The following is a 72,089-nucleotide window of genomic DNA, read 5'->3' on the forward strand; positions in this document are numbered from 1 at the left end:
GTTCTTAAAATTAGCGCGAGTATTCTTTGGACAGAAGCATTGGATGTGGACGAATTCATATTGCAATCTTTTTATTTTTAAATAAAAACTGAGAAGTTCAGAGAGGTTAAGAATTATGTGTTAATTCATCTTTCTATTTTTATTATATAAATACACTTGCTAAGTACGTGTAAACGCAATGTCATTTTTCGGCCATGTCCTTTAGAATTTTGAAAATTCTTTATTAGTTTTCTAGTACCTAGTATATAAATCCATTTGCATAAATATAACTTATAAAGAATTTTTAAAAATGTTTCAATACCTATTTCACACGACAAAAAATATCATATTACCTTCTCCGTACTATAAATCATGCCTTAATTTAAATTAATTCTGTAGTTTCGGCGTGACGCGCGGCTGACAAAAACAGACAGATGAACAACAAAGTGATCCTATAAAGCTTCCGTTTTTCTTTTGAAGGATTTAAAAAAAGTTAAAATAAATCTATAGCCTATAAAGCTAACAAAATAACATAATATATTCGATTGTATATCTTCTAGTTAAGTAATCTATTCGAAGAAGCATCTTACCTCTTTTATCAAGCGGTAAAGGTCAGACTAGGTAATTATTACAGATAAAACATCGGCGTCATTGTAGCGGTTTTCCCTCCCTATTTACTTTAAACAATATGGAATAACCAATTTGGGAACCTGTTTAAAAAATATCTAAATGTGCCGGCAAAGTGTAGAAGTTAAATTATTCGATGGGTGCAAATAAGTTTTTTACACGGATTTTAGTACTACCCAACGGGGGCTTAACAAAACCAATAATCATAATATATAATCTAATTTATAGCATAATCTAGTAGAACCACTTCTTCACTTGACTTGGTTCTGCGGTTTCAGAGATTAGTGGGAACAAAAATATAGACGGAGAAAAATTTAAAAAAAGGATTTTTATAGTTTGAAATTCTAAGGTCTAATAATGTCTAATGAATTACTATGTACGTTTATATTCATTTAGTCTTTATCAACCCATATACGGCTCACTGCTGAGCTCGAGTCTCCTCTCAGAATGAGAGGGGTTAGGCCAATAGTCCACCACGCTGGCCCAATGCGGATTGGCAGACTTCACACACGCAGAGAATTAAGATAATTCTCTGGTATGCAGATTTCCTCACGATGTTTTCCTTCACCGTTTGAGACACGTAATATTTAATTTCTTAAAATGCACACAACTGAAAAGTTGGAGGTGCATGCCCCGTTCCGGATTCGAACCCACACCCTCCGAAATCGGAGGCAGAGGTCATATCACGGCTCTTTCATTTAGTGAAAAGCTGTTACTTTAAAATTACAAACAAACACTTCTATTTTTATATGTGTAGACGCAGCTTTAGAATTTAATTCGGGAACTGTAATGTTATTCAATTTATCTCAGTTATATTACGTCAGTGATAATAAATAAAAGCGCATGTCTGCCACTTATCCGATGAGAAACTCGTTGTTCGATGAACGAAACACACGATTCGATATAATTGTAATAAGTAGTTTTCTGTTCTAAGAATTGAAAATAGTTTTAAAATAGAAAATAGCTTTAATTAAAGTGAAAATAGATTTAGTAAATTGAAAATCTGGCTGTGCTGTTATACTGTTGCTGTCATGTAAGTATAAATAAATAAAATAAATATTATGAAAGGATCATACATTTTTGGGTCATTTTTTTTCGTTGGCCAGCACTTTCAATAAGGTCCCAATATAAATGATCTCCTTTAGACCATTGTTGATCTTAGATGATAGATTAAAGTTATTAATGCGATTGGTTTTAAATACTTAGATAATGTCAAACTAGGTGTCGTATGTCTAGTTAACTCATTTGTTTACTTTATGTAAGTGTTGCTTATATTATAAATATAAAACTTCACAAATGAATCAATTTAAATTAGTTATACATAGACATATCATAGAGCCGTAATAGCCAGTGTATATGACCTCTGCCTTTGATTCCGGCGGGTGTAGGTTCGAATCCGGCCCGGGGCATGCACCTCCAGCTTTTCAGTTATGTGAATTTTAAGAAATTAAATATCACGTGTCTCAAACGGTGAAGGACAAATATTGTGAGGAAATCTGCATACCAGAGAATATGGTAAATAAATTTGGCTCACCTACGACCTCTTGTATGTCTGAAACAGCTTCGCATTTCCACTAGACTTTCAACTGTATGTTATCAGAGGATTTTGAGTTACTTCGGTCATATAGCCCGTCGCCTTCCCGATAACCTGGATAAAGTAATATATATCTATACTCTATACTAATATTATAAAGAGGTAAAGTTTGTAAGTTTGTAAGTTTGTCACATTTTTTAAATGGGGTAATCTTCGGAACTACTGGTCCGATTTTAAAAATTCTTTCACCAGTAGAATGCTACATTATCGGGGAGTGCTATAGGCTATATTTTATATTGGTATCATATATATTAGCCGAGTTATCACAGTTTTTGTCATACAGGTCAGACTGAAAATCCTCTTAAACAGACTTATTCGCATGCGCTGCCTTAACTATGGTGTAAAATTGAAATTAATGTATGGAGACTTTATGTATCTTTAAAAGTTCTACAAAAAAGTCCGCGACACCATATATCTATCTTCTATATATTAGCAGATATAGTACCTTTTGTGTTTTAAAAATTATTAATTTTATATACTTAGGTTTACGTCATTATTTATACAACTAAACTTTAATCCTTATTAAAATAAATTATTTAATAATCACAAGGATATTATGGAGATAAGATTTGCCCTTTACAGTATGTTAATTACTTAAATAGTTTCAGAGATAATACAAAATTTCTAAAAGACGCAGAAATTCCGCTATATGACGCCCAGCGCTTTCATTTATGTAGTTCCCGTTCCCGTTTGAATATGGGGATCAAACATAGCCTATGACACTCGCAAATAACGTAGCTTTCTATTGGTAAAACAATTTTCCAAATCGGTCCAGTAGATCCAGAGATTACCTCCTACAACCACACAAACTTTACCTCTTTATATTATTAGCATAGAAGTCTCTATTTCTCTTGGTCATACCACCACTCTCGAAGGACTGGACCGATTTTGCTAAGGGTAGGAATAAGATAGAGAAGTTATAAGGTAGGGTAGGGTACGGGTAGGGTAGCGTAGGGGTAGTGTAGGGGTAGGGTAGGTTTAGGGTAGTGGTAGGGTAGGGGTAGAGGTAGGGTAGTGGTAGGGTAGAGGTACGGGTAGGATAGGGAAGTGGTAGGGTAGGGGTAGGATAGGCGTGAGATAGGGGTAGGAAAGAAATAGGGTACGGGTCGGGTAGGGGTAGGACGGGGGTAGTGGTAGGATGGGGGTAGGGTGTAGGTAAGGTAGGGGTAGGGTAGGAGTAGGTTTGGGGTAGGGTAGGGGTAGGGTGGGGGTAGGGGTAGGGTAGGGGTAGGGTAGATGTAGGGGTTGGGTAGGGTTGGGGTAGTGGTAGGGTAGGGGTAGGGGTAGTAGTAAAGTTGACATCGAAATTTAAGCGGACGAAGTCGCGGGCGTCCGCTAGTGTTATATATAATGGTGGGCAACGCATCTGAGGTACAGAGCAGACTGGGAAAATGGCAGGAGAAATTGGAAAGTGTTGGTCTACGAATCAGTCAAACGAAAACTGAATACTTATTCTTGGACTTTGGCGGTACATCTCAATCTTCCAAAATTGCCTTAAATGATGTAACCCTACCAGCTTGCTCCGATTTTCGGTACCTCGGGTCGCTTTTTCAAAACGATGGCAATGTGGACCGAGATGTAAAAAGTAGAATGAATGCGGGATGGATGAAATGGCGACAGGTCTCAGGTGTACTATGTGACCCGCGAATGCCTCTTAGACTTAAGGGTAAAATATACAAAACGGTTGTAAGACCTGTCGTGCTGTATGGATCAGAATGTTGGGCGGTGAAAGAGATGGATAGTAAACGAATGCATGTGAACGAAATGCGTATGTTGAGATGGATGTGTAGTGTGACAAGAATAGATAAAATAAGGAATGAGTATATAAGAGGAAGTCTGAAGGTGGCGCCAGTGACAGAAAAATTGAGGAGTAGAAGGTTAGCTTGGTATGGACATGTAATGCGTAGAGAGGAAAGTCATATTACTAGAAAAATGTTGAATGTGCAAGTGGAAGGTCATAAGAGGAGAGGAAGGCCAAAGAAGAGATGGTTGGATTGTGTGAAAGAGGACATGTGTGTAAAAGGAGTGGATGATGAGTTGACGAGTAATAGAAACGAATGGAAAAGATTGACATATTTTTCCGACCCCACTTAAGTGGGATAAGGGTAAGGAGATGATGATGATGATGATATAATGGTGGGCAAGGTGGAAGGGAAAAAACCACGCGGCCGATCACCTACCCGCTGATCTGACCAGGTTAAGTTACTCACTGGATTCCCTGTAACAACAGCCATTAGAAAATCTGAGGACCGGATAGTGTGGGAAGGGGAATTGTTAACAACGCATCGAAGGTACTGCAGTGCGGACACGACCTTCAGCTATAAAGAATGCGACTAAGAAGAGAAGAGTATGTCTTAACTGCTACTCAACACTATGAACGGGGGAATCCCGCAATAACCGATTTACAATGACACGAACTACGAAGAGTAATTTATTACTTACGCGTTTTATTTTATTTCTTTGTCATTCCGGTTGAAACATTAGTAACGTAACGTTAGGTAATTAGTTTGATTTGTGTAAAAACTGAGCGAAAAAAAAAATATACTAGTGGAGCTATGACAAGAAAAAATAAACAGAAAAGAGAGGAGACTGTAAAAAAATGCGAAAAAAAATTAATTTTTCTTGTAAGTGATTTAGATTGCATTGGCAGGTATATATTATATGAGTATCTACCGTTAGTGAAGGGTGAATTATGTTAGCAATAGCAAACTAAAACCTTCAATACCTGCGTATTGTATTGTACAAAACGAAGGCCTCCAGATGAAAGTTCGTGGTTCTGGTGGTAAATCAATCGGCTTCTAAAAATATGACAATTTATTGTATACTTAGCTACTTGTAAAATTTATTTTCAGAGGTCAACAATGGAACGCCTTGGTCTGGTGGCAGTGCTGTGCGTCAGCGTGCTAGCGGCGAGCGCGCACTCGGCGCTGCTTCCGACTCTACATGAGCTGGTGGTCGCTGGTGACCATCCGATAGTGCGAAGGGTTAGAATCACCGACATTGTAACAACAAATTTGGACATGGTCAAACACCTAAAGTTACGCTGTGCACAATAACTTGACGCATAGATGTTAAGCCTAGCCTAATCGTTTTAAGATCAGTCTTTATTTTATTTTATAGAGTGTTCAAACCAGTACGGAAAGACCGTTGGAACCTATCAAAGTAACAGAGATGCGCGTGCGCTCCGAAGTGGCGCTGCGCTACGCGCGCACGTCAGTGATCACGCACGTCGCGAACCCCGACTCGCGGCCGCAGGAGGCCACCTTCCGCATGCTGCTGCCCGACACCGCCTTCATCAGTGGATTCACTATGTATGTATATAATAACAGAGATGCGCGTGCGCTCCGAAGTGGCGCTGCGCTACGCGCGCACGTCAGTGATCACGCACGTCGCGAACCCCGACTCGCGGCCGCAGGAGGCCACCTTCCGCATGCTGCTGCCCGACACCGCCTTCATCAGTGGATTCACTATGTGTGTATATAATAACAGAGATGCGCGTGCGCTCCGAAGTGGCGCTGCGCTACGCGCGCACGTCAGTGATCACGCACGTCGCGAACCCCGACTCGCGGCCGCAGGAGGCCACCTTCCGCATGCTGCTGCCCGACACCGCCTTCATCAGTGGATTCACTATGTATGTATATAATAACAGAGATGCGCGTGCGCTCCGAAGTGGCGCTGCGCTACGCGCGCACGTCAGTGATCACGCACGTCGCGAACCCCGACTCGCGGCCGCAGGAGGCCACCTTCCGCATGCTGCTGCCCGACACCGCCTTCATCAGTGGATTCACTATGTATGTATATAATAACAGAGATGCGCGTGCGCTCCGAAGTGGCGCTGCGCTACGCGCGCACGTCAGTGATCACGCACGTCGCGAACCCCGACTCGCGGCCGCAGGAGGCCACCTTCCGCATGCTGCTGCCCGACACCGCCTTCATCAGTGGATTCACTATGTATGTATATAATAACAGAGATGCGCGTGCGCTCCGAAGTGGCGCTGCGCTACGCGCGCACGTCAGTGATCTTGACTTTTTCACGATTTCTGCAAAAATTGTTCGTTAACTTTTTCGTAACAATACAAAGGATGTTTAGAACTTATCTGTGTTTCTTTTTCAGGATTTTGAGCGGAAATTCGTATAAAGCTCATGTAAAAGAGAAAAATGAAGCAAAACAACTTTACTCGGAAGCAGTATCGCGAGGCGTTAGCGCGGCCCACGTTGCGACTAAGTAAGTAAATGTTTAGATCTAAAAATGTGATTTAGATTCATCTAAATCCAAGCCGCCAAACAAGCTGTAATATAAAATCTAAAGGCCTTGGGTAAGGAACAAGTAACAGTAAAAAAACATTATACTTAGAAGACACTTAGAGACGAACGTTCAAGGAGCTAAACATTGGTGTCAAGGCGGCTAAATTCGGAATAAATAACTAACGCTGAATGGCCAAGCACGAATTATTGAAAATTTATTAACCTGATCTTTATTAGGATCTAGATACAGTACAGAGTTCAATTTATAGAATTTGGTTACCAGTAGTTCTCGGATCTATTTCATGTCTAATTGCCTCAACTGTTGACAGAAGGGCTGGCCCTTTTTTTGGCATTAAATCAGCCTGGAGGGAATGCAGCCAGTTATTTTGTCGCCAATCCACCAGGGCGTGATTTTTATAGCTATTAGGATAAGTCAGTTAGGAAAGAATTGAATGAGCTATTGCTTATTGCAGTGTTTTTCAATCTGTGGGTCGCGACCCCTCGGGGGGTAATTCTGTCTTGATTAAAATAAATTGTATTAGCTACCTATTTGTATTAGCAAAAATATCTTAATTTGTACAGAGCTCGCGACTCCAACCACTTCACTGTATCAGTCAACGTGGAAGGCAACACTACCGCCATCTTCGAGTTGCGTTACGAAGACATGTTAGTGAGCCGCAACGGACTGTACAGTCACGTCATCAACCTGCACCCCGGCGCGCTAGTGCCGGTCATGGAGGTCGTCGTGCATATCAAGGAATCACAACAAATCACTAAACTTAATGTCCCTGAACTGAGGACCGGTAACGAAATTGATGAGACGCTAAAGGATACACGTAAGTTACCGTCATATGTATAGCTTCTATTTATCTTTCATTGCTTTTATTTATAACGTTTACCTGATTTTAATTACAGAGAACTCATTGGCTGTTATTCGAAATGGTACCAATAATCGAGAAGTGACTGTTACGTTTACTCCTGATCTGATAGAACAGCGAAGGCTTGCCAAAATATACATGGTATGAAATATTTTGAGATAATTATGCTATTCGTATCTCTTCTTTCGTCAGACATCGTTGCCAGTTGTTGTTGCACTATTATCAGTCTGAATGATCTATTTTGTGGATGGATGTTCATGATAATGTCTCCATTAATTATGAAAGAATCGAAAAATTATACCCATCGATGTACATTATAAAAAATAAAAACATCTTTACACTTATCTCAATATTTTAGGAAAAAAGCAAAGAAAATGGAACTAGCACTGCGTTTGGACAGTTTGTGGTGGAGTACGACGTAGAACGGTCCAACAATGGTGAAATATTGGTAAATATTTTTCGCCTTGAAAACATTTTTCAAATGTATTTAACGTTGACGTAAAAATTTATGTAAAATGTCTATACGTATCTTAGTATATTACAATGCCAATATTATAAACACGAAAGTAAGTCTGTCTGTTCATTGTTAAACCATTGAACCGATTGACATTAATTTTGGTGTACAGACAAGGTGGATCTGAACATGGGCCAGAACATAGGGAACATAATTCCACTGTTCCAGGATTTGTGAAAATCTACTGACTAATTCCACGGCTCCAGGATTTGTGAAAAACAGAATTTTACGCAAACGCAATTCTCTGTCTCTCTCTCTCTTTCTCTCTCTCTCTCTCATTCTGAGAGGAGACTTGTGCTCCTCAGTGAGCCGAATTTGGGTTGTTAATGATGATGCTATTTCAGGTAAACGACGGTTACTTCGTACATTTTTTGGCGCCGACTTCTTTGCCTCCTTTGAGTAAACATGTTGTATTCGTGCTTGATACATCGGGTTCCATGGAGGGCCGCAAACTGGAGCAGATGCGTAAAGCCATGGACACCATACTCTCTGATCTCAATCCGTATGATTACTTCAGCATCGTCGAGTTTAGTCATTTTATTCAGGTAAGGTCACTTTACCGATACGAAGGGCGTAGTTTTGAATCAGAAACGGAGCATGCACCTCCAACTTTTCAGCTATGTGCATAATTAAATATCACGTGTCACAAACTGTGAAGGAAAACATCGGGAGGAAACTGCTGCATACCTGAGAATTTTCTTAATTCTCTACGTGTGTTGAAATGACGATTCCGCACTAGAAATCGAAATTCCTGGTCGACCATTACGGACTGGACTGACAACAGTAAGCAACTCGCAGGGATTCCCTGGATGTATGGCGGCGGCTCAGGATTGCGGTATTTGGAGTCCCTACAAAAGGGATATGTCCTGCAGTGGACGTGAATCGGCTAATATGATGATGATGATACTTACTTTTGCATGTGCACTCAATGATATTTGTGCTCATCCCGACATTTTGCACATTACAGACAGCATTAGATTATAAAATTTTAAACTATACTATAAGAGGAAAGATTTGATTGTTTGTTTATTTGCATTGAATATGATCCGAAACTACTTGAAAGAATTTAAGGATTCTTCGTTGTCGGAAAGCTACACTGTCCTGGGTGCTGTAGGCTGTATTTTATCCCCGTATTCCTACGGGAACAAAATCTATACGGGTGAAACCGCGTGAGTGCCAGTAAGTAATAAAATCAAATTGTTACCAGGTTCACGATTTGAAGGAAGCTGACGAACCAGCCCCTCGGAAAAAAGAGTACTGGGAATACAATTCTATAGAAGCCGATGCTCCCTACACTTTGGTGCCACCATCTCTCGCATCCGCAGAAAATATTGCGAAAGCCAAAATTGTAGCGTCTAGGCTTGATTATACTGGAGGTAATTGTCATAATCGCTTTGAGAAAGAATACAATAAGGAACTTAAGCTAACTTATCCTAATAACTATACAAATCATGCCCACGTGTAATGGTGGCAAGAATATTGGCCGCATTTCCGCGCTGGACAGTCAGGCTGATCCTTTGCGCAAAAATGAGCCAGTTCTTCTGTTACCAGTCATGACAACTAGCCGCGGTGAAATGATTTGGTAAAATCTTACGGCACTGCGACTCCGTGGCCCAAGGGTCTCCACGGCAAAAGGTAGAAATATGTAACTCTCTGTCAGAGAGGCATACTTGAGCCACTTACCGGTTTCAGCTTAATAATAATCGTTTAAGTCACAGACTACGACGATGCTTGATTGGGTCTGCTAGTCTTTAAGCAGTAAACGGCTAAAGTTTCTGTTTGTCGCCGATAGCTTATTTTTTGCTTGAGTAAGTGTACTAGCCAATAAGGAAGAAATAAGTGCAGTTAAGTCCAAGTGAAGCTTGACTGGGTCTGCTAGTTTCTTATATAGATCAATGGATTCTAGAAAGTAAAATTAAGAAAATCTTAAAGACCAAATTTTTTACTAATCTTAATTAGTAATTTTGCTTAAGAATCACAACTTGATGATAGTGGCTGGATTAAGCAGGTCCAACTCGAGTCAGCTAGTTAATAGAAAGTCCCAGGACTAATATAAATGTTATTTTCTATCAGGTACCAATATTTACGGCGCGTTAGAAGCAGCTATAAAGATTACAAAAAAAGGTGTTGATCAGAGAAATAAAACAGTTGCAAACAATACAGATGCTACTAATCTAACAGAGAATAATATGACGAAAGGAGTAGAGCCTATTATCATCTTTTTGACGGACGGAGTTGCGGTCGATGGTGAAACTAATACAGATCGAATTATATCTAAAATTACTGAAAAAAATTCTGGAGATAAGAGAGCGGCTTTATACTCAATCGCTTTTGGTGAGTGATATTCTTTTGTTTAACTTTTATAACTTGTTGATATTTAAACTATTGAATCCATACTAATTTTATAAATGCGAACGTAAGTCTGTCTGTTTTACGGCTAAGCCGATCAAGATAATTTTGGTATTCTAATAATTGGAACCTTGGCTACTTTTGGTTCCTAAAATAAAAAGAGAAAGGGGTGAAATAATTATGTGCCTGAATTTTCTATAGGTGAAGATGCTGACCGCCCCTTCCTTCGCATGGTATCTCTCCGTAACGAGGGTTTCATGCGACACGTCTACGAGTCATCAGACGCCGCGTTGCAGCTGCATGACTTCTACCGTCAGGTGTCCTCACCGCTGCTCTCGCATGTGCAGTTCCAATACCCTGCAAAACAGGTACAAATAAAGGAAATCCCTCTAAAACCATTTTCATGTAAAGTAAAGCCAGAACCTCCAACTTTTCAGTTGTGTGCATTTTAAGATATTAAATATTACGTGTCTCAACCGGTGAAGGAAAACATCGTGAGGAAACCTGCATACCAGAGAATTTTCTTGATTCTCTGCGTGTGTGTAGTTTGCCAATCCGCATTGGGCCAGTGGTGGACTATTGGCCTTACCCCTCTCACTCTAGGAGGAGACTCGAGCTCAACAGTGAGCCGAATATGGGTTGATAATGATGATGATGAAAGCCAGAAAGCATATGTGGATGTCACAGGCTTTCTTTTAATATTGTTTCTAGATAAAAGAAGGCTCCGTGAGTCGTACTCAGTTCCGCACAATTTACGGAGGGTCGGAGGTGGCGGTCGTGGGCCAGATCGCTGCAGATGCAACGGAGATTACGCCACGTGTCTTCGGCTTCTACGGCAGCGAGGACGGTCAGACCTTGGTATGTAAGAGTATAACTTTTAAATGCCTTATTATGCCAACAGGCTCATTAAATAGAGATTATATGGAAATAACGCACCAGAAATCACAATGTTAGACTACTTCTAGATCACTTGAGCTCACAGACTCTATGATCAGGGAATTTTGTAAGCCTTGCCATATACTTAAGCCACTACTGAAAACATTTATTTTATTTAGCGTATCAATGCTTGGGAGATCCAGTTTCGCTCGGCTTTTTCATTGTAAAATCGAATTACTTTACAGAAGATTGTAACATTTCGGTTTTGTGCAAAAGACGGTATATTTTTAGTGTCTAAAATGGCTGGTTTATGCATAATGTCTTTGACGACTTGTCTGGCACATTTGGTAGAGCTGTGAATCTCAATAGAGAGGCCCTGGGTCAGTTTAGGATTTTATATTCTAAATTGACTGAGGTCTGGGAGGCTATTCTGTAACGATATTTTTATCACTTCGACAGTGTGAGCTTCGAACTCTGTCTATACTATCATGTTAGACAGAGAGAAATAGAGGTGAACTTGAAACTCGCACTTGCGAGTTATCACCATCATCATCATCATGTCAGCTGATGTACGTCCCCTGCAGGACATAGGCCTTTTGTAGGGACTTCCAAACATCGCGATACTGAGCCATCTGCATCCAGCGAATACCTGCGACTCGCTTGATGTCGTCAGTTCACCTGGTGCGGTGGTGGTGGCGAGTTATACAAAACATCAATACAGAATAGGCCTCATCAACCGAGGCTAGTTACCGCCTTACCGGCAAATACGGTACGATCCGCGTAGAAACCGTCATACCTCTTTCAAGTATGCCCACTTCAATCTTAGACTGCATCATCACTTAAATGAGGTGAGATACTCGATAGGAATAAAAGGCTAATTTGTCATAGAAGTTCGTAGCTATACGGATATAAAATGCTTTCCATTATAGAAACGCTACGAAGTAACACCAAGAGTAGCCGTGAGGAGAACTAGAGACGAGCACTTGCCGCTAGAGCGCCTGTGGGCCTACCTCACCATCAAGCAATTGCTGGACAAACGCGACGCAGGCGATCACAGCACGGACGAGAACAGCCCTGAGAAGAAAGCCCTGGACATAGCTCTTAAGGTACTTGACATATGGTAAATTGGAATTTATAAAAACCTGAAGGTCGTAGAAGTTAGTTGTTATTAAAGTAGCAGTAACGTGATCGGGGGAGGTAATTGCGTAATTTGATCAGATCAGCTATTTTATTACATTATATTTGTCGAACTGACCGTTTTCCTAGGGATTTGACATTTATTTGACGTTTATTTCATTAAATGGAGCTGTCTCAACGGAATAGGCGGGTGTTAACTGCCAAACTGTTTTCCGAGATCCGAAAGTAGAAAGACATTCTTTCTCTAGTTAGAAATGTTACTTGACTTTCAGAAAACCTAGAAATACACACTTTTACTGCCTTCTAGGTTTCTTGGAAGCCTTGGAATTAAGGTCATCTGAATATTCTTTTTTTTTAGGCTCAAAATAATATTTTATTATTTACTTGCTGACGCACCGCGATTTTACTCGCATAGTTCCCGTTCCTGATAGAATACGGGGATAAAATATAGCCAATGAGACTCACAAATAACGTGGCATCCTAGTGGTAAAAGTATTTTCAAAGTCGGTTTAATAGATCCAGAGATTACCCTCTACAATACCACAAATTTTACCTGTTTATAGTTTTTGTTTCTAAGATATTAGTATTTAGAGAAAAAGGAAAGACGGATAATGTTAAAAATAAGTCCATTATTTAAATATTTATTTATTGTCTGTCTGCCCAGTACGCGTTCGTGACTCCCCTGACATCACTTGTAGTGGTGAAGCCGGATGAATCGCATGCTGTTGATGTGGAATCCGTAGATGTTACGACAAGTAAGTCATCATCATCATATTAAAACAAGGCCAGGCCTCTTTCTCTCTCCATATCTCCTTTCCTTTCCAGGAAAGGATATGATATGGAGCTTATATCCACCACGCTGCTCCAATGGCGAGCAATGCTGAAGTGGCAATGGGCAGGCCACACAGTTCGAAGAGTCGATGGACTTTGGGGTTCCAAGGTGCTGGAATGGTGGCCCCGCACAGGATGAGCGTGGTGTTGGTCGACCCTCCACTAGGTGGATCGAAGACATCAAACGGATTACAAGAAACCGCTGGCAGCTCAAGACGTTATGCTTGGAGGTCCATTCAAGAGGCCTGTGTCCAGCAGTGGTCGTCCATCGACTGATGATGATGATAATTATTCTTTAACGATTACGTCAGATGATAATAATCATGACCGGGATCGATGGAACATCAACTACGGCATGAAATTGTTTTATTGAAAAAAAAAATATAGAAATAGCTCAAGAAAGCTAATTTCTGTATTTTTAAGATCCTCGAATAATAAATAACACGATGTAGTTTGTAATTTATTGTTTAAACTTTCCATATTTCCATAAGTGCCTCCCATGTACCTACCTCTGCGTTTGGGTCACAAGAATATATATTTATGTGTACAAAGTTTCTAATTGACAGTATAGTTATACATAAACGCGAGTGATCCTAAAAGGGTTCCGTTTTGATATGTACGTACATTTGGAAACCAAAAAATAAAGATTTTTTTTTGGTTAATAATGTTTTTTTAATTCAGCCACTACCACTACAACGACCCCTGCACCACCTGCACCGCTGGTATACCATTCGGAGGCAAACTTCATAGACTATGAGAACAGCGCCCAACCTATGTCATTTCATAGTTATGATGATTCAATGATTAATCATAGAGCAGGATTAAGAGGTCAAGGTAAGTCTGAAGATTTATGTAAACTTGTGAATGGAAACTTTTTAGGGATTTTAACTTAAAATTCATTTTGTAGGCGGTTTTAGTTTTTTCCGCGTAGGTTGTTTTAGTCTAAATAAATCATCAAATCATTATCATGAGCCCGAATATGGGTTGAAGTGATGATGATGAAAAATTAGCATGCAAAGGCCTTATTGCTATAAGTAATCTCTAACAGGAAACCCCTGGTAAAAAACAATGTATAATGCTTTCATTTGCTTCAGATCACGATCTACACTCAGTTTACGGTAACCACATCATCGGAGGTAAGTGTTTCTATACATTTATGTAGCTAAATTGTAGTAACTTAACCGTTTCAACTTGTTTGATTAAGAAAAAAAGAAAGAAAGAAAATATTTTTATTTGGTCATCAAAAATTTAAACTAAGCTTTTATATAAGAAAAAAAAAGAAAAAGAAAAATGCACTAACCAAATAAAGAACTCCCACTCAGCGGGTTTCACATTATGGATGCTGATTTAGGGTTCGAGTTTCGGATAATGCCAGCAAAAACGAAATTACCTAAAGGTAACTTTGTCGGTCTCCGTTACATGCACTGTGGAATTACAAGACCCGGCTGGGCTGATTGAGGTTTTCTTAATTGGTCCAGGTCTGGCTGGTGGGCGGCTTCGGCCGAGGCTAGTTACCACCCCACCGGCAAAGATATATCGCTGAGGTACGATGTCATGTAGAAAACGAAATGGGTGTGGATTTTCATCCTACGCTTGAGACGTTAGTCCGCTTCCATCTTAAATTGCATCATTATTTATCATCAGGTAAGATTGCAGTCAAGGGCTAACTTGTAAAGAATAAAAAAACAAGGTTTATAAAAATAAACGTAATTGAAAGTAGTGTTGGGAATCCAAAAGTGATGGTACATCATTGTTCCTCGCAGAGCACGTTAAGTAATCGGACCCAATGATATTTTAGACTAGAGATGCGGCACTAGCGCATTAAAGCTGAGGCGGACAAATGTGGAAAATTGACTTAATTTCATTTAGTCGCTTGTTAAACAACGGACGTTATTTAAACAAATAATACCTAAATACAGTGGCGGATTAAAGGTCCAGAGCGCCCTAGGCAATCACTTTATCAGTGCCCCTGTACCGGCCATAAATGACCATCAAAATACTATAAATGTTAACTAGTTGTTCTTGCAATTACGATGACATTGTATCATCAAACCCTAGACTTTAGTAGATCAGGACTCTTGTACTTACGCTAATGCGCGAATGAAATATGACGTTATTACTGTGTAGAAATTAAGAGGGAAGACAGAACTAACATCGAAATTCATGATTCCTCTCTGCTCTGGGAAATAGGCCTTAAATTGTTTTGACAGATGATGGTATGTTGTCAAACCAACATAATCATTACAGATTTAGATTATAGATCAGCATTTAGTTCTTAATCGTCGATATGTCATTTTCTTTATTTATTCAAAATTTCTGGGCTCGCGCGCCCCTTGTAACTATGCACGCCCCTAGGCACGTGCCTAGTTTGCCTTACGGATAATCCGCCTCTGCCTAAATATCGTCTACAATGTCGAGTTGTATGTTCAGTTTTTTCTCGTAGACGAGCACCAGAAGCATAGTGCAACGGAGGCACCGGCGTGTTTAACTGAGGTCCCGGAACCTACCAAAATGCGCTGAGGGTGGCCACCGAGGGGGTTTTAGTGGTAAATTCCACATAACCCGTCTTGTCCCCCAGCAAGTCGGGTATCTCAGAAAGAGATTTCCCCCGCGAAAAAAAAAAAAAAAAAAAGGCACGTGCCTAGTTTGCCTTACGGATAATCCGCCTCTGCCTAAATATCGTCTACAATGTCGAGTTGTATGTTCAGGAAGTGTAAAAACTATATATATTGGAATTAAAGACAAAATTGTGCATGTTCGCTCTCAGTGTAGTCGCTAAACTCGGATCACTTTTTGCGGTGATTTTGTATGGACGTAACCTATTTATAGTATAAAGTTATCATTGATCGGACCTTCATTGAAATAAAAAGTTTTTGATTTTGAAATGTAAAATTTCAGTAAAACATATATACTCGTTTGGATGATTAAAACCTTAATTTCTTGTGATTTCTCTAGGTGGCTCTAGAACCCTTGGAGGTGATAGTGTCTATAGCGGTAAGTGGACACTTTTTATGGTATTTAATTTTTGTTTCTTTTTTTTAATTTTGTATATTTGCAACCACGCTTGAAGGTAAGATATGATGCAGTCTATGGTGGAACGCGCTTGCTTAGAAGATGCCTATTCACTCTTGACTTGAGAATTTTTTAGACGTATTGCAGGTGGGGAAAACGGAAGCTGATAGACCATTCCACATCTTTGCAGTGCGTATAAGGAAAGATGAACTAAACCGCTTACTACGCGTCCGAGGAATATAGATGACGTAGCGGTGCAGATCTCTGCGATGCCTAGCAGTCTTGTGGTAGAACAGTGAAGGTGGCACAAGATCGAACAATTCCTGAGCGCACTTTTTTAATCCTTTACAAGCGGACGCGGATATCGTCCTCGTGAATTCAGTTTTTCACTAATCCCTCGGGAACCATGGATTTTTCCGGGATGAAAAGTAGCCTATGTGTTAATCCAGAGCAAAATCTATTTCCATTCCAAATTTCAGCCAAATCGGTTTAGTAGTTACGGCGTTAAAGAGTAATAAACATCCATACAAATTTTCGCGTTTATAATATTAGTAGGATGTATTTTTGTGTGCTATAAAGTATTTTGTAGTTGACTGATATTCGCTTGGATCGCTTATCACTTCAATGTTGATTCGCTTCGCTTGTGCGTTGTGGAGTCCAGAACCGCTGGAGAAATTATGATGATGATGATAAAGATGATGATAGTGATGATGAAGATGATGCTGGTGATGATGGCGGTCTCTCAGCGAATCTTTAAAATAATTTGTAATGTGTTTTTTATGTTTTCAGGTATGACATCTAACCTTCTGAGTGGTGGTAAGTTACTTTAGACCACAGTTTTCGATAAAAACATACATAAACAAGTCACAGAAAACATATTATGTACAAGTAAGGCTAAGTCTAAATTAGGGGTTCCCAAAGTGTTTTGACCCAAATAGAACTCTTACCTTAGATTTTTGAATATTTCGTCAAAGCAATTTGAATCAACAACGAAGTGAGGGTATTTCGTTGTTAATTTAATTTGCTTTGGTGAAATATTAAAAAATGCAAAGAGTGTTATTTTTTTTTCAGATTACACCAGACTTGCCTCCTACAATAGTAATCGGATCAGTGGCGGTAAGTTTTTTATATTTAATTTGAAAAAATGGACAGTAACGGTTAGACCTTCCTCATTATATAAATCCTGAAAGTTTGTCGGTTTATGCTCCTACTTTTTTTTTTTGGTCGCGTATATCGGTGGCGATGCAATATTATGGTTCCATCACAGAATAAAGAATGATCCATAATGAGTCTTTACAAGCAGCGTGGTGAAGCCGGTGAAACCCATAAAATACAAACTTTTTTCATAATTTGTATTTCAATATTTAATTTTTTTTTTCTAACAACAATTACGTCAATCAAATCAAAATTCGTTAGTTTTTGTGAACAATTTTTAAAATATTGAAAAACACAAGACGCCATTTTTCTTGACTAATATTGAAAATTACTTATGCAACGCTTTCTGTCGTACTGACTCGATAATGTATGTAAAAAATACTTTCTTACATACGGGCATAGAATGATCTAGCAAAACTATGTTTGTGCCGTATAACCGCATGTGGCGACTTAAAGTACCTATTTAGTTAGAATTTTATATAGATAGTGTGATACTTGTTTTATTCTTTTTAGTTCATTGCGCTTAAACAGTCGGGTTTTTTGTTTTTATAATAATTTTTTTTTTATTTAACATCCTTCTTTTGACTTCTATAAAAAACTGCCCTGAACTAAACGCAAATTTTATATCTAAACTAGCGGACCCGCCCATGCATCGCTTTGACTTATTAATTTATTTATTTGCACTTCTTCTCTATCCCTATCTTACACTACCCTACTCCTACCCCTACCCTACCCTACCCCTACCCTACCTCTACTCTACCCCTACCCTACCCTACCCTACCCCTACCCTACCCCTACCCTACCCTACCCCTACCCTACCCCTACCCTACCCCTACCCTACCCCTACCCTACCCCTACCCTACCCCTACCCTACCCCTACCCTACCCCTACCCTACCCCTACCCTACCCCTACCCTACCCCTACCCTACCCCTACCCTACCCCTACCCTACCACTACCCTACCACTACCCTACCCTTTGAAAAATAGATGTTGGCCAATTCTCAGACCTACTGAATATGCACAAAAAAATTCATCAAAATCGGTCTAGCCGTTTCGGAGGAGTATGGCAACGAAAACTGTGACACGAGAATTTTATATATTAGATATACTTACTTTATCTTTTATATTAAAAATATATTATTTTTTCCTTTTACTTAATTATTGCCCATTTATTTCTTAAGGTTACGATCATCGCAGTAGTGTTTTAACTAGCGGTAAGTGTACACAATCATATCAATAAATACATTAATATAAAATTAAAATGTCTATCTGTGATTTCAAAATAACTATGTTTTCTCAATTGCTCATAGTTATTTTATATGTTAATAAAGAACATACGTACAATCTGTTTATCCAGACTTATCTTTGGAAAGGCTGAAACGATTTTACTGCGACTTTTATTTAAAGAAATGGGAGGCTATTGATCAAGTATTGGCGATGTTTTCTTTTTTTATTGTAATCAATGAAAGCCTAAAATAAAGTAAATTGAAGTAGAGTAACAAAATACAGTACAGTAAAGTATTAGCCTTTGATAATATTTTTAGTAAGAGAGAACTTAGCAATATCATATAGTTATACCTATAAACTATGGAGTATTTTTTCCGTTCAGTCTTTCCCTTTTTGTTGAGGATAATATTTTTTTTTTATTCTAATTATCATTATTTTGGAACTTTCAGGCTCGCGATACAGTTCGAGTCGGAGATGGCCTGCATATTATCATTCGCGTAAGAATACAAAAAGTAAATAAATAAATTAGTGTAATTTTAATTTTAATTACTATTTTTCTATTATTATGTTTGTTTTACACTGGGTTTTTATCTTTAAATAAAATATTATTATTATTATTATTAATACCTTTACTGACATTTTTTAAAGGAGGTGGGCGAAAGTGGGAGTCACACTCAAATATTTGTATAAATTAAAATTATTATTTTATAAGAACCTTTAAAAAAAATATTTAGATTTTACAAAACAGGAATCAAAAGAAAAAAAGTGTATTTTATTAAAAAATATTCTACTTGTTGCTTATGACCGAAACGCCTTGTCATTTTTATGAAAAAATCACGCAGTTCGAAAAAAAGAGGCATTTGTCTTTTTTTAAGAAATGTGGGTTGGTTTTTAGTTAGGCAACAACTTATTACACAATAACATTACATGAAAAAAAACATACATACAGCCGAACGTAGAACCTCCTCCTTTTTGGAAGTCAGTTAAAAAATAACACAAAAAACATTCATAGGATACAAAAAACATTTCAAAATTTTTAGATCTCTCAGTCATGATTCAAAAACAGTACGACATTTGTGTTCTTTTTGTATTATTATTAAGTAATAGGTAAGTTTTATTTTGTAAACCAGTTTAAAGTAGTTAAAAAAAAGAGAAAAGCCTTTTTTTTAATCGGTCCAATTCAATTTGATAGATAACCTACTATCACCCCCTAAAGGGATCCCTATACATTACCAGTGACCCTGTAAATGCCCACCAGCAAAATTTTTAAAATATCTTCAATGTACATTGAATGTAGAATTAGACCAGTAACAGTTTTATTAAAAATTTTAAAATATCTTCAATGTACATTTAATGTAGAATTAGACCAGTAACAGTTTTATTAAAAATTTTAAAATATCTTCAATGTACATTTAATGTAGAATTAGACCAGTAACAGTTTTATTAAAAATTTTAAAATATCTTCAATGTACATTTAATGAGAAATACTACATTCAATGTACATTTAATGTAGAATTAGACCAGTAACAGTTTTATTAAATTTTTTAAAATATCTTCAATGTACATTTAATGAGAAATACTACATTCAATGTACATTGAAGATATTTTAATGTAATCTACAATGTACATTTAATGTAGAATTAGACCAGTTACAGTTTTATTATAAGTCTCACTTTATTATAAAATCTTAACTGTATTATATATATATATATATATATTTTTTAAATATTGTTTTTATATACTCGTATCTCCGATTTGTTTTAGCTTTAACAAGGAAGTATCACCTGGAAGGCTTTAGGTGGACGTCGCTTCTACTCAACGCCAGTGCTGAAGCTCTTACTGTGCTCGGAGCAAACGGTGAACAAGTCTTCCTGAAGCTCACCACGGATGTCAACGTTAGTATATGTACCTACTTATACAGGAATGAAACGCCATTTCAATATATACCTACAATACATATGCCATGATATAGAAGTGCTCGAATATTAAACTGGAGCTAAGCTAACTAAGTTAACTATAGAGGCCGCACAAGGAATGACGTCACATGCGCGTGACGTCACTTGCTACATATCTTTTAAATAAACAATGCCGAACTAATTGACTAACTAACCTTAATTCAATTTAATTTTATTAACATATATTAAATATTATTTAAGTTTTACTCATTATCAAGGTACTTAAAAATAAAATAGAATCGTACCCAAATTAATCATTTATTACTTTACTTGAACAATATTACTTTTAATTTTAATGACTCTACCGCCAGTTCGGAAAGTGCAGTCTCTTGTTGAGAAGAACGGCAAGAAACTCAACAATTGCTCTGTTAAAATATTGGTTAATTACAAATACAATATAAATAATAATTATTTTCATAAATCATAAAAAAAATATAATGTGATTCAAGAATTTTTTAAATTCTACCCCTGAAGTGGTGAAATAGGGCTTGAAAGTTTACATTGATCTCCACGCGGACGAAGTCGCGGGCGCCCGCCAGTTCGGCTATAAAATGTGAGTTTTTTGAACAGCCTCCAGTAGCAGCTGACGGAGACGTTGAGTGCTCCAATAGCTTGTTCGCACCGTGGGCTACGGACCACGCGAGCAGTGTGTGCGTCTACGTCACGCGGTGCTACGCCGCGCGTCGCATTACTACGGACGACTATCAGCACAGCTACTGCGTTGTCAATGACGGGTATGTGATACTATGACGTAATATTTGACGGCCTCAGTGGCGCTGTGGTGTGCGCGGTGGATTTACAAAACGGAGGTTCTTTGATTCCCAGCTGTGACGATTGAGGTTTTCTTAATTGGTCTAGGTCTCGGCCGTAGCTAGTTACCACGCTACCGGTAAAGACGTACCGCCAAGCGATTCAGCGGTACGATGTCGTGTAGAAACCGAAAGGGGTGTGAAGTTTCATCCTTCAGTTAGGCCAATAGCCCACCACGCTGGCCCAATGCGGATTGGTAGACTTCACACACACAGAGAATTAAGAAAATTTTTTGGTAGGTATGCAGGTTTCCTCACGATGTTTTCCTTCACCATTTGAGACACGTGATATTGAAAAAAAATGTACACAACTGGAAGGTTGGAGGTGCATGCCCCGGACCGGATTTGAACCCGAATCGGAGGCAGAGTGTCATTTCCACTGGGCTATCACGGCTATATGATATGGTATATGTAGATAATTAATTTCATATTAATTTAGATAATTAATTAAAAATTAATTCATCAGTAAAAATTAAATTAAAAGGACAACTATAACAACTAAGTAGCGATAAAGAGAATCAATCGTACTCGGAGCATAAAAATTGCATACAAATTCTGTTGTTAATTAATCCGATAAAGTTGTCATTGTCAGAGTAATACCTCAGAGTCTGTTAAAACTAGAAAGCTGAAATCTGGCATGGTATTAACTACGCTTTTAAAGTCGTAAAAAGAAAATTCTAAAAAAAAAAATAGATTTCCTTTCCCACATGCAAAGTGAGGATGATTTGTTTTCTCGTCTATGCTAATTTAATCTACGGAACCCTACACTGCGCGTGGCCCGACACGCACTTGGCTGGTTTTTATTTTTCAATTAGCATAGTTAATTTATATGAAGACATGACTAAATTCAGAGAAATAATACAATACAAACCGGCCTATTCATTAATTGCTTCATCAATAAAAATATTAATCTTTAATTTTTCAGATTTGCTGGTGTTTGCTGCCCTCCAGATCAAGTTTTGAATTAGTTTGTTTTTATAAAAATATAATTTGTAATAAAATCTTATTTATTGATTTGGCAATATTGTTTTCATTCTACCTCTTCAACCCGCTTGATGTCGTCAGTCCACCTAGTGAGGGGTCGACAAACACTGCGCTTTCCGGTGTGGGTCGGCATTCCAGCACCTTCGGACTCCAAGTCCATCGGCTTTTCGCACTATGTGGCCTGCCCTTGGTCACTTCAGCTTCGCGACTCACTGACCTATGTCAGTGACTTTGGTTCAGATCTCCTCATTTCTATTTCGATGACGCAGATATACTCCAAGCATAACTCGCTTCATCGCCCGCTGAGTGACTTTGAACGTTCTATTAAGGCACATAGTTACTGCAAATAAACTTGTGGAGCCAATAAGAATAATATTACCGTCAAATCTCACCTAATGGTAAGTGATGATGCAGTCTAAGATGGAAATGGGCTAACTTGGTAAGAGGATGACAATCCACACTCCTTTCGGTTTCTACACGACATCATACCGGAACGCTAAATCGCTTGGCGGTACGTCTTTGCCGGTAGGGTGGTAACTAGCCACAGCCGAAGCCTCCCACCAGCCAGACCTGGACCAATTAAGAAAATCTCAATCTGCCCAGCCGGGGATCGAACCCAGGACCTCCGTTTTGTAATCCACTGCGCCATCCGTCAAAGTTGTTGGGTCTTTGCCTTCTATCTTAAAAACGGTTAAACGCATTAAAACTCTTTAAAACAAAATTAGTCACCAAATTTTTCACCAAATTCTGTTTTCACAAATCTCGCGGGAACCATTCCTTTTATTTTATTTTAACCACTTTATTGCACACAAGCAGACGCGGCGCGGTTTCACCTGCATGGTTTCCTTTCCTGTAAGAATATGGGGATAAAATATAGCCTACAGCACTCTGGGATTGTGCAGCTTCCCAACAGAGAAAGAATTTTTCAAATCGGTTCAGTATTTTGGAGCCTATCCAATGCAAACAAACAAACAATTATCAATAAATAAATAAAGAAATAAAAAAAATCTTTACGTTGAGAACTCTGATTTATTAAGTTTTGAACCTTAGTTTCACACCTGTTGTCCAGGTGAGTCGATATGATAACGTCGAAATGTGTTAATTTGATGCACGGCTTGGTTGTTAGGTTTATTTTCGTTACGGAATTTCTTGATTCAGTCACGCTCAAAGCCCGCGATAAAAGTTATGCAATAGCTTAAAAGTTTAATTATGTGTTAGTATTGTGTTAGTAACAATCGTGTAACTTGAAAAAAAACACAGTTAGTTGGAAATTACAGACAGTTAAATTTTATTTATATGTATTGATCATATTATACATAAAAATACTAACAACTTTTACAAGTAATAATATAAAAAAAATAATAATTTAATTAGGTTACAGTACCTACAGTAAAAACATTACAGTTATTATTTAATTAGGTGTTGTATGAAATATGTATTATCAAATTTGTCATCATTCCTCTTCGTATTCGTAATCGTAAATGCTTATTTCTGGATCAATACAGCAGATTCCAGCATACCTGAAAAAAATACAGTATCAAAAAACACACAAAGTATCACTATCAATCATCACTTAATTAGTTACTCTAATTAATGTAAGACGGCGCTACTATCTAATCCTCCGACATATACGTCTCCTATGTTTAAAAGTTTAAAAGTCTTGAACTTTTAAACATACCTACATAATTAAGTACATTTAAAATGTAATAATACATATAAAAGTATTGTTTATCAAATAGTCATAAAAATAAAATGTATTAATTAAATTAATAAATATACCTACACATTTTTTATAAAATAACAACAAAACTAACAAAATATTCTATAACAATAAATTAAATTAAACTTTTGAATTTAGTAGTATTACCCGTCATCGACAGCGCAGTACAACTTCTGGTAGTCGTCAGGAGTGATGCTCTTAGCTTCTGTGCACCGATTGATGTACACACAGGTGAATTTATAGCCGTCTTTATTCTTCCCCATATGGTGACACACGTATTCTTTTCTAATGTCTGAAAGCGGCTGTGAAAACAGATTTATCAATAAGTCTTTATTATTCTTTTTATTATTAGTGACTAGCTTGGGGTATAAATGGGAAGAACGACAATAACAGGCGAAAAATCATCGACTTCTCAAAAGCGTTCGATTGTGTGATATGGGCCAGATTGTTGGCAGTACTGGAGGAAATAGGAGTACCTAAACACCTTATCGATCTCATTCAAAATCTCTACAGCAATAATAGATATGCTATGATGTACTTGCTACAAATAAAGGTATGCGGCAGGGTTGTATCACTTCACCAATGGTTTTTAATGTTTATGGAGAATATATAATACGTAATGTATTGTTAAAATTGGGAAGGAGGCTTGCCTATTGGTGAAAAGTGGATATGCAACCTCAGGTACGCTGATAATACTGTTCTCATCACTACATCAGTGGAAGACATAAAGAATTTTTTACAAAAGTTGAAAATAGAGATTCGGGAGTTGGGCTTGATTTAAACAAAAAGCAAGACACAACTTATGATAGTTGACAAAGCGAGAAAACTACTCAACACTAACATCATACCATCTGTTGATATCGTGGAGAAGTATGTCTGTCTCGGATCTCAGGTATGTATGGTTAAGAAACGCACCGCAATGGCCAAGAATGCATTTACATGCCCGAACGAACAGAGACATGCATATCTATGCTAAAAATCACCTTGTCCGTCCGACTTTAGTACAGAATAGAAACGTAGACCATAAAGACAAGAGTAATAGAGCATAGAAAAGATACGTTCAAGATGTGGTGCTAGAGGCGTATGCTAAAAATACTTTGGACAGCCAAGCGTACAAACGCGTCTATTCTGTTGCACCTCGGAATCAATATTAGGCTCTCGTTCTTAAGTTACTTAAGAATACTGGTGTATTTCGTCTACATCATGCCGCGGGAAGGGGGCCTTAAGCTTGAGAAAAACTAATAGTAAATCGCAATACGGATGAGTAAACACTGAGGGGTCGTTCACCAACACGATAAGCAGATATAGATAATAGTGCAAAGCAGCGCATTATTCGACATGTGATCATGTCCTGTGAGGTGTTCAATCATTCAGTCTCCTATTTGTTCAGTCACGTAAAGAAATATCCAAAATTCATATAAGTTCATAAGTTCTCTTGGCTTAGTCGCTAACTATGGGTCTTATTAAAAGGCTCATTTGAAAAGCCGATGTTCGTTGGGGTGCTAAGATGCTGGAATGCCACACCGGATAGCGCAGTGTTGGTCAATACCCCACTAGGTGGACCGAGGACATTAAGCGGATTGCAGGGAGCTGCTGGTGTTTGGTAGTCCATGCAACAGGTCCATGTCCAGTGGACGTCCATCGGCTGTTAATAATGTTGATGATGACATAAGTTTTTATAGAGCACCATTGTAATGTACTTACGGCAGGATTTTTGGTAATCTTCAGATTGAGTTTTTCACCATTTGATCCGAGTACAGTCAGAGCATTAGCACTTGCGTTGAGTAGTGATGCCACCCACGGAAAGTCTTCCAAGTAATAGTCACTGATTGAAACTGTTGGAGGAGCTTGTGTTGTAGTGCTTGTGGTAGAATTAGTGGTAGGACCCGTTGTCGTAGTGGTCGTGCTAGTGGTAGGAGCTTGTGTCGTTGTGCTCGTGCTCGTGGTAGGAGTTTGTGTCGTTGTGGTCGTATTAATGGTAGAAGGTCGCGTCGTAGTGCTCGTAGTAGAAGATGTAGAAGTCGTGGTTGGGCCTGATTAAAAATAAAAACCATTCGTTTTAATTAAAAAATAAACGTTTGTACCTTTTTTATATAAATTAAGAAGTTAGATTTTTTCACAACTTCATGGCACCGTAGATCTGACATGCGACCATCACGATGATTATCCTTCACCGATTGAGACACGTAATATTTAATTTCTTAAAATGCATATAACTGAAAAATTGGAGGTGCATACCCCGGACCGGATTCGAGCCTACGCTCTCCGGAATCTGAGGGAGACCATATCCACTGGGTTATCACGGCTCTCAAATACAATTTTTACGTACCATATTTAGAGAGTAACGACCTCCAGTAGTCATCGTTACCGTAGTGTGTGTTTGAATCACATGTACATGAGCACGAAGGCAGTCGTGTGTTGGCTGCCGGCAACAGCGGACGTCTCACTAGTACTGGTGTTGAACCGAACCACTCGTAATACTCTTGGTACGAGGTCACTGCACATGGAGACGAAACAAAGGATTAGTCCAAAATTAGTACACAAAGAATGAATTCGACAACTATTAAAACAAAAGAGGGCAAAAAAAATATTAAGAAATGACAATATTATGTATTTTGTAGGAAATTTGTAAAATGTCAATATGTCGACTATGTTACCTATCAATATTATAAACACTAGTAGAATTACTTTTTAACTATTATTTTAAAATATTCGCGATGCATGTCAAAGATTACGCTAACCATTTGAAAGGATACGCCAACCTGCTGACATAAAGTTAGTGAAGATATCATAATAGGAGATGTTAACGGAATAGTTCGTCTGCTGACAAATATAACATACATGTATATGAGTAATTGAATACATATCCAGTTGTCGAATTTGCCACTGACAAGCACATCAGTTTCAATCGTGCTTATTACCAGGTTCAAAAATAATTAGGACATGATTTACAGCGGAATTCATAGTCGTTTAGGGACACCCCCAGGGGATCATTCATCCGCTGAGTGTCGAATTTAACCACTATTTGTTTGAGAATTTGACACTTAGCAGGTGAATGATCCAACTATTGAGGGTGCCCCTACAACGTCTATGAATTCCACTGTTAAAGTCTCAGGAATTGAGGTGGGTAATGCAAATGAATTTCTGAAGTCAATACGAACAATATTACCGCCAGCTCCTGATGAAGGTTGGCTTTGTATTACAGTTAGAAAAAAAAAATACGAATAGTATAGAGCTCTGTTGGGTCTTTGACCTCTGTCTCAAAAACGGTTGGACGCATTAAAACGTTATTCCACCATAACCATATAACCACGCGTGTCAAACCACGCGGCGTCTGCTAGTCTTTTATAATGTTTTTGTTCTTACAAAAATTCATTTTTAAACAGATTTTTGTCCGAGACATGTAAGACACCAGAGAGACACAAATAATACACAGATATACATTTATTTACAATATTCGTATGGATATATCTTCCTACATCCTTATTGTATGTTTGTGTAGATCAACATATATTTCTTCAGAGTTTTCTGGATAAGTTTACAGAGAAAATGCGAACGATGTACCCATATTGACGCCGAATTCACGTATACCTCCGCCTTAACATCGAAATCTCAGTATAACTGAAAAAAATACCAACGTAATACTACCATTTTATTTTAAATAATGACATTTATTACATAAAAACTGCTATTAACTTAAATAAACATTCAATAATAATATATTATTATAATCTATGTGTAATAATCATCACTATAATTATCGAGATCGAGAACGCCTATTTCTTGATCATCACAGCAGATTCCAGCATACCTGAAATAGAAAAACACGATATTATTATAGTCACAACTCAGGAACCATGGATTTTTCTCGAATAAAAAGTAGCCTATGTGTCAATCCAGACTATAATCTATCTCTACTTCAAATTTTACGTGATTCGGTTCTGTAGTCGAGGCGTGAAAGAGTAACAAACATTCATACTATCAAAATCATCACGTTTTCGCAAATCTCAGGAATCCGTGGATTTTTTTGGGATAAAAAATAGCTTATGTGTTAATCAAGACTATAATCTATCTCTACCTCAAATTTCAGGTGATTCGGTTTAGTAGCCGAGGCGTGAAAGAGTAACAAACAATCATACTTTCAAAATCATCACGTTTTCGCAAATTGAAAATGAAAAAGTTGAATATATTTAAATTAATACCAAGAAGCTTCTATATACTTAGAAAGAGGCTTTTTTAAAGAGGTTGAAAAGGCGACAAGAAGTTAAATATCTACGTGAATTGAACGAGTTCAGGGATCCGTAGAACATTTTATACACCTCATTACTAACAAGTTAATTTTTCGTGAGTAGCTGCATCTTGATGAGACAATCAACTTTTTTATTTACGAAAACTCTTGATTCTGGTAGCTAACTGAGTTACCAGGAAATAAAAATTTCTGAACGTCGGAACGAGACTGTTATGTTGTATACCTATTAATTAATCAACAGTAAAAATAACATCTGGTTAGTAACAACTTTTGTTACGTTACCTTCCTCCCAACTTTTATCAATAACAAGGTTATTTAAAGTTGTTACTAACTAGCTGTTTTTTTTACTGTTGCCTGTATCAAAATTAGTAGGAGGTGCTCAAATAAAGGGTAAATATTTCTATACAAAAGAAACAAAAATGCTTGCTTAAAACAATTAAGAGTGTAGTATGTAGGATATTTCCTACTTTTGAGCGCGCTTGACCCGAGAAAAAAGAGATTGATTTTTTTGATTATAATTTTTGACGTAAACTGGGTATTTTTCATATTTGTTTCGCCATGAAGCACAAGATAAAGCGAGATTGTGAATTACATTTTAATATGTAATAAGTAAGGGGGCCTTTAAAACTTTTAAAGGGGGGGGAGGGGGGGTAAATCATTTATACGGTTGATACGGCGGTAGCTACGCCCCCGCCGTTAAGCTATTCTATCAACATCATTATCAACCCATATTCGGCTCACTGCTGAGCTCGAGTCTCCTCTCAGAATGAGAGGGGTTAGGCCAATAGTCCACCACGCTGGCCCAATGCGGATTGGCAGACTACACACACGCAGAGAATTAAGAAAATTCTCTGGTTTCCTCACGATGTTTTCCTTCACCGTTTGAAACACGTGATATTTAATTTCTTAAAATGCACACAACTGAAAAATTGGAGATGCATGCCCCAGACCGGATTCGAACCCACACCCTCCGGAATCGGAGGCAGAGGTCATATCCACTGGGCTATCACGGCGTAAGGCTAAGGTAGCTATTAAGGCTATTATTATATTATATTAATTGAATATTACCCGTCACCGATAACGCAGTAGTTCTTCTGATAGTCCTCTGATATGCTGGCAGCGTCTTCGCACCTCGAGATGTACACGCATTTGAGTTTATGGCCGAACTTATTTGTCCCTTTATCGTCACATTTGGGCGTTCTTTTAACCTCTAGAACCGTCTGTTCAAACATATTTTATATTATTAGTAAATAACTGACCCGGTGGACTTCTGACCACCTGCTTGCTTTCTTATCATTTTCTTCTTAAGCCCCTGTAGCCAAGTAGCACGTCGATTCTCTTTCTACGATCGCAAACACTTCGAAAACTAGAAAAATGTATAGGAATGACATTTGCTAACGACAGGTCACGTGATCAAGATCTGTCATTCCCATACATTTTTCTAGTCTTCGAAGCGTTTGCGATCGTAGATAGAGAATCGACGTGCCACTGGTTACAGAGGCAGGTGAGCATGCAAAACTATACAAAAGAATTGTTACAATCCGTCAAGCCGTCTTTAAGTTATAGCGAGACATTGTACGTATTATATACGACGAAGAAAAACTTTATTGCACACAATATACTCGTAAGATACATACAATAGTAGGGGAGACTGCTAAATTTGCAGTTACTAAAGCGTCATGGGGTCCGATCACTTTTGGTAGATTAAATGATTGGAAGAATAAATTGTTATTTACTTTTTTTCGCTTTTAGCGGTGGAACAATAAACTACTCTTAAAAATTTCAATTACTAAATATATATTTTTGACAATATACGAGCCAAAGCGCTGTCGGCCATGATGGTTTATATTTTATCTGTTTCATGACGTCACTCTAACAAATCCTAACGGGGCTTTGTCAAAAATATTAGTATGACGTTAGTACATCAAGTAACATTGTGACGTCACAAAATGGACGACAGCGTTTTTGACGTAATTAACTTTTATAAAAATCCTTAACTTTTAATGATATCGATATATTTCAGACCCTTATTCCATGTACTACACGAAACTAATATTGTTTATATTAAATTTGATATGAGTCAACTACCCTATTACAGGCACACGAAGTTTATCAACCTCGTAAGCTTAACATTGTAAGGCAGCGAATTATTCGACATGTAATATCCTAGGGGGCGTTCATAAATTACGTGAGATGTTTTAGGGGGGGAGGGGGTCGAGTCAAATCTCATCTAATCTTACATTGGAGGGAGGGGGGGTCTCGGCAAATATCACGTAATTTTTTTTCTGAATGAAACAAAAAAAAAATATACTATTTTGGTAAATTTAATCCAGATTGTACATGCTTAAGATTTAATCTTAAGCGTAATCGTAATACGATTAAGATCATTTCCTAATTCGTTCTAAAAAAAAAAATTTCATTTATACCTCGACGTTATACATTTACTGACTCTACAATCACCATCCCTCATGAAAAAAAATGTAAAAAATATATATTTCGAAGTACAAAAAAAATGTATTTTAAATATATTAAAAATCTATAAAAAAATATATAAAATATGTATAGTAAATATATTTTTAATAACTAATTTTTGGCCGGTTTTCATATATATTTTATAATATATATAATATATTTTTAATATATTTTAGTTATATTCAAGATATATTTTAAAAAATAAATGGCTAAAAATATATTTAAAATATATACGAAAATATTCTATTGTTAAATTTTATTATACTTATAATTAAACTCTCAGCAATATTGATTACTAGTCTTAACTAGTCGTAAATAAAAACACGAAGCAAATTTTCTTTTCTTTTTACAATAGTAATAATCTAACACTTTTACGTAAGAAACCCACATTTTGAAAAATCTCACGTGAGATTGGGGGATGGGGGGAGTGGGTTGAAAAAAATCTCACGACATCTCACCAAGGGGGGGGGGAGGGTCAGAAATTTCGAAAAAACACCTCACGTAATTTATGAACGCCCCCCTACGACGTGTTTCATTGTTATAGGACATCAAATGTTAAATTCAAATGGGCCATATCTTTGTTCAGTCTTCTAAAAAATGATCCAAAACTCATGTATAGATTGGTACATAAATTTTAATAGATTGGTTCATTAAACACCATGATGAATGTTGATGTACTTACTCCGTATTTGGTGGTAAGCTTCAGATTGACTTTTTCACCATTTTCTCCGAGCACTGTAAGAGCATCAGCATTTGCGTTCAATAGTGATGCTGCCCATGGATAGTGTTCCAAGTAATAGTAATCGACTAATTCTGCAGAAGATAGAGTAGTGATGTTTACGGTAGAAGTAATGGTAGGAGCTTGTGTCGTAGTACTCGTAGTAGAAGTAGGAGCTTGTGTCGTAGTACTCGTAGTAGAAGTAGGAGCTTGTGTCGTAGTGCTCGTACTAGTGGTAGGAGCTTGTGTCGTAGTGCTCGTACTAGTGGTAGGAGCTTGTGTCGTAGTACTCGTAGTAGAAGTAGGAGCTTGTGTCGTAGTGCTCGTAGTTGAGGTAGAAGCTTGTGTAGTAGTGCTCGTTGTAGTGGTGGGAGCTTGTATTGCAGTACTTCTAATAGTGGTGGGAGCTTGTTTCGTAGTACTCTTAGTAGAAGTTGGGCCTGATTGAAAAAAAATCTGTTAGACGTAGGTATTTATAAATCAACTAAATTATTATTATTATATGAAAATTATCTCATGACGCATCCTAGGTCTACTAATTTTATAGCAAATACTATATTTACGTACCGTAAATAGAGAGCAATGACCTCCAGTAGTCATCGTTGCCGTAGTGTGTGTTTGAACCACATGTACATGAGCACGAAGGCACTCGCGTGCTGGCTGCCGGCAACAGCGGACGTCTCACTAGCACTGGCGTTGAACCGAACCACTCGTAATACTCTCGGTACGGAGGTACTGCATAATAAATGGCGATGATTCAAAAAGTTTGTGCAATATAAGTACACAAAGCATGAAATTCACAACTATTAAAACAAATAACCGTTATAATTTTAATGATGATCACATTTGTATTGTAACTTTGTTTTTGTGGGATACGCCTAAAGTTAATATGTCGATTTACTCAAGATAATACACACTAGAAGGATTAGAATGAATATTCTTTTATAACACACAGTCGCTACATAAATGTTTTAAGATAAAAACAAAAATGTTGAACAAAATTATGGCAGAGAGAAAAGCTGCGGGGCTTGTGACCTGGGTGTAGGGTTTAAGTGATCAGCGTCCGCTGGTACAATCATAGATTTACGATTCGGTACATGGGTACAATAATAAGAATAGATAGTTAGGTTATTACAGACACACACACGTGCAAAATAACCTATTAATCTAGTAATGTACATTGAAATCTGTAATTTCACTTGAAGAGCAGAGTCTTCTAGTACAGAGGTCTACTCCTAAAAGAAGGTTCCAAACTCGCTGTTATGTTATTTTAAAAACTAAAATAAACGAATTTCATTTTATTTATTTATAGGTTATAATAATTAAAATAGCACGTGGTTGTTATTTAGGTGTTTTCCGTTTGTTAGCTATTGGCTAGTAATTGTTAATAATATTAGTTATTTCTCTTAGCATCCGTATGATTTAATCAAAATATAATATGTTAGCGAGCGAAGACAAGTGGCACAAATAAAACATGCACCAAACGACAATAGTTCGGAGAGACATAAGAAAGTGGCAAGAAAAAAAAGAACGCGAGGAATGATAAGTGACCAGTCAGCACAAAATAATGCAAGGCGATTACGTGGTGACCTAGGAGTTGGAGGGTTCATATTAGTCCGTGCAAGTTGGACATGCCCTGCCTGCCAGCAGAAGTCCGGAGGGATTTTTTACCGGAAAAAAATATAAAAGTATGGAAAGCTAAAGATGGTAAGCTCGAACTTACCGCCATGCTGGAACATCCCCGGCTGGCCCGGTCCTGCTGACATCCACGGTTGGTCCGGGCCTGCTATCATCCCCGGCTGGCCCGGTCCTGCTGACATCCACGGTTGGCCCGGTCCTGCTGACATCCCCGGCTGGCCTGGTCCTGCTGACATCCCCGGCTGGCCCGGTCCTGCTGACATCCACGGTTGGCCCGGTCCTGCTGACATCCCCGGCTGGCCCGGTCCTGCTGACATCCCCGGCTGGCCTGGTCCTGCTGACATCCCCGGCTGGCCCGGTCCTGCTGACATCCCCGGCAGGCCCGGTCCTGCTGACATCCCCGGCTGGCCTGGTCCTGCTGACATCCCCGGCTGGCCCGGTCCTGCTGACATCCACGGTTGGCCCGGTCCTGCTAACATCCCCGGCTGGCCCGGTACTGCTGACATCCCTGGCTGGCTTGGTCCTGCTGACATTCCCGGTCGGCCCGGTCTTGCTGTCATACCAGGCTGGCTCGGTTGTGCTGACATCTCCGGCTGGCCCGGTCCTGCTGACATCCCCGGCTGGCCCGGCCCTGCTGACATCCCCGGCTGGCCCGGTCCTGCTGACATCCACGGTTGGCCCGGTCCTGCTGATATCCCCGGCTGGCCCGGTACTGCTGATATCCCTGGCTGGCTTGGTCCTGCTGACATTCCCGGTCGGCCCGGTCTTGCTGACATACCAGGCTGGCTCGGTTGTGCTGACATCCCCGACTGGCCCGGTTCTGCTGACATCCCTGGCTGGTTTGGTCCTGCTGATATCCCTGACTGGCCCGGTCCTGCTGACATCCCTGGTTGGCTCGGTCTTGCTGACATCCACGGTTGGCCCGGTCCTGCTGACATCCTCGGCTGGTCCGGTCCTGCTGACATCCCCGGCTGGCCCGGTCCTGCTAACATCCCCGGCTGGCCCGGTCCTGCTGACATCCCCGGCTGGCCCGGTCCTGCTAACATCCCCGGCTGGCCCGGTCCTGCTGACATCCCCGGCTGGCCCGGTCCTGCTAACATCCCCGGCTGGCCCGGTCCTGCTGACATCCCCGGCTGGCCCGGTCCTGCTGACATCCACGGTTGGCCCGGTCCTGCTAACATCCCCGGCTGGCCCGGTACTGCTGACATCCCTGGCTGGCTTGGTCCTGCTGACATTCCCGGTCGGCCCGGTCTTGCTGACATACCAGGCTGGCTCGGTTGTGCTGACATCCCCGGCTGGCCCGGTTCTGCTGATATCCCTGGCTGGTTCGGTCCTGCAGATATCCCTGATTGGCCCGGTCCTGCTGACATCCCTGGTTGGCTCGGTCTTGCTATCATCCACGGCTGGCCTGGTCCTGCTGACATCCATGGTTGGCCTGGTCTTGTTGATATCCCCGGCTGACCCGGCCCTGCTGACATCCCCGGCTGGCCTGGTCCTGCTGACATCCACGGATGGCCCGGTACTGCTGATATCCCTGGCTGGCCCGGTCCTGCTGACATCCACGGTTGGCCCGGTCCTGCTGACATCCACGGTTGGCCCGGTCCTGCTGACATCCACGGTTGGCCCGGTCCCACAAACATCCCTGTTTGGCCTGGTCCTATAAGAGAATAATAAACAAATACTATAAAGTAAAAATATACTAATAGTAGAAAGCCACTGTATTTGTGAGTGTCATAGTTATATCACGCCACGACCAATAGGTGCGGGCATCAGTGAAAAGTGTGGTAAAAAGGGGAAAATTTTCCTCTAGAGAGCTTCCGTTGCGTGCGCTGTGTAATCGGTTAAAATTACGTTAAAATTTAAAACTATATCATATTTAGGGGCATACTCGGGTTTTAAAAGTTCTAAAAAAAAGCCTAGAAAGATATTAACTTTATACTAAAGTAATTAAAATTGTTCTAAAACAATGCATTATTTTGCAGCCGAAGATGGAAGTGGGCCTACTTGGAAGAGGCACATTCCTACGGACGCCTCCGACGGTTTCTACGCGGCATCGTACTGGTACGCTAAATTACTGGACGGTACGTCTTTGCCGGTAAGGTGGTAGCCACAGTCTATGCCTTGAGTCAGTTCAGAAGTTACTAGCAGACGCTGCGCGGTATCACCCACTGGTTCCCGTTCCCGTAAAAATATGGGGATAAAATATCATCCCCGGCTGCTCTATATACGGACGAAGTCACGGGCGTGTGCTAGTAACTCATAATAGTCATCATCATCATATCAGCCGATGGACGTCCACTGCAGGACAGGCCTATAGGCCTTTTGTAGGGACTTCCAAACATCACGATCCTGAGCCGTCTGCATCCAGTGAATCCCTGGGACTCGCTTGATGTCTGTTGGCAGTCCACCTGGTCTAGTGCGAGGTCGCCATTCCAGTAGCTTGGGACCCCAACGTCCATCGGCTCTTCGAACTATGTGCCCTGCCCATTGCCACTTCAGTTTTGCGACTCGTTGAGCTATGTCGGTGACTTTGGTTCTACTGCGGATCTCCTCACAATAGTAGATTATAGTACTTACATAATTATAATAGTAGATAGATTAGATTAATTATAATGGTAATTAATTACATGCAGTAGTTATTTTGGGATTTTCCATTAATTTAAAATTAATTTCATTTCATACCATAATACCAGTTCGGATAGTTGTAATTGTAAGGTCCTTCATATGGTCTATTTCCTATGGCGAATACATCGCCATTGTTTGACCACGGTGATGGCGGCACTTTTACAGGCGGAGAAGGTGGTAGATGTCTTTCTAACGTCACTAAAAAAATAAAAAGGTTATTTTATCTGCGTTAGGCACTTTTTGGTAGTCGTGAGTGTCAAGTGTCATAGGCAATATTTAACGTTTTTGTAGATACGGAACCCTTCGTGCGCGAGTCCTACTCGCGCTTGGTCGGTTACTAACTTGGACGTGGAAGTAGATCACAATGATATTTGAATTCTAAAATATGATAAACAATTAGGTAGAATAGTTACTTACTTAGTTTATCTACAGATTCAACATCAACAGCTTCCGTTTCATTCTGCTTGACTACTTCGAGTGACGTCAGTGGTGTTACGAATTGGTACTTAAACAAAATGAGATATCAAGCTTAACATAAAGAGCGACGAATCTACACTCTGGAATAAAATAAGCAGACCTTTTTAGTCGCAATATTATTATATTTTTATTCAAGATTTGCACACAAGTATTAGTAGGCGTAATACCCTATATAGAAAAAAAGGGTATTTCTAAAAATACGTTCATATAAAATCGCAAAATATGAAATCTATTTTAATTACTTGTTATTTTTATTCAAGCCATGTGAGAATATTTTATAGATTTAGATTTTGCAGACAGTGTTGTTTCATGTGGTCCTGTCAAAAATGGCTTAAATTAAGACAACACCGGCTAAGCACCGCCTTCATACTGATCAGCAGGTAGAACATATTATGATGTTATTTTTCGCTTTTTAGTTTAGTGGGTACGTTTTTACGTTTTGAAGTCGGTTGTATTTTTTTTTATTAAAATTTTTATTATTTTCCATTTTTAGTGTAAAAATTCATCTCAAACGAATACATCAGACCCCTAATGACAGTCACAACCCATTTTGGTACAAAATTCTCAGCAATACAAATTAATCAAGCCCAAGCACAAGGTAGCTACCGTAAACCGTTAAGGAGTTCCCTTAATTGACCTTGATCTTCATCATCAGACCCCTAATAACAGACACAACTCATATAGGTAGAAAGTTCTCAGCAATACGAATTAATCAAGCCCAAACACAAGGTAACTGCTGTAAATCGCCGAGGAGTTCTCTCGTCTGTTTTATGGCTCCATCATCAGATCGACTTTAAACCTTCATGAAATTGTAGTGCTTAAAAGTACTAAATGGAAAAGTTTACGAACACACTAGACACCCATATAATTTTCGTCAGTTCCCCTCAATTTCTCCAAGATTCCATCACCAGATCTTGACATGATGGCAATGGGACCAAATGGAGACTATACCGTTTCAAACAAAAAAGAATTTTTGAAATCGTTCCAGGCGTCTTTGAGTAATCGGTGTACATACATAAAAAAAAAATACCGACCGAATTGAGAACCTCCTCCTTTTTGAAGTCGGTTAAAAATCGCAAAATATGAAATCTATTTTTAAAAGACTTCTTTTTTTTTTTATGTATGTCCAGCGATAATTCCGTCATTTATGGGCCGATTTTGAAAATTCTTTTTTTGTTTTGAAGGGTTTGATTCCAGGGTGGTCCCATTTTTTTCATGTCAGGATCTGGTGATGGCATCCTGGAGAAATCGAGGGGAACTTTGGAAAATTGTAAAGACGGCTTGTGCGTTTGTTAGTGTTTCCATAAGATATTTTAAACCACTACAATTTTATGAAGGTCTGGAGTTGGTCTGATGATGGAGCCGAAACACAGACAATGGAACTCGTCAACCATTTACAGCAGTTACCTTTTGTTTGGGCTTGATTAATTTGTATTGATGAGAGCTTTGCACCTAGATGGGTTGTGACTATATTAAGGGTCTGGTGATGAAGACGAGGGACAGTTAAGAGAACTCCTCAATGGTTCGCAGTAGTTACCTCGTGTTTGGACTTGATAAATTTGTATTGATGAGAACTTTCCACCTAGATGGGTTGTGACTGTATTAAGGGTCTGGTGATGAAGACGAGGGACAGTTATGAGAACTCCTCAACGGTTCGCAGTAGTTACCTTGTGTTTGGACTTGATAAATTTGTATTCATGAGAACTTTCCACCTAGATGGGTTGTGACTGTATTAGGGGTCTGGTGATGAAGACGAAGGACAGTTAAGGGAACTCCTTGACGGTTCGTAGGAAGAAAATAACGTTTTAGCTAATTGCTTATTAATTTTTGTTCACACTCAGTAGGTATGCTAACACTAAAAATTAAAAAATAAAAATTTTAATAAAAAAAATTCAACCGACTTCCAACTCTAAAATTAATCTAAACTAAAAAGCAAAAAATAACATCTTACCTATGTGCTACCTTCTGATCAGTTTGAAGGCGGTGCCAATCCAGTGTTATGTTTTAATTAAAGCCGTTTCTGAAAGAACTACAGAAATTTTGTAATTTAAACGGCTTGAATTAAAACATCATTGGCTTGGCACCGCCTTCAAACTGATCAGAAGGTAGCACATAGGTAAGATGTTATTTTTTGCTTTTTAGTTTAGATTAATTTTATAGTTGGAAGTCAGTTGAATTTTTTTTATTAAAATTTTTTAATAACTTGTTATTGTTATTAACGTAACTTACCCTGCGCACTATTGGATGTCCGCTAGCAACCACCAGCTGCTCATGTGGTGTCAGAAGGAGTGTGGAGTGCGCGCCCGCCGTTAGTACGCTGAGGCACAGCGATAACACCAACCCTCGGGGTTTCATTGTTGACCTCTAAAAAACAAATTAGGTTTAAATTTTGAACAGCGACCTACTTGCAACAAATTTTCATATAATACAAAAGTAGCTTAAAAATAATATTTTCTATATCTATACTAATATATAAAGCTGAAGAGTTTGTTTGTTTGTGTTTCAGTGATTGAACGCAAACAAATCTCAGGAACTACTAGTCCGATTTGAAATATTCTTACAGTGGAAGGAAGGCTATATCCCGTACTCTTACGGGGACAAGAACCATGCGGGTGAAACCGCGCGGTGTCAGCTAGTATTAAATAAAGATATTTTCGACCAGTCGTGAATATAATAATATATAGCCCCCTTGCATCTAATGGCGACTTTACTTATCTCAAAGAAACTAGGACTTCAATGTTGACGATCAATGATGTCTTGGCTATAAGCGCAATGGTTCGAAAGCAATAAATTTATTAAGCTCGACCAAAAAGAAATATTTATTATTTAGGTACCAACCTGAGTTAAATATTTACTTGACTGGTAATTTAGGCGATGAGACGTGTGTATGTACGTCCCTCCTTTTAAAGGGACATAAAACAAGTACTAAGGAATATAACGTTTCTAAGCCTATATACTCAGATACTTATCTTTATCTCTGAACTGCCAAGAATAAGATAACAAAGAAATTCCGAATTACTGTTCAGGGTGACCCCTCTTTTTTAAGGTTCCGTAGTCAACAAGTAATAGTTTCACCATGTTCGAGCATCCGCAGTTGTTTTTTAACTCAGAGAGTATTTAAGTGCTAGATAACTACAATTTATAACGAGAATGTACATTATGCAAGCCATAAAAGTCGTAAAGTAAATTCTAGCAAAAATTAATTTTTAGGGTACCTTGCATAGTGGGGTTGAATTTTATTTATCACATAGAGTGTTGTATCTTCAGATGGGATTTTGGGTTCCGTTTGAGAATTATCAAGGTTTATTTTTATTACAGTTAAGCATCTATTCCAGTTGCCAGCTAAAAGGGTATTTATGTTTACGTGAAAAAAATCAAAGAAGTGGTACATATAAAGCAATTAAGTGGAATACTTTAACAACTAAATAATAATAGTTGCTATTGGTTTTATTATTTAAAATAGTAATTAATTGAATATATATAAAGATATGGGATATTGTTCCCTTATTGTTAGTCTCAATAAAATACCTAAATCATTATTTAAATAGATTGTAGACGACCCAACTGAGAACTACAATTATTCGAAGTCAACATTAGTGTCGTACAACAACGGAACCTTACACTAGTTGGCTTGGATCATAATATACTTGCGAGCCAAAAAACTCAAGAAGTTGTATGCCTATGATCGGGAAAAATGCGTGAGATTATTCCACGTAGTGGGACCACGCTACGCGGAAGAATAAGAACATATATCCACTAATCAAAAATAAAGTACTTTCCATACAAACTTTCAACCCATATTTCACCCCTTTTATTGTTTACGCGACAAAGAGTAACCTATAACTTTCTTCGAATTATGGTTTTAAATCGTACCAGGTAAAAGCTTAGGGTGCTTTTCCGCCAGCGATGTGCTATTCAGCTATGCTGCGAAGATGTGAAATCTATGCTACGAAAATATGTGACCGTTTCCACCAATACTAACAATGTAGCTGCGCTAGAAAGATGCGCAGCTCAAGCTACGAGTATGCGATGATGGCCCATAGAAGGCATCCATAGCACGCATCCATAGCACGCATATGTAGAAAGCTAGCTTATGTATTTTTTTTTAAATTTTAGGTTTGGTAGTTTCGGAGAAAAGTTTTTTTTTTAATTTTTAGATACAAAATAATTACCTAGATACAAAAAGTTTCGGAGAAAAAGGGCATGGTCAATTATTGTCGTCTATTTGTTTAAATAACTTGAACGTTATTTTTTTTAATTCTAAAAAAAATAATTTTTAAATTCTCTTATCAAGACCTTTCATTTGAAGTATCACACAATGAAGTTAGTAAAAGTTTTTACCTTACACTGCTTTACAGTGTAAGCAATCTTTTTGTATTATTTTTTTATGGAGAAAATTGAATGTGACGGACAAAGAAGGTGTACGCACGATTCTGTATTTTTTATTTATCCATACGGAACCCTAACAATGCAGAAATAAAAATAAATACCTTGAAATAATCTTAAAAATAAATACTTAAAAAATATGCTACTACTTTATGAGGTCAGGGTCAGCCTTAATATTTAGAAAAACGTTGTACAGGTCTTTGGCACAAATTGCAATTAGGGAAATTAGATAGTCGGGATTTTGTAATTGTAAGAGATAATGCAATGTTGTGACTTCACAACATAGTTTTATTATTTTATTGACCAATAAAATAATAAAATATACGAGTATACTGTATGTAAAGGTATAAACCCATTACACAAATTACCATTACAACCATATATTTAATTATGTTGCAATCTCCCAGAATTCCCACTGGGAAACTCGTACATTCACTATTTTTATAAATTAATTTTAATATTAAAGAAATTAAATATATCTTGTCTTAAATGGTGAAGGAAAAACATCGCGAGGAAACCTAGCATACCTGAGAAGTTTTTTAATTCTCAGCGTGTGTGAAGTCTGCCAATCCGCATTGGGCCAGCGTGGTGGACTATTGGCCTAACCCCTCTCATTCTGAGAGGAGACTCGAGCTCCTCAATGAGCCGAATATGGGTAATGATGATGATAATGATTATAAATTATTCAAGATTTCGTAATTTTAGTAGTTGAAGCGCCTATAATAATAATTATATAGCTCGTTAGAGGGAAGTATCCTACCATACTAAATGTATATCTATCAATGCCTGTGTAATAACAGACAAGATATGAATAAATTACCAGCCTTTAGACCAGCCGATCAAACATATGAATTCCTTATAGACTCCGCGCCACGAAAGAAATCCTGCAGCTAAAACCTGAAGTAAAATTGACAGCGCCTTATGCGAATGACAATAAGACCGCCATTACCAAGAGATAATGAACGCCATTAAGACATTAGCGCCGCGTCTAGGGGACTTTTTGCGTGGCGCTGAGTATAGATGCAATTTTGTAGAAGTAACAGGGTATCTTCGGTCATTACATTCGTAGCTACAGGGATCTAAAGGGTTAATTTTACAGCGTTGCCATCGTTCGCATGTCGAGAGATCGTTATATTTGTATGGGCGTTCAAACAAAATTACAAATATCTTTATTATTTGTGCATTTATATTTATACTTCATATAAATAAAGTTTAAAGCATATTTCTTAGATATTATACTCAGCATAATATGAGGAACATGTACTCAGATAATTAGCTCCGCGGTAACCCTTCGAAGTCACCTTTGAAAATTTTCCAAAGAGACTTATAAAGGTCTTTAGGGAAGGGTTACCACAAAGTCAACGGCGACCGGAAACATCACGATATTCTTTAGAAAATAAAGAAGCTAAACAATAAATCTATAGATATTTCCCTATTTTAATAAATAATCAACTTTAATTTGTCACGACTTACGAATTATAAACGGATTTAATTTATATAATTTGTTTTGAAATACTTTATACGTAGACATTTCTTATGGAATATAAAAAAATAATCATCACTGACTCAACTAAAAACATTAAAATTTTAATAAAAAAAATTCAACCGACTTCCAAGTCATAAAATAACTTTAACTAAAAAGCAAAAAATAACATCCTACCTATGTGCTACCTTCTGATCAGTTTGAAGGCGGTGCCAAGCCAGTGATGTTTTAATTAAACACGTTTTAACTACAAAACTTCTGTGGTTCTTTCAGAAACAGCTTTAATTAAAACACGACACTGGCTTGGCACCGCCTTCAAACTGATCATAAGGTAGCACATAGGTAGGATGTTATTTTTTGCTTTTTAGTTAAAGTTATTTTATGACTTGGAAGTCGGTTGAATTTTTTTTATTAAAATTTTTATTTTTTTATTTTTAGTGTTAGCATACCTACTGCGTGTGTACAGTCACAACCTATCTAAGTGGAAAGTTCTCATCAACACAAATTTATCAAGTCCAAACACAAGGTAGCTCTCTTCACTGTCCCTCGTCTTCATCACCAGACCCTTAATACAGTCATAATCCATCTAGGTGGAAAGTTCTCATCAGTACAAATTTATCAAGTCCAAACACGAGGTAGCTACTGTGAACCGTCGAGGAGTTCTCTTCACTGTCCCTCGTCTTCATCACCAGACCCTTAATACAGTCACAACCCATATAGGTGGAAAGTACTCATCAATACAAATTAATCAAGGCCAAACAAAAGGTGACTGCTGTAAATCGTTGACGAGTTCCATCGTCTGTGTTTCGGCTCCATCATCAGACCAACTCCAAACCTTCATAAAGTTGTAGTGGTTTAAAATACCTTATGGAAACACTAACAAACACACTAGCCGTCTCTACAACTTTCGAAAGTTCCCCTCAATTTCTCCAGGATGCCATCATCAGATCCTGACATGAAAAAAATGGGACCACCCTGGAAGTAAACCCTTCAAAATAAAAAAAGAATTTTTAAAATCGGTCCATAATTGACGGAATTATCGCTGGACATACATAAAAAAAAAAAAAAAAAAAAAAAAAAAAAACATACATACAGCCGAACGTAGAACCTCCTCCTTTTTGGAAGTCGGTTAAAAAGCCAGTGAAAATACCAAAGCAGGGTTTACCCCGGAATAGTGACGTATTGAGGACCGCCTTATCTAACTAAGGGCAGTTCAGTTATGCAGCATGAGTATATAAGCTCATGACAATTATATACTCAACATATAACGCGGAGACTGCCAGTGGAATAGACATACGTAGCAGTTGCCCATATATTATCAAGGTATTTATAATATTATTTCTTTTTATCTTTCCAATAACACAGGTCAATGTTGTATAACTTTTAATTAATTATAAGCATTCACTAATGTTAATGAAAAATAATTAATTTGTAAAATTATGTTATTGACATGATGAATAAATATTTTTTTTTTAAGTTTGCTAATAAACTTAAATAGAATAGTAATAATTAGTTATAGCAAATATTAATTACTTATCGAGTTTTTATTCAAAATTTATGGCATACCCATAATATATATTTTTTTTTTACAGAGGTTTGCAATGTTACTCCGCGGGTTAGTAGCGCTTTTCGTCAGCGTGCTAGCGGCGAGCGTGCACTCCGCAGTACTTCCGGCTCAATATGAACACCTTGTAGTTGCTACTGATCATCCAATAGTACGCAGGGTTAGTAACTAGTATTAACCGCTTATTAAAATACAACAAACTTACAAATTTCATAAATATATTGCAAGAAATATCTATCTGTGTGTATACCAATATATCTCCAAATCATAATCATCATCAATCATCTATTAAAATCTCAGTATAAGTTTTGTGTAACGACATATCCTTTTATTCTAGAGTGTGGATTCCACTACAGAAATACCGTATAAGCCTATCAAAAAGACAGAGATGCGCGTGCGCTCCGAAGTGGCGCTGCGCTACGCGCGCACGTCAGTGATCACGCACGTCGCGAACCCCGACTCGCGGCCGCAGGAGGCCACCTTCCGCATGCTGCTGCCCGACACCGCCTTCATCAGTGGATTCACTATGTATGTATATAATAACAGAGATGCGCGTGCGCTCCGAAGTGGCGCTGCGCTACGCGCGCACGTCAGTGATCACGCACGTCGCGAACCCCGACTCGCACGTTTCGCTACTTCTTCCCTCCATTCTTATAGTCTCACTTTCTTTAATACGTGCTTCTGTGTTGTTATTTAAGGACCATTGGAGAGCAATCATACACAGCGTATGTGAAAGGAAAACAAGAAGCCAAACAGATTTATTCTCAAGCAGTCTCACAGGGCAGTGCAGCAGCTCTCGTTGCTACTAAGTAAGTAAAATATTATTTTATTACTAGCTGACGCCGCGCAGTTTTACCCGCGTGGTTCACGTTCCCGTAGGAATACGGGAAATATATATAGCCTACAGTCTTCCTCGATAAATGGGCTATCTAACACTGAAATAATTTTATTTTTCATATCGGATTAGTAGTTCCTAAGATTAACGCGATCAAACAAACAAACAAACTCTTCAGCCTTATAATATTAGTATAAATGTTAGACAGTGTCTTCCATATTGGAAATTAATCTTTAAGAAATATACATAGTAGTAGTTCAGGAATAAGGGAACATTTTTACAATCGGTACCTATCAAGCTAACCGTGAGTGAGCTTCTTAAGGATGATTTAGATAACTTTTAATTTGCAAAAAATCTTTTTAAAAAAAAAAAATGGAGCTATCATATTTTATACTGGGTATACTACTATATGGGTATATACTATGAACTTATATAATGTTTGTATAATATTTGTATAGGGTATATACAAATATTATACATTATATAAGTTATATAAGGTTTCCAGTTGCCCGTCGTTACCGGAATTTTGATATTGAAACACTTTAAAATGTTGTAAATAAAAAACATTTTAACCAGCTGCCTGCTTTTTTGTAATTAAAATTACATGTTTCAAAATACCATTGTTTATAAGCAATAGTTCTTTAGTTAAATTTTCTCTAGCATAACAATTTAATTTTATATTTTCTGCAATAGCTAAGTTATAAAATTGGTTAACCCCTATACTTAGGTGAGATTTTAACCAGGATTAACCATGATGCCATATAGAAACTAGCCAGAGGTGTTGGTAGTAAACTTAGGCCTCCTACAAGTTAGATCGCATATTGCATAACACTGAACTAAACTGAGCAAAAATATTCTTTTATTGTTGTTTTTAACTATTGGATAATCTAAATTCACAGAGCTCGCAACTCCAACCACTTCACTGTATCAGTCAACGTGGAAGGCAACACTACCGCCATCTTTGATTTGCGTTACGAAGACTTTTTAGTGCGCCGCAACGGACTGTACAGTCACGTCATCAACCTGCACCCCGGCGCGCTGGTGCCGGTCATGGAGGTCGTCGTGCATATCAAGGAATCACAACAAATCACTAAACTTAATGTTCCTGAGCTGAGGACTGGTAACGAAATTGATGCGACGAAAAATGATGCACGTAAGTTGAATTTATTTTTGTAGTACTGTCGCTTATCAAAATTATAGTAATATGTGGTTAACTATAACAATAAAAGAGTAATTAGTAACACAAACAAAAATTTTGAGGGTCGATTTTTTGAGATTTTTTAATTGTTTTGACTTTTTATTAGTTATTATTTTCAAGTTATAGAGGCAACATAAATAAATATTCAAGTTATTACATATTTATTCGCAAATTAAAGTCATGTGAAATATTACCTGAAAACTTCAAATCTCGGGGATTTGAAGTTTTCAGAATATATTTCACATTAATGATGTAAAAATAATACACACTTTGTGTAAAAATGTGTTATTTTACCTTATATAATTAATACATTTGAAGTGTCTGTCTATTTTAAAATAACTGTTTTCCTAAGTGCTTTTAGTTATTACACAATGCCCAAAGTTACATAAATTAAATAAATTCACATAAAGGGGTTCCACAATTTATTATTTACGTTTATGTTATGTAAGAAATATTGGTCTGAGACGAATATGACGTCGCTCGATGTCGTGTTGGCTCGTGCCGACGCTAGGTGGCGCGAATTGATTCAGTAAAGAGTAGGGAGTTAGAGAGGGGTAGCGATCGGTTTGCGGGAATGACTTGTGATATAAGGCGCCCGTCGTGCGGTCGGCTTCATTATGCTCATGGCGTTTGAGCCGTCTACGTTTTTTGTTGTGTAATCCTTTATGGGTCACTTGGGATAGGCGGGGAGAGTGACTTGAGTGAAAAAGGGGAGTGTTAGTTAACTGTCAAAGGCGCCTTTAACCCTACGTACAACGATCACAAGTTAGGGACTCCACTTAAGGTCATTAAGGCTCTCTTATTCTAGGGTCTTATTATAGTTATAGCTTGATTTGTTAATGATTTGTTAATTAAGTTGTCCTGACTGAAACATAACTTTTGGTCGACAATGGTTTTCTTATTTTTGTAATCCATTTCCGAGTCTGCTAAAAATTACTATTATTATTTATATTTTATTTAAATTTATTATTATAGGTAATCCGATGGCTGTTATTCAAAATGGTACCGACGACAAGGAAGTGACCGTTACTTTTACTCCTGACCTAAAAGAACAGAGACGACTTGCTAAATTATACTTGGTATGTAATCAATCCTAGTCAATTTAATAATGTAAATTAATCACGGAAAATAATCAAATATTTAAGGTCAGGATTCAAGAGAAACACAGGGCGGAAATAAGCAATAATTGGTCCAGGTCTGGCTGGTGAGAGGCTTTGGTAGTAGCTACATTGCCCGCCACGAGATATTGTGATTGTGAAGTTAGCAACAAATGACTGCATAATTAATCAATAACAGTACAAACGGCGCGGGCGGGGAGTGTTCACGTCTGTACGTATGCGCATACTCATCCCGCAGCTAACTTCACAAACATAAAGATCCGTGGCGAGCACTGTAGTTACCACCCTATTGGCAAAGACGTACCGCCAAGCGTGTACGATGGCGTTGATAACAATATAAAAAAAAACAAACAAACAAACAAACAGCATAATTGTAATTATAATATTTGTTTAATTATAATATTTGTTTCGCTGCGGCACTGATTTTTTAACCCCTTTTTGCGCTCTTAGAACTCCTCGGTATTTCGTGTTGTTTGTGTCTATTTATTAAATTTTTTGTACTGTAGCATTTTATATAACAGACTAACTGACACCACGCGGTTTCACCCGCGTGGTTCCCGTTCCTCGATAAATGGGCTATCTAACACTGAAAGAATTTTTCCAATCGGTTTTTTCAGTTTTTTTTTCAGATTTTTCAGTACTTTCCCCTGGTGATTTTTTGACCTCGTTTTCTGTCAGGTCAATTGACCTCGTTCCGCACCTTAGACAGTTTAGTACGAGGTCAAAAAACCTCGTACCGTACCAGGGGAAAGAACAGAAAAATCAGTGCCGCAGCAACGTGTTCATAATAATATACTCGTAGTATACTCTAATCAGTGAGCCGTGATAACCCAGTGGATATGACCTCTGCCTTCGATTTCGGAGGGTGTGGGTTCGAATCCGGTCCGGGGCATGCACCTCCAACTTTTCAGTTGTGTGCATTTTAAGAAATTAAATATCACGTGTCTCAATCGGTGAAGGAAAACATCCTGAGGAAACCTGCATACCAGAGAATTTCTTAATTCTCTGCGTTTGTGAAGTCTGCCAATCCGCATTGAGCCAGCGTGGTGGACTATTGGCCTAACCCCTCTCATTCTAAGAGGAGACTCGAGCTCAGCAGTGAGCCGAATATGGGTTGATAACGACGATACTCTAATCCAGATTTATCATTACTAGGATAAGAGTAGCGGAGACGGTACAGCTCTTGGACAGTTTGTGGTGGAGTACGACGTAGAACGGTCCAACGATGGTGAAATATTGGTAATCATCCTTATTCTGTTTCATTAACTCTACAACAGGTTTTAATTTATTTAGGACTCTTTTTAAGTAAAAAATAGCAGATTAATTAATAGGTTATTTTATTTAATCTATACTAATATTATAAATGCGAAAGTAAATCTGTCTGTCTGTTACTTTTTTCACGGCTAAACGGCTGAACCGATCAAGATGAATTTTGGTGTAATGGTATATGGGACCTTGGAGCAAAACTGAAGGTACTTTTTGATCATAAAATAAAAATACTTAGGGGTGAAATATGGGTTGAAAGTTTGTATGAAAAGTCCTTCATTTATAGAGTTACAGTTTTTAAAAATTTTTCATAAATCATAATTAAAATACCAAAAAATAATGTGATTCAAAAATTTTTAAAATTCACCCCTTTAATTGGTGAAATAGGGGTTGAAAGTTTACATTGATTTCCACGTGAACAAAGTCGCGAGCGTCCGCTAGTAAAACAATAAATATCAGTGGCGAAGGATAGAATTAAGGTGAAAGTAAGCCCGCAAAGAAAACATGCACCACATTCTAGCAAATAAATGATTTGATTTAACGAATCGAAGTTTTTGACGGCCTCCGTGGCGCAGTGGTATGCGCGGTGGATTTACAAGACGGAGGTCCTGGGTTCGACCCCGGCTGGGCAGATTGAGATTTTCTTAATTTGTCCAGGTCTGGCTGGTGGGAGGCTTTGGCCGTGGCTAGTTACCACCCTACCGGCAAAGACGTACCGCCAAGCGATTTAGCGTTCCGGTACGATGCTGTGTAGAAACCGAAAGGGGTGTGGATTTTCATCCTCCTCCTAACAAGTTAGCCCGCTTCCATCTTAGACTTCACTAACCATCAGGTGAGATTGTAGTCAAGGGCTAACTTGTAAAGAATAAAAAAAATTACTGCCTAAACAAGCTACAATCTAAAACTTTCAATTCTTTTTTTTTGCTAAAATCCGCATTTTAAATTGCGAATTATGTTACAGGTAAACGATGGCTACTTTGTGCACTTCTTGGCCCCGACTTCTCTTCCGGCGTTGAGAAAACACGTGGTGTTCGTGCTAGACACGTCTGGATCTATGTATGGACGCGAAATTGATCAACTTCGTAAAGCCATGGACGTCATACTTTCTGAACTAAATCCGTATGACTACTTCAACATTATCGAATTCAACTCCGATGTTAAGGTAAAAGTTTATCTCATCATCATCATCATCATCATATCAGCCGATGGACGTCCACTGCAGGACATAGGCCTTTTGTAGGGACTTCCAAACATCACGATACTGAGCCACCTGCATCCAGCGAATCCCTGCGACTCGCTTGATGTCGTCAGTCCACCTGGTGGGGGGTCGGCCAACACTGCGCTTACTAGTGCGGGGTCGCCATTCCAGCACTTTGGGACCCCAACGTCCATCGGCTCTTCGCACTATGTGCCCCGACCATTGCCACTTCAGCTTCGCAACTCGTTGAGCTATGTCGGTGACTTTGGTTCTTCTGCGGATCTCCTCATTTCTGATTCGATCACGCAGAGATACTCCTAGCATAGCTCGTTCCATCGCCCGCTGTGTGAAAAGTTTATCTATTCTAATATTATAAAGCTGAAGAGTTTGTTTGTTTGTTTGATTTAACGCGCTAATCTTAGGAACTACTGGTCCGATTTCAAAAATTATTTCAGTGTTAGATAGCCCATTTATCTTAACTTTTAACAACTTTTATTGTAGATGTACGAACTGGAAGATGGCGATGAATACGCATATTACAGTTACACTTATTACAAGTATGACTACAAAAACACAGTACCACCAGCGATTGCTTCGCCAACCAATATTGCTAAAGCGAAAGCTATTGTTTCTGGATTGGAATCTGAAAAATGTATGTATTTTTGCTAATACTTGTATTAATATAGTAATAAAATACACCAATATAATACACTATAAATAATATAATACACTTCTATGAATATAATACCACTACTATTATATGAATTCACACTTTTCAACCGACTTCAAAAACAGGATGTGTGTCGTAACTTTGTCATTTATTAAACAATTTTAAAATTCTTTTTTGTTTCAAAGAGTATACTTCCAGATTGGTCCCATTTCATTTTCATTAAAATCGGCTTAGTAATTTTGTGTTAAAATCAAAATAACTGAAATACGTCTTAAAAGTCGGTTTTTTTTTTATGTTAAAAAGATAATCATACAATAAGACACTGTGAGATATTGACTTCTCAATCTAAGTATTTGCACGGTGTAAGGCAAACTTATTTCATGATTCCATTTTTATAATTTCGCAGTAACTGACATCAACAGCGCTTTGGATGCAGCATTATCTATAATCAAGGCGGGCGTTCGTCTGACAGACAACAAAAATCATGATGAAAATAGAAAATGTAAGTACGAGTCGTTAAAACTAAGTCTAGCATATAAACGTGATGTTGATAAATAGTTATGATTTTAGTAAATAAAGCTCGTTTGTATTGAAAAATAATACAATAAGGAACTTAAGATAACTTGGAATCAGCTATAACTTGGCAAGTTCCTTCGTAACATTCCCGATTGTCCGCGCGGGCCGGGGGGTGTGAAGCAACGAACGAAAAACCCACAACTGATGCACCTCCCTGATTTTACACCCGCGCAGTCTTTCCTCCCATGGCCCGCATATCATTGGAGTGTCATCAACGAATTTGCCAAGCTATAGGCTGATTCTTTGTTCAAAAAAAATAATTTAAAAACTATAACCCGACGCAAAAAGGGGTCTAAAAAGAACGAAACAAGAAAATATTTCAGATTAGAAATAGATAAATGCATAGGAACAAAAATGGTCACGGTAGAGCCGTGGTCGCACCCATTAGATACCTCAAATGTACGTACGAGCACGTATGTTTAAAATAGAAGTGTTCCTGGCATAATCACATTTGACCGTATACAGTCGGTGTTACCACGGCTCTACCATGAACATTTTTGTTTAAAAATCATTACCCTTCTTTTTGGCTTCGCCGTGGTTGGGTAAAAATGAGACAGCCCCTCTGTCAGCAATCGAAACTACTAGCCGTGATGAAATAGATAGTATCTGTGATTAATGAATTGGTGCTTGAATCTTAAGCTCTTCGAACTTTATTGGGTGCTCAGACTAATTAGATAAAGACCTGCCTCACAAGACATTATTTTTCTGTCAAAGTATATGATCAACGATCTTATGCGATTATAAACACTGTCTCTATAGAATCGATGTTTCATAGTTTACAACCGTGTCCGTCGGTTAAAAACCTCCGTAAAAATACCTTTTTGTGTATTTAAATGTGTAACAAAACAAACAAAAACTGCTAGTTTAGTATAAGATATGTATGAAATCAAAGCTCGATTTCCTTAGAAAATGGCAGAAAATTTTGTTCGTGAATTTGGGTGCGATACTAGTCCTTATGTATTTAGTCTGAGATTGGGTGTGATTAGCTTCGTTTAAGCTTATGGAAATAATATAGTCTAGTCTTTCTTGCAGTGATAAATCAGCTGGAACCAATGATCATCTTTTTAACGGATGGCCAGCCTGTGGAAGGAGAAACTGATACCGACCGGATCATCGAACTTGTAACCGAGAAAAACACCGGCGATATGAAGGCGGCGCTATATTCACTCGCATTTGGTAAGTGGTACTTTACAATAATTCTAATAGTATATTTTCACTACTCTTGCTCAAAAACACTGTCATATTACCACTCCACAACGGGGCTAAACAAGCATATTAGCCTCTAGGGGTTAAATTAATTTTATTTTTTTAATTCTTGTCTGTTACGAGTACTAGCCAAGTACACGGAAGAGGTTTTATTCGAAAAAAGAATGATTATAGGTAAGGCCCCGATTGTTTTGAAAAATGAATAAAAAACTTCAAATTGGAATGAAATGCACCGTTCTTGTCTGTGGAATGCGTTTATTTTTTTATTTAATTTTATTGAGTTGCGAATAGAGCGAGATTTGAAGACATGGGACATCCTTTACGGTGAAATACCTTTGCCTTTTTCTCATGTGAGAAAAATAAAATTAAAAAGCGAGAATTTAAAAAACAATTGGCGTGAATAATACACACTTGATTTTTTTCAGAAATTCATTGTAAATTTGTGACCGTAACTTACATATTTTTCAACAATAATTGTTATTGTTGTCTTCATCTAGTGAGAATGGTAATCTTAATTTGGAGATGGATGAAATTTTCAATCGCATTTACTTAAATACTTACTTACGATACCTACGAATACCTACGAAAAATTTAATAAGTGGAGAAAACAACAACGAATGGATTTACTTACGAAAAGAGTTTTTTAAACTATTATCTCCACGTTTACCTCACATTCATTATTCATCTTCACAGTAATCGGAAATTATGTTACCGGGTAAAAGCATCTCCCTTAATATCCAAAATTGTAGACTTTGTACATTTAATTTTCAATTAAAATAAATCATTGTACTAAACTATTTTATGTTCTTGCAATCGTAGTGAAAAGCAGAGTGTAACACGCTGGGCTAAATCCATTATAAACTCGGTTTCTATTTAGGCGGCCCTCGCCTTACGTCTCGGGTCCTAAAAATACCTCGTATGTAATGGGTCTTTTTAGCCCCTTGTATAACAATCTACTATTTGTACTCGTACCTTGAACTGGTTTCAGTATGCTTAACAAAAGTTATGAAGATATTTCGGAAATAAAGAAAATTGTTTTCGTAAACGTACAGGCGATGGCGCTGACCGCGACTTCTTGCGCAAGCTCTCCCTCCGCAACGACGGCTTCATGCGGCACATCTACGAAGCGGCGGATGCAGCGCTGCAGCTGCAGGACTTCTATCGACAGGTGTCCTCGCCGCTACTCGCTAACGTCAAATTCACCTACCCTGCTAATCAGGTATGTATAAGCGTCCATTGATCTATCCATACATCCATCACTCACACAAATACACCAACTCTGAGCGCTGCCCACAGACAAAACCTAGCAACATCTTAAGAATTCCCGACATTCCTCTGTAAAATATACAAAACGGTTGTAACGGTTGTCGTGGTAGAAATTAAACTGTAGCTACGATAGCTGTCCTGCTTCATTTTATCCTTTCCCCTATCTTCCATCTCACGTTACGCACGTTCGCCTGCTGCGATCGACAATGGTTGGAGTCGCCCCGCTAATTCGTTGAGAGCTGGTCGTGCGCACGCTGAGAAATATTTTACCGCCATCACAAAAAGCCGTGTACGCGTGTGTTTTGTGGATAAATCATTAAAAACCAACAAGTTGAGTGCTCCTTATAAATAATAGACTGTGAATCAATTTTGCTTGTTTTGTGTTGCCACGCACCCGCTGTTTAAGTCTTATGGTGGACGCATCCTGGACAAAAGAACGGGTCGAAGATCACGTGAGTTCCTTCCTATCCCGTATCTTATCATTCCGGGTGTATTCCAACGAAGCTATCGATCGAAGTTAACGTAAATTACCACCATAACATTTTTTGGTCCTATTCGAGCGGATTTGTACTATAATTTCGTTGTCTAACCTACCTCCGTTGTGACGTACTAAGTTCGCTATTTCTTATTTCGTATTATATTTTTATATTATTGTTATAATATACTATTCCGCACATATATATATTTATTATAATCGAAGAATAAGATGTTTTCTTCAGTTAGTTCCGCTATATAAATAAAATCGATACGCTAATTACGCTAAACTATTACGCCGCGTCATAACTAGTAGGTAGGTACATAACGGTACATACTCCGAATTCATTCATTCATTCGTTACGAGAAACGAAGTATTCCATTTTATAGCATAAATCTTTTGATACTTATAATAGATTTCAAGTAACTTTTTGTTGACATCTTAGTATAACGCTATTTGTTAATATTTTTTAACACTTATTTAAAGAAGAAGTATTTACTTTCTTTTATTTAATTAATTTACAAATTAATATTTCATCATGAGTAAAAAAGAATTCTTGCCCGCAAGCTACAGCGCAGATGAATGCCATCTCAAGCTGTTAGAAGCGAAGAAAGAAATGATGTTTAGCCGCTTACAAGGTATTTACGACTTGACCTTACTAGTTAGCGATGACAGTAGCAAACTACCTTCGTTATTGGTACAGGCAGCCAATATAGACGTTTTGCGTAAGGAGTTTGAATTAAATTTGGATCAGTATACTATGGCGCAAATGAAAGTAAATCCAAACGCTGTTATCAGTTATCAAAGTTGGAACGCATTTGAGGAAATGTTTTGTTTTATTAAAAAATCTTTGGAACCCTATTATCATAGTAAAAATGATTCTACAAAACCTTGTCTTTCTAAATTTCCCACAATGAAATCCAGTCTCCCTGCTATTGAATTACCCGACTTTTCGGGAGATTCGTCTCACTGGCAGCTATTCTATGAACAATTCAAGAATTTAATACATAATAACTCAACGCTTTCTGACAGTGAAAAAGTGTGTTATTTAGTTGGAAAATTGAAAGGTTCTGCGGCATCCGTGTGCGCAGGGTTGCCAGTATCGGGTGAAAATTATTCTATTATATGGAAAAATTTGATAGACAAGTATGACGATCCTCGTTCTTTGGCTGGTACATATGTAAATCAACTTTTGAATTTTAAATCATTAAATAATAATACCGCTTCTGGTCTCGAACTATTTTTAAATTCTTTCAACTCCTCCGTCGACGCTCTTAAACAATTAAAATTGGATAATTTAACAGATTTTTTCCTATTACATCTCGCACTTCTGAAGCTTGATTCCGAAACGGTGAAACTTTTTGAAATAACTTATCGCAAAGAAAAAATTCCTTCTTACGGACAATTAGTAGAATTTGTCAAAGAACAAAGTAAGGTTCTATCTAGAGGATGTAATAGTAAACCATCTGATTCGCACGTTTCAACCAAACCTCATAATAAAAAATCGCCTATCGCAAAATTTACTAAATCTTTTGTGAATACGGAGTCTATTCAAAACTCTAAAGACTCTAAATGTATTTTATGTAAAAATGAAAAGCATAATCACTTATATAAATGTCCGAATTTCATGAAATTAACGCCGCAAAAACGATTTCAAGTAGTAAAAAATAATTCTTATTGTACTAACTGCTTAAGCACTCTTCATAAAACCGCCTCTTGCTTATCGACTCACAATTGCGCTCATTGTAACCAGAGACATTCGTCTCTGTTATGTTTTTCTCACGCAAATAAATTTAATTATAGTGATCCGGTTAATATAAACACGGCACAAAACGCAACGCACTCTCATTCTATATCGCTACCCGCTAATAAAACCGCTAACTCTCATAATAATTTTAATTCTTACGCTAATATACCCGCTGATGTAGCTACACAAAAAGCTAAAAATGAGTCGAATAAAGACTCGTCCGTTAATGGACACACATCGCTATGTACAATTTCTCGTGATTTTCATGAACGCAACGCAATTACATTGTTAGGTACCGCTAAAATAAAAGTTATTGATAACTATGGCCGCACTCACTTTCTGCGATGTCTAGTAGACCCTGGCTCGCAGAGTGATTATATTACTATAGCTTCTTGTAAAAAATTATCGCTTCCTGTATATTCACAAAATCGCTTTACAGAAGTACAGGGCATAGGTGGGACTTCTCAAAAAATACTTGGGATTTCTAATTTGAAATTCACCTCACGCTTCGATGACACCAAAGTATACGATATACGCCCTCTGGTGGTAGAAGGTATTACTTCTCAACTGCCTGATGCTAAAGTAAACTTGTCCGCACTAGAAAACTTGATAAAAAACATTCCATTAGCCGATGACTGTTTTTCAGAACCAGGTTGTGTTGATTTATTAATTGGTGTTAAATTATATTGCGATATTTTGCTTTTTAATAAAATTACCGCTGAGAATAGCTCACCGTCTGCTATAGAAACCTCGCTTGGTTACGTCATCATGGGCGACGCGCCGATCGCTTCTGGGCTTATATCTACTTCTGCCTTTTGCGCTTTCAGTCGTGAACCTCTAGATAATCTCTTAGAGAGGTTCTGGAAGGTAGAAGAAGCTCCTCATCAGAAATTTTTGAGTCCCGAAGAGCAGGAATGTGAAAAAATATATGTCACAACGACTACTCGTAAAACTGATGGCAGTTTTATTGTATCTCTTCCCTTTAAGGAAGACCCGGTTCGCTTGGGTAACTCTTATATACCCGCTAAGAGAAGGTTTCTCAACCTTGAGAAGAAGTTTAATAACTCACCTGATTTAAGAATAAAATATAACGAAGTTATTCAAGATTATTTAGATAAGGGTATTCTTTCTAAGGTTTCTCCTCAAGAAAGCATTATGCCTGGTTTTTACTTGCCTCATAGGCCTGTTATACGGGACGACAAAGCGACTACCAAACTTAGAATTGTTCTAGACGCTTCTATGAAAACTGATGTTAATATATCTTTAAATGATATACTTCATACAGGCTGCAACTTGCAAGCTGAAATATTTAATATTTTAATAAACGTTCGCCTCTTTAAAATCGCTTTTTTCGCAGATGTGAAACAAATGTATTTATGTATTGAAGTTCTCCCCGCTCATCGTAAATTTCAGCGAATTTTATTTAGATTTTCTAATAATGAACCACTAGAAATCTACGAGTTTAATCGCGTTACTTTCGGATTGCGTTCGTCTCCTTTTTTAGCGCTTCGCACGTTACGCGAATTGGCTAAAAGAGAGAAGGATAGATGGCCCGCGGCCGCAGCGATAATCGAAAGAGATGTTTATATGGACGACCTCGCTTCCTCTGCCTCTGATCCTTCAGAAGCAGTAGAGAAGGCTGAGCAGTTGATCCAAATGTTTAAGTCCGGAGGGTTCGATTTAATTAAATGGACTAGTAACTCTCCTGAATTATTACGTAACATACCTCAAACGCACCGACAGTCTGAAGGAATATCGTTTGACGACGAACACACCTTTAAGATTTTAGGATTACATTGGTTTCCCGTTCATGACAGTTTAAGTTTTTTTGTATCTCCCCCTTCGCTCAAATGGACGAAACGCTCTATTCTCTCCGCAACTGCTCAACTCTACGATGTCTTAGGACTCGTTGGGCCTGTGATTTTATACGCCAAATTGATAATTAAGGAATTATGGATTTTAAAGTTGTCATGGGATGAAACGCTCCCTTCTCATATTATAGAGGCTTGGTTACAATTTATAGATGAGCTGCCTCTTTTATCAAAGCTTAAAATTCCGCGACACCTTGGTGTAGAAAATAACTCTAATTTATCTTTACTCGCATTCGCCGACGCCAGTGAAAAGGCGTATGGTTGTGTAATTTATACACACGTGACAAATGGAGATAATAAACCTATCATTTCATTAGTTTGCTCTAAATCACGTGTGTCTTCTCCCTCTAGTTTAGTTACGCTGGCTAGACTAGAGTTAAACGCTCTTGTATTACTTGCAAAATTAGTTCGCAACGTATATGATACTTTAATATCGCGACAACCTGTAGACAATATTTTTGTATTTTCAGACTCTACTGTCGCTCTGTGTTGGTTGAAGTCCTCACCTCACAGATTTCAAACTTACATTGCTAATAGAATATCGCAGTTTCAGGAACTATTGTGTACCGATGATCTTTATCATATTTCTGGTATAGAGAATCCTGCAGATTGTATATCTCGTGGACTATTGCCTTCGCAATTATTAACCCATGAACTCTGGTTCAATGGGCCAACATGGGCTTCGTCGCCTATTAATCAATGGCCCATTCAGAAATTCTCATCTAACGCCTCTGCGCTTCCAGAACAGAAATCTATATCTCTTGTCATGCGAAGTGTAGATGAACATCCTTTACTGACGTTAAGTACTAAGTTTTCTTCTTGGCATAAGTATCTGAGATCGGTTGTCTTTTTATTGAAATTTCTCAAGAAATTACCTAAAGGAATTCATATCACCGCGGAAGATTTAAATGTCGCAGAAACAAAAGTCATTGAAGTTGTTCAAAATACAAATTTCTATGAGGATATTCAAAAACTAAAAAAAGGAATTTCGTGTTCGCGTGCTATTCAAAAATTAAATCCGTTTATTCGCGATAATATTCTTCACGTAGGTGGTCGCTTAACTTATTCCTCTTTAGATTATTGTCATAAACATCCGATTTTATTGCCTAGAAAAGGTCATATAATCGATTTGTTAATTGATTACTACCACCGTGAAAATTTACATGCAGGTCCTCAGATTTTACTTTCTATAACTAGACAAAAATATTGGATTTTATCCGCGAGGCGCGCCATAAAACAACGCATACATAAATGTATCAAATGCTATAGATTAAATCCTAAGCAAATATTCCCGTTTATGGCTAATTTGCCGCCATGTCGCATAGAGCAGGCTAACGCTTATACCTATACAGGGGTGGACTTCACAGGTCCGCTCTACATTACTCTATGTAGAGGCCGAGGTATACATAAGCAAAAAGCTTATCTTTGTATCTTTATATGCCTGGTTACCAAAGCAGTTCACTTTGAACTTGCACCTGATCTTAGTTCCGCTTCATTTTTAAATTTATTTAAGAGATTTATCTCTAGATCTGGTGCAAATTGTAAATTTATATATAGTGATAATGGGACTAATTTCGTTTCATCGAAAGGATATTTTGATGAATTATTTTCGTTATTAAAAAGTGATGAGTATTATAAGGATTTTAGTACTGAACTCGCTAAACGCCGCATAATCTGGAAACTAAATCCTCCCACTGGGAGCCATTTTGGGGGCATATGGGAGAGCAACATAAAAAGTGCAAAATCCCTTCTTTTTAAAGTGATAGGTAAGCAGATTTTGACGTATGAAGAGATGCTTACAGTAGTTACGCAAATTGAAGCGATATTAAATAGTAGGCCGCTTTACCTTGCGAGTACGGACCCTTCTGAGCCTTCTGCTCTAACGCCAGCTCACTTTTTATATAGAGTGCCTTTAGAGTATTTACCTGCGCCCGATCTTAGTGGTGAAAAGGAACGGTTACTTAGTAGATTTATGCTTTTAGATTCGCTAATTCAATCATTTTGGAAACGCTTCAGGGTTGAGTACTTACACACCCTCCAAACACGCGAGAAATGGAATACTACGTCTCTTTCGGTTAAGGCAGGGACTGTGGTCCTTATTAACGTAGATAACGCTCCGCCCTTGCAATGGCCATTGGGCATTATAACACGCATATTCCCTGGCAAGGATGGGATTACTAGAGTCGCTGAAGTAAAGACTAAAACTGGACTCTTCATTCGGCCTATGGTGAAGCTTTGTCCTTTGCCTGCGCAATAGACTAGTCTTACGTTATTGTCTTCCGTCTTTACGTAAGTGTCTTATTGTATTAAATATCTATTAATTTATCAGAATTATTTTATTATTAACTATATTATTTATCGCTATTAATATTTATAACTCATAAATATTTGTCTCTAAGTACTTATACGTATAATTTGTTTATTTGTATTATGTACTTTCGCTATTTTCTTTATTTTTTTTATTGCGAGCTTAGTAGCTCACAGGCGGGGGAATGGTAGAAATTAAACTGTAGCTACGATAGCTGTCCTGCTTCATTTTATCCTTTCCCCTATCTTCCATCTCACGTTACGCACGTTCGCCTGCTGCGATCGACAATGGTTGGAGTCGCCCCGCTAATTCGTTGAGAGCTGGTCGTGCGCACGCTGAGAAATATTTTACCGCCATCACAAAAAGCCGTGTACGCGTGTGTTTTGTGGATAAATCATTAAAAACCAACAAGTTGAGTGCTCCTTATAAATAATAGACTGTGAATCAATTTTGCTTGTTTTGTGTTGCCACGCACCCGCTGTTTAAGTCTTATGGTGGACGCATCCTGGACAAAAGAACGGGTCGAAGATCACGTGAGTTCCTTCCTATCCCGTATCTTATCATTCCGGGTGTATTCCAACGAAGCTATCGATCGAAGTTAACGTAAATTACCACCAGTCGTGTTATATGGATCGGAATGTTGGACGATAAAAGGGACGGATAGTAAAAGAATGCATAAGAACGAAAAGCGTATGTTGAGATGGATGTGTGGTGTGACAAGAATGCATAAAGTAACACGAAGTCTTAAAGTGGCACCAGTGATGGAAAAATTGAGAAGGTTAGCTTGTTATGGACATGTATTGCGGAGAGAGGAAAGTCATATTACTAGAAAAATGGTTAATGTGCATAAGAGGAGAGGAAGGCCAAAGAAGAGATGGCTGGAGCGTGTGAAAGGTGTGTGAAGGGAGTGGATGATGAGTTGATGAGTAATAGAGACAAATGGAAAAGATTCACATATTTTTCCGACCCCACTTGATGATGATGACTTCTTTAATACTAAAACGTTATCTTATAAAACTATTTGTAATTCTGTTACATAATCTTTCTTCTTGCTGCTCAATACCCTCATCTCTTCACTGTTTACCTATTTTGTTTTAGAAATAAATTATAAAAGATATCTTTTGACGGCCTCCGTGGCGCAGTGGTATGCGCGGTGGATTTACAAAACGGAGGTCCTGGGTTCGATCCCCGGCTGGGCAGATTGAGATTTTCTTAATTTGTCCAGGTCTGGCTGGTGGGAGGCTTCGGTCGTGGCTAGTTACCACCCTACCAGCAAAGACGTATCGCCAAGCGATTTAGCGTTCCGGTACGATGCCGTGTAGAAACCGAAAGAGGTATGGATTTTCATCCTCCTCCTAACAAGTTAGCCCGCTTCCATCTTAGACTGCATCATCACTTACCATCAGGTGAGATTGTAGTCAAGGGCTAACTTGTAAAGAATAAAAAAAAAAAAAATATATCTATGTAATAAAAAACTTAATTTGTAAACATCCGTAAAACTAATATTTATATTGATATTTTCAGATAATAGAAGGGTCAGTAAGTCGGAATCAATTTCGCACTATCAACAAGGGCTCGGAAGCGGTGGTGGTGGGTAAGGTAGCGGATGACGTCACCGAGATGACGTCGCAGATTGACGCATATTCTGGCGCAAACGAAGATATGCGCTTGGTGAGTGAAGCAAAGAAACTATTTGGGAAACTGCTCTACTGTGTTTTTTCGTACAGTCTTATCGTAATCCTTGAACGTACACGAGCACAGATTTTAGGTTGACGAAAGTAAAAAAAGGCGAAATTAAAACTCAAAATTGAAAAGTCTTTACGATTTATCCTGATTATGTATAATTAACTAGATGGCGTAGTTTTCAGCGACCGACCACATAGTAAAATTTTTCCAAAATAATGCACAATACATTGATATACAAATCAATATGTATATAAGTAAGTCTTATTCTGTTTTTTTTTAAATTACAGATAGAATGTAGAATAGATAAAACAGTGTTGGTGCGTCGCATCAAGGATGACTTCCTGCCGCTAGAGCGCCTGTGGGCGTACCTCACTATCAAGCAGTTGCTGGACAAGCGCGACGCGGGCGATCACGGCTCGGACAAGAACAGCCCTGAGAAGATGGCTTTGGATATAGCTCTTAAGGTATTTTTGATATAAATTTCATAACGTAATTAAATCATACATATATCAATGATATGCCAGACCGCACCGCACCGTGTGGCACTAATTTATGTATATAGATTTAGTACAAAACACTCAGCATTTTGAAAAACAATAGGAGGCTGATAATGATGAAGATGATGATGATTTACAAAATATAGATATTCTGAATAATATTATTTAGCTAACTTATTATTTTTTTCAAGTAACATCTAAAAAAGGGGGAGGGGAGTACCAGTAAGCCTCCCAATCTGCCAACCTCACCTGCTCGTGGGTGTACCCTGCAGACTGACTGACGAAGCACTTGTGACCGATTAATGGCGGAATTTTCAGCTGGCTGGATTTTTATAAATGGCTAAAGCTAAAGTTTGGATAAAGGTCTACGTCCAGCAGTGGACGTGAAGCGGCTGTTACTGATGAAAATGATGATGACTTAAAATTATGAAAATTACACCCTCAAAGAGGTTAAATAGGGAATAAAAGTTAATATACTATTATAACTAGAGAGTAGGTACAAACTTGTCTCCTTACCTAAACTAAATCTTGAATAAAAATAGCTACGCACCACAAATTGAACACGCGCGATGAAAATCAGCTAGGCTATTCTGTAACGATATGTTTATAACTCGCAAGTGCGAGTTCCGAGTTCACTTCTATCTCTCTCTGTTTAACACGATACTTTAGAATGAGAAAGATAGCGGTGAATTCTAAACTCACACTTCCGAGTTATACAAATCATCGTTAGAAAATAGCTGTGCAGTGTGCCTAGTGGGAGTTTTCAATATTTTCATACTGTTTCTATTGCGTTATATGCGAATTTATATGGAATTCAAACAGTTGTGCAGTAGTGCCACTAGATGGCGCTGTTTCAATTCCTTAGAAATTCGCGTTTACATTAACGCGATAGTAACAGTATCAATCTGCCACTAGGCCCTCTGGTCTTAATTTAATGTTGAAATTGAACTTTTGTATCAAAATCTTTTTTGTATTTCAAGCTCGTTGTTTTTGTTTCAGTATTCGTTCGTAACGCCACTGACGTCGTTAGTAGTGGTAAAGCCGAATGAAACTGTTCACGATACTCTTGATGTCGAATCTGTAGATAATCTAGATTCTGCCGGGTATAGTAAGTAACATAACCCTGTTTACTTAATTATTATTTTTCTATTAATTATTATCTTTTGGGCAGAGACTTTTACAAAATTTTAGAACTAAGGATAAAATGCAGTGCAAAAGGCGACCTTATCACTAATAGTGATATCTTCCAGGCTACCTAACATTAAGGAGTCTAAATGTGCGCTTAGTTTTAAATAAGTTTGTAAAATGGTGGTAAACAAAAAAAAACCTTGGCTGAGTTTGTTGTGGGCTCTTCTCGGACCAAGGCGCGTTTGGAGCCCTCGTAACTTTAGTTTTAAGTTTTCGACTATTATTACCACCATTAAATTAAATTAAATTATGACATAATCTTGACCTTTTAAAAGTGCTTGTAAACTAAGCCTAATTGAAATAAATGAATTTTGACTTTTTTGACTTTGAAAAACCAGTGAGACGGTTAGTCACAATAACATTAGTAAATATTCCAAAAACTATGCATACCTACAGCTACAGATATAAAAAATAATGTTCATAAAATACATATTTTGTAAAAAGATTTTCTTTAAGATAAACACTTGTGATGTCTCCTAGTTTATAACACCGTGTGCAAGCAGCTATTTTACTGTGGCATTTTAGATGTATAAAAGAATTTTCAAAATCGGTTCAGTAGATCCAGAGATATTAGCCTCAAAAGCTCAACTGTAAAAGGGCCGGAATCATCGCCGAGAGGTGGTGCTTCAATCCCCTCCTGCTGAACTGCTCAAGGATTCGCTTGAGGCAGATGGTAGAGACACACTTTATATTATAAGTACAGAATTGGGTAAAGTACCAATGGTCAACGATCTTAGCTTGTCCTCCTCGTTGTGGACAAATCTATACTAATGTTAAAAAGCTGAACCTGTTAGAGACAGTTTTTAAAATCGCATTAGATCGTTGATCATATTATACTTTGACAAAAAAACAGTTGGGCAGGTCCTTATGTTATTCGTCTGAAACGTAGATCGTAGCCTCGTGTGGACACCGGCAATCAGTCCCTTTAGACCGGAACACGACAATGTTACAAGTCAAATCTATTTCCGAAAGAAGGTAATATACTTACGGAAGCAACAAAACGAGTAGCTGGAGGGAATGGGAATATTGGTCATATTTAAAAAAGATATGGCAAATATTCTTTTTTTAAAAAAAAGAATGAAGATATACGCGTGCAGTTCGCTTCTCGCTTGTCCTCTCTGACGTCGTACCCCCGCACCCCTGTACCACGCGTGTGAGGACTCGGTTATAAAGTTTACCTGTAGTTGATTTGCGCATGTACTTTACATTAATTAAACAATTTTTAGAGAGTTTTTTTTTTCCATTTGAGGTAAACCTGTTTGATTGAACGCGCTAATCTCAGGAAGTACTGGACCGATTTGAAAAATTCTTTAAGTGTTAGATAGCCCATTTATTAAGGAAAGCTATAAACTATATATTATTACTGTGTTCCTACGGGAACGGAAACCACGCGGGTAAAACCACGCGGCGTCAGCTAGTTAAAGATGATAAAGGAATGATTTAATTATCAAAGTATAATTATCAAGATTTTTTTAGATATAAGTAAATTGCCGGGTGGTTAGGGTAGGCTTGGGCTGGGGATGGTCATTCCCTTTTGCCGTTAAAACTCATAATAAACCCTTTTGTATTTTTTAGCGATCCAAGGCAGTCGTTTATCAGTTGGATATACGAGCAAGTCAATGATGGCGGTACCATCAGTGCTATTTGCTGCGGCGCCGATGTGGCCAAGTAGAAAAACAAGCGGACTCATTAAAGGTATTCTTCTCAGCACAAAGTCAGACAGCTGCAGCGCTGAGTTTTTAGTAAAAGCTTTTAAATCAGAGGTTCCCAAACTTTTTCTCATAGACCACTTTCAAAATTTGGCTAGTTCTGGTGGACCCTGCCCAAAAATTTACAAAAAATGTTTAGATAAGATATAATCTAACTATGGTAGTTTATAAAATGAAAAATAATTAATTAGTTAATTAATTGATTGATGGTGCTGTGAGTGGATGTAAATAAAATAAAGTTGGCCAATCAGAAAGTGTTTCCAGCCATCTTTACTTGTTCACATCTACTCACAGCACGAGGAACTCATCAAACCACTCTTATCGTATTTAGAAAACTCTCCATTCAGTATTAAACTATGGAAACAGATGAATTTTTGTTAGTAGTAGGTTCACGTTAAATCCTCCGTGTACCCCTGGGGGTCCACCTTGACTCTTTGGGAACCAATGCTATAAATAGGTATACGGTAGATACAAGCATTTCCTGAGTGTTTTAAACTACTCCTTGAATTATTATAATTAGCCAAAAAATCGTTTTTTGTAATGGCTCGCGTTTTAAATCTTATACCGAGATAAGTACATAATATTAGCATTCAGATGTACTCAAAATCAGTGTTTGAATAATTGTTTTCAGACACTACGACACAAACTTCTGTTCAGACTACAGTTCCAAGCAAGAACTATCACCTGGAAGGCTTTGAGTGGACGTCGTCTCTACTCAATGTCAGCGCTGACGCTCTTACTGTGCGAGGAGCAAACGGCGAACAAGTCTCCCTGAAGCTCACCACTGATATCAACGTGAGTATACATTATGAATGTTAATATAATAGGCTAAAGTGGAGTTTGGAGCAAGTTTTGACTGCTGTTGTCAAGTTGCAAAGCTAATGATTTAAGTGAGAGTAATACCCTTAAAACATTGAGCTGGGTAGCAGCTTTCTCAAGTTTTTATGTTTACTATTAGTTGAGTCCCGCGGTTTCATACACTTAGATTCTATTTTTGTGGGAAAATCGAAATACTATGTGTGCTACACCAGACTAAATCTTACTTATCTCTGCATCTTTAATACAGATCCGAGCAGCCGCTGATTTTATATTTTGCACGGGAAAAAATGTCGTTTCCCTTTTTGTCTCGCGATTTTTAGTTTGATAAGAATATTACCGGTATCGAGTTAGCACTTATCTTTTTTATTATGTAAATCTAGTGCAGTACTTGTAAGACGTGAGTAATTCTTGTTAACAATTCTACTCTCTTACTGAATCAAATCTACAAATCAAAATCTACGAATCAAAAAATCTACATTGATTTAAAAAAAAATCGGCTATTAAGTGTATATTTTGTTCGAACAGCCTCCAGTAGCAGTGAGCGGAGACGTCGCGTGCTCGAACAGCACGTACGCAGTCGACACGAGCGACGAGACGGGCAGCGTGTGCGTCTACGTCACGCGGTGCTACGCCGCGCGCAGCATTACTGCCGACGACTATCAGAACAGCTACTGCGTTGTCAACAACAGGTAAATCTATCTTAATGTATTATTAAGCATTTAGTAAGGTAATAATCTATACTTATCTATAAGTCTGCGTTAAATTAAAAAATATCTTAAGCATTTACTTAATTATTAGAACAGCTACTGCGTTGTTAAAAACAGGTATTGCAATACTACATTAAGTTTTGGTAGTTTCTTCTTATAGTATTATCATAAATCTCAGAGATTTAGAATGTTAACGAATTTTAAATCTATACTAATATAATAAAGCTGAAGAGTTTGTTTGTTTGTTTGTTTGTTTGATTGAACGCGCTAATCTCTGGAACTACTGGTCCGATTTGAAAAATTCTTTCAGTGTTAGATAGCCCATTTATCGAGGAAGGCTATAGGCTATATATTATCCGTGTATTCCTACGGGAACGGGAACCACGCGGGTGAAACCGCGCGGCGTCAGCTAGTATTAAATAATTTTCAAGGATTGTTTGCTAAATGAACTAAATCTAATGAATCTGCGTAGGTACTCAATAATAACTTTGATGCTTATATTGTTTTAGGTACGCTGGTATTTGCTGCCCAGAAGACAAACTTATGTTTTAGTTAATTATACTTAAGTATAGTTAATGTTATTTTTAAATAAAGTTTAATTTATGCATTTATCGATTTTTATTATATCTAATTACATTTAATTATAAAAGTACGAGTGGTTTATAAATCAATCAATCAATCAAAGCCTTTATTACTTCTTAACAATAAATATACATAGTTATTTTAAGTTTATTTATCCTATACTATTTGTGTTAGTGTGTTAGTTTATTAATATTTAACAATATTGCGTGTACATTTTTTTTTTTACAATTGTTTGTTCTTAAATAAGTGTTAGAAGGTTATAATTGTTACGTATGTTAGTATAGTACTTAATAATTATGTTAAGAATCCCTCACTGGGTATAGGCCTCCTCCAGCTGATACATTTTATTCATTCTTTTCTATGTTGAAAAATAATTTGTTAGTTATGTAGGTTAGCCATCCATACGTAGATAATATTATAAGTTGATTCGTTAAATTTGACTTTATTGTTGATTATTTCCTAAATAAAGAAAATTATGTTTACACTCAGATGAAATAAAATAGGTATATAATTATTATTTAGGGCCAAATATGCTTTTTTCACATTTACAATAGCTTAAGTATATATTGAGATGACATACTACTTCTTTCACATGGTGGCAACCTTAATTATAACATATAATACTCAAGACGAGTTTTGTTTATTTATTTATTTATTTTATTTTATTTTTTTTTTATTTTTTTATTTTTTTTTTTTTTGTATTATTTTTTTTTCTTTATTTTTTGTATAGCTGGAGGGTTTTGGTCGTACTCCTCCCCGGTGACCAACCGTGTTGGAGGAGGGAGTGGGTTCCCATTAATTGATATTTTCCTTAGTTGTAGTGTGAACGCTGCTGTTTGGCTCTGGAGAAAAGAAAAGGTCGTTGTTTGTATCATTTGGAGATTGTTTGGGAGTCCAGTAAGATTGTAGGGTATTTTTCTTTTCCAAGTGTACAAAATTCGTTTCCCTCTTTTTTCTTGTGTTAGGTTTGATTTGCCTACTCGGGGGTGTAGTTGATAGATTACGTTTATTGCGTGATTTTGGTTGTTCGCGTTTGTCGTTCTGTTGAAGTATAATTAATTTATCGTACTTTATATATACTCTGTTTCCTTTCGCTCTCTCTTCTTTAGCCTTTTCTTGTAATTCTTTTCTTTTCTCCAGAACTGTAGGTGGATAATCTTCTTTTATATAGTAACCGGAGTTCTCGAGCAACTTTTTGTTCTGTAAAATTTTGATTTTTGTACCAAGTGTGGTAAGAGTAACCACACTTGGTACAAAAAAGTAGGTTTATAAATAATAATATCTAATTATAAAAGTACAAGTGGTTGGAATAGGACCTTTATCAATTAAAACAAAATATATATTTTAATGAACTTTATTGTCATTGTTGGCATACATTTAAGTATGTGTGTGTCTTTCATTCTATCGTATCTATCAAACAAATAAAATTAAAATTTTCTTTTAAAAAATGCAACCATTCCATCCGTATTTTCATAAGACTTTATCACGTTCAACTATCGTAGTAAACCGACTTTACAGGCAACCGATTTGTTTATCAATGTTTTCTTAGGACACTATCACATAAAATTATTCGTTAACCGAATTCTAGACAGATAACCAATTTCTTTATATCTCTTATTTATATTCAAGCAAATATGTTTGACGTTTTTTCGTTACTTGACGATTTCTGATAGTGCACTCTACTGTAAGCTGCACGATAGAACTTCGTTCCAAAAATAATATAAAATGTAGAAAAATACACTAATATGTTGATTAAACATCGCTACTAATCAGTAAATACCCCTACCGCTTAGATGTTGATTGGATGAAAATGGTTCCTTATATTGTGAGAATAGTACAAGTTGCATGGAATAATTTTTTTGGTTGAGCAACTTTACTTTTTGGACATCCACTTACAGCACAATAAATTAAATATATAACAAAAATATGTCAATGCCCGCAATAACACCCCTTTACTTTCGTAAACTAGATTCCTTATTCTGTCTATTCCACTACATTTTATATCTGTACGGCCTGGGTATAATTTTCATCTTAGAATCATAGTCAAAGGTTTTCATACTTTGGTGTCCGTTGTCTTTTCCTTTTCACATTTTCATGTAAAGTTAAGGGAAATGTAAAAGGTAGCAGGGGTCTACTGAAACCAGCATAATTTTAAAAACTGTCTATGAGTAAAGAAGTATAAGAACGTCAGATAAAGAAACTAGTTTTTGTTTACAACATAAATAACTGCTGTAATCTTATCCACGTTTTAGCGCACTCAAAAGTGATTACAAAAATAAGAAAACTAATGTCGAACAAAGGTTATGATTCACAACATTATTAACAATTCAACAAATGAAACTGTAACCAAAATAAGACCCTAGACCTGCAGAGAATGACCTTGAGTGAAGTCACGCACTTGTGAACGTTGTGTGTAGGGTTAAAGGTACCTTTGACTGTTAACAAACCTTTTCCATTCAAGTCACTCTCCCCGCCTATCCCAAATAACCCTTAAATAATTACACAACATGTGGACGGCTCGAACGCCACGAGCACACTGAAGCCGTCCGTACCGCAAGTCGTTGCAACGCGGCGATAACACACGTATCAATAGTTTTATATTTTTGTATAATATTATAAATCTGATCATTATCATCATCCAATGGACGTACACCGCAGGAAATGTTACAAGTTCCTCGATAACATTAACTTGTTATGAATATTGTGGAGGGGAAGTATCAGTGTTGTTATAAATAATAGAGTATTTGATAACTTGAGCTCAGTTATTGGTTAGACAGCGTAGACACCGTCACGCTGTCAGTCACGTTAGTGGTTTTGTGCAATAATGTTTTGTGATGTAATTATTGTTTATTATAAACTATTTAGTGTGGGCATAGAGAACATGTCGGGCATGTTGATGCATTCTGAAATGATCCTTTTAACCTACTCCTAAGGTCACAAGTCATGGGACCTGCTCAAGGTGATTCCTCTACTACAAAATAATACAATCAGTGACGCTGCTACCTGTCACGTCATACACAGGCCTTTTGTAGACACTACTAAACACCACTTCCTAAGCCGTCTGCATCGAGCGACAAATATTATATTGAGTTATTTAGACATATATGCGGATAACCAAACCTATTTTTATTGAACACACCATCATCAAGTGACATCATAATAAAGTGTTGTTTAGGTTGCACTTGAAAAAAAAAACTACTTAAGAAAAGGTAGATTTAAATAAATAATAACGAAAGTAAGATTGCAATTTTATTTTGAAATTAACATACAATATATAAAAATAAATAATAATACATTTCATAAATACGATACAATAAACAATTAATTTAATCCATAGTAATTTAAATATCTATTTCAACCTTATCTCTTGGACAGCATACACCAGCATACCTGAAAAAATAAAGAAATTATATTCTTATTACTGTAGATTGTACCTACGTGTAATTTCGGACTTGAACAAAGCCTCTACAATCACACGCGTTTCAATAAAACAAAGCTGCCTCTTTGAGTTTGAGTATTTTTATATATATACATTCACAAATAACGTGGCATTCTATCGGTAAAAGAATTATAAAATCAGTTTCCATCAGTAGATCCCGAGATTACTCCTGAAACCACAAATTTTACTCTTATTCTTTTCTGTATTAAAAGTATTTTCATTAGTTGTTTAGTTTGTAATTATAACTGACTGTGACTTTACCCGGGTCTCAACTGAAAATCAGCGCTGGGCATTGCTTTTCGGCGATGAACGGTTAATGCTGAGCTGTAAACCCTTTCTGTTTGGTGTCACAGACAGTCATATAATATCTATGATAGGATGTACTGTTTGTGACACTAAAAAGTGAATAAACTTATTTTCTTTCTTTTTCTTTTCTTCTTTCTCTTTATAATTTACTAGCTGACGCAGCGCGGTTTCAACCGCATATTTCCCATTCCCGTAGGAATATGGGGATAATATATAGCCTATAGTCTTCCTCGATAAATGGGCATGGGCTAAAACTTAAAAGAATTTTTAGAATAGGACCAGTGGTTCCTGAGATTAGCGCGTTCAAACAAACAAACTCTTGAGCTTTATAATACTAGAATAGAGTATTACCTTACTAAATGCTTAATAATACATTAAGATAGATTTACCTGTCGTTAACAACGCAGTAGCTGTTCTGATAGTCGTCGGCAGTAATGCTGCGCGCGGCGTAGCACCGCGTGACGTAGACGCACACGCTGCCCGTCTCGTCGCTCGTGTCGACTGCGTACGTGCTGTTCGAGCACGCGACGTCTCCGCTCACTGCTACTGGAGGCTGTTCAAACAAAATATTCACTTAATAGCCGAATTTTTAAAATACAATTTCATGAATAATGAAAATGTCGATAAATTAATAACATCCGCGTAAACAATTTGTTTAGAAACTATGGTTTGATGTCATAGATACGATGGCTTGTAGCCATGTGGCAAGACAGTTCTCTGTTTAAGCGCAAACGCTTCGAAAATAAAAATGTATGGGATCGTTATCGACAGGCCACGTGATTTTAAGTTATCAATCGCATCTGTCATTTCCTTACATTTTATTAGTTTTCAAAGCGTTAGTGTTTGTAGAGAGAGAATCGACTTTCCATATGGCTACGTACCACTGACAGACACGTCGAACCCACAAAATATCTCTTTTTCTCTTCGGGACTTAAAAATTATCAATTTAACCCGCAGTGAATGAGGTCGAGTATATCATACCCAGTCGAGTATATCATAGTGTTTGTAAGACACTAAATATTTCGGAACTGGTACAATTCCTGGAACTCGGTTGGTTCAGTAGCTGGAGGAGGTGGTACGGGGATTGATTTAAAGTGATAATAACGTCAGCATTGTGACAGTTACGTCGGCAGAAAAGTAAACTACACCAGTCAAATATTTGGACAATAAGTTATGATTAAAAAATAATGTTAATTTGTGCATTACCTAATTTTCCTAATGTTACAGTGATAAGTATTATTCTAAAATAATTGCAGTTATTAAAATATATAAAATATATTTGGGTATGCCATACCCACCTCACAGTAACTTTATTCCACCTCATTCACACCGGGTTAAAACTATACTCACGTTGATATCAGTGGTGAGCTTCAGGAAGACTTGTTCGCCATTTCCTCCGAGCACAGTAAGAGCATCCACGCTGGCGTTCAGTAGAGACGACGTCCACTCAAAGCCTTCCAGGTGATAGTTCTTGCTTGGAACTGTAGTTGGCGCTGGTGTTGTAGTGGTCGTGGTAGTGGTGGTAGTGGTGGTGGTGGTGGTAGAAGTGGTAGTAGAAGCGGGTGGAAAAGGTTTGATGTCTGATGAAACTAATAAAAAAAAATTAAACACCAAGTTTAGTTATGTTTAGTTACTAGGTTACCTACACAAACGCCATCAACCTCAGTTCTGAGTATGGCTTTCTACTATTTTTCCGGAATAACAATTTGCTAATGTTTTGCTCCATGGTACAATAATAATTAATCTCTTTATCGAACCTCATCCAAATCGGTTCAACTTAGCCGTGAAAAGGTAACAGAAATACAGACTTACGTTATGATAATAGTATGGATAGCATGGATTGATATTTTTTATTTTATGTATGCACCATTAGATTGTAATAAAAATTGTCAGATCATAATCTCATCATCATCATTTT

General features: G+C 37.6%; 5 protein-coding genes across 6 annotated transcripts in view; 3 read left to right on the top strand and 2 right to left on the bottom strand.

Annotated features, from left to right (window-relative positions):
- The first annotated feature begins 1,474 nt into the window (after positions 1-1,474).
- Positions 1,475-22,210, top strand: LOC112058427 (inter-alpha-trypsin inhibitor heavy chain H4). 2 transcript variants are annotated; one of them, XM_052891640.1, is made up of 24 exons: positions 1,475-1,639; positions 5,053-5,184; positions 5,321-5,511; positions 6,315-6,425; positions 7,028-7,281; positions 7,361-7,464; positions 7,682-7,771; positions 8,182-8,382; positions 9,045-9,213; positions 9,911-10,171; positions 10,388-10,554; positions 10,898-11,044; positions 11,992-12,168; positions 12,864-12,954; positions 13,712-13,864; positions 14,125-14,166; positions 15,986-16,024; positions 16,832-16,858; positions 17,114-17,158; positions 18,379-18,411; positions 18,874-18,921; positions 20,189-20,319; positions 20,950-21,113; positions 22,114-22,210. In XM_052891640.1, the coding sequence occupies exons 2-24, from the start codon at positions 5,062-5,064 to the stop codon at positions 22,154-22,156; spliced, it is 2,811 nt and encodes a 936-aa protein (XP_052747600.1). In that variant the 5' UTR covers positions 1,475-1,639; positions 5,053-5,061; the 3' UTR covers positions 22,157-22,210. The 2 variants fall into 2 exon arrangements, with proteins under 2 accessions (XP_052747600.1, XP_023955029.2); XM_024099261.2 differs by lacking the exons at positions 1,475-1,639; positions 5,053-5,184; positions 5,321-5,511 and adding an exon at positions 6,010-6,151 and having other exon boundaries at positions 18,874-18,936.
- A 1,333-nt stretch (positions 22,211-23,543) lies between these two features.
- LOC112058467 (integumentary mucin C.1-like) lies at positions 23,544-32,941 on the bottom strand. The gene is made up of 8 exons (XM_052891575.1): positions 32,914-32,941; positions 31,899-32,066; positions 31,296-31,771; positions 29,217-29,361; positions 26,222-26,389; positions 25,597-25,925; positions 24,040-24,194; positions 23,544-23,692 (listed from the first exon to the last, which is right to left on the bottom strand). The coding sequence occupies exons 1-8, from the start codon at positions 32,939-32,941 to the stop codon at positions 23,626-23,628; spliced, it is 1,536 nt and encodes a 511-aa protein (XP_052747535.1). The 3' UTR covers positions 23,544-23,625.
- Positions 32,942-33,035: 94 nt separating this feature from the next.
- On the top strand, positions 33,036-34,430 carry LOC128199929 (collagen alpha-5(IV) chain-like). The gene has a single exon (XM_052891576.1). It carries the CDS (start codon positions 33,036-33,038, stop codon positions 34,428-34,430), a length of 1,395 nt encoding a protein of 464 aa, XP_052747536.1.
- An 8,784-nt stretch (positions 34,431-43,214) lies between these two features.
- LOC112058426 (inter-alpha-trypsin inhibitor heavy chain H3) lies at positions 43,215-66,453 on the top strand. Its single transcript, XM_024099260.2, has 19 exons — positions 43,215-43,263; positions 43,533-43,664; positions 43,842-44,032; positions 44,203-44,313; positions 45,239-45,492; positions 46,513-46,616; positions 47,811-47,894; positions 48,883-49,083; positions 49,621-49,771; positions 50,196-50,291; positions 51,398-51,541; positions 52,624-52,790; positions 60,763-60,909; positions 61,212-61,388; positions 62,421-62,529; positions 64,185-64,304; positions 64,950-65,113; positions 65,663-65,826; positions 66,354-66,453. The coding sequence occupies exons 2-19, from the start codon at positions 43,542-43,544 to the stop codon at positions 66,394-66,396; spliced, it is 2,550 nt and encodes an 849-aa protein (XP_023955028.2). The 5' UTR covers positions 43,215-43,263; positions 43,533-43,541; the 3' UTR covers positions 66,397-66,453.
- Positions 66,454-66,542: 89 nt separating this feature from the next.
- The window catches only part of LOC128199930 (inter-alpha-trypsin inhibitor heavy chain H3-like), a 27,749-nt gene continuing 22,202 nt past the window's right edge, over positions 66,543-72,089 (bottom strand). The window contains exons 22-24 of the mRNA XM_052891579.1: positions 71,522-71,760; positions 70,561-70,724; positions 66,543-69,816 (exon numbers count right to left, since the gene is read on the bottom strand). Coding sequence (XP_052747539.1) covers positions 69,768-69,816; positions 70,561-70,724; positions 71,522-71,760 — 452 coding nt within the window. The 3' untranslated portion in view covers positions 66,543-69,767. The remainder of the gene's footprint in view (positions 69,817-70,560; positions 70,725-71,521; positions 71,761-72,089) is intronic.

This window comes from Bicyclus anynana, chromosome 4 (assembly GCF_947172395.1).
Source record: "Bicyclus anynana chromosome 4, ilBicAnyn1.1, whole genome shotgun sequence".
In the NCBI taxonomy this organism is placed as follows: domain Eukaryota; kingdom Metazoa; phylum Arthropoda; class Insecta; order Lepidoptera; family Nymphalidae; genus Bicyclus; species Bicyclus anynana.

Coding starts and splice junctions, on each gene's coding strand:
- LOC112058427 (XM_052891640.1), top strand. CDS start 5,062: ATGGAACGCCTTGGTCTGGTGGCAGTGCTGTGCGTCAGCGTGCTAGCG. Junction 13,865..14,124: donor AGCAGGATTAAGAGGTCAAG/GTAAGTCTGAAG, acceptor CATTTGCTTCAG/ATCACGATCTACACTCAGTT. Junction 18,922..20,188: donor GCCTGCATATTATCATTCGC/GTAAGAATACAA, acceptor GATTTGTTTTAG/CTTTAACAAGGAAGTATCAC.
- LOC112058426 (XM_024099260.2), top strand. CDS start 43,542: ATGTTACTCCGCGGGTTAGTAGCGCTTTTCGTCAGCGTGCTAGCGGCG. Junction 44,314..45,238: donor GCAGCTCTCGTTGCTACTAA/GTAAGTAAAATA, acceptor CTAAATTCACAG/AGCTCGCAACTCCAACCACT. Junction 64,305..64,949: donor AACAAGCGGACTCATTAAAG/GTATTCTTCTCA, acceptor AATTGTTTTCAG/ACACTACGACACAAACTTCT.
- LOC128199929 (XM_052891576.1), top strand. CDS start 33,036: ATGGTAAGCTCGAACTTACCGCCATGCTGGAACATCCCCGGCTGGCCC.
- LOC112058467 (XM_052891575.1), bottom strand. CDS start 32,941: ATGAACCCTCCAACTCCTAGGTCACCAC. Junction 32,067..32,913: donor TCCAACTCCTAGGTCACCAC/GTAATCGCCTTG, acceptor TTTATTATGCAG/TACCTCCGTACCGAGAGTAT. Junction 29,362..31,295: donor AGCTTACCACCAAATACGGA/GTAAGTACATCA, acceptor ATGTTTGAACAG/ACGGTTCTAGAGGTTAAAAG.